Here is a 72,089-nt window from a genome sequence, read left to right on the forward strand (position 1 = left end):
AGTCATATAAGCATTTGACAATTCACAAGTTTGTTTGATTCCAAAGTTGGTGCGATTTTGGTTTTGATATAACGTAGGTTCAAAATGGGAAAGATATATCCAAGATTAGAAACCTAGTATAGATTTGATCAAGCTTCGTGATAGAGGATTTGATTATCCTGATGAGAAACTTGACAAAGATGTTGATTTTTGCACTTATGATGGTTAAATCGATAGCTTGTTAAATGTTGATGTTTACAAAACCTTTTGAGTATAACCTGTTGGATTAGCAGCCTAGTTATTTGAGCTAGTTTGAAAATACAGGATGGTTTAGAGACAAACCTACTTCAAGAAGTATTTTGACATTGATGTTTTGACACTTTGATTTTGATCTAGTGTTTCAAGTGTTGGAAAGCTTTTGTATTACCCTTTTGATCAAAATTTTTCATAAATTTGTTGGATTTTTGCTCACTCGTAGATGATAATTTTCGTCAATTTTTGACCATTCAGAACATGTTATAGACATAGAAGACACAATGTTTAGTAAACAAAATGTACAAGCAAGTACAATCCCTATGGCAGGTTGAGACAATAGTTGTTGAATCTCATGTGGAGTTTCCCCCGAGGCTACACTATTCAAAGCGGATATTTAGATGCTTGACCCCACTAGCTCCACCCTCGACACTCACTTCTTCGGGGCAGACAAGCACCAATTTCCATGAAATCTCCCCATGGAAAACTTAATATCTCTACTAGGAACCGTATGTATGTGAGTCACTTCAGAGGTCTGACCTCCTGCACCAACAACTGGAAGGATTTTGGCAACTAGTACAAGTGCTTTCGGTCATTTGGCCATACATGCCGCACTTTCGGCTCTATAAATACAGAAGGTTCCTAGCCTATAGAGGTTACGCTCCATAGGGTTTATGGGGAAACATAGTGTCGGTATGAACTTATCATCACATGTTGTTTGATACTTTTGTCACAAACATGATTTATTTATAGTGGATTGGAAGGACTTGGTATTAGCCCGTTCCCTTCTCACTGGCCCCCTCAAGGCACAACTCAGGAAGGCAAACCCTCTAAAAGGATTTGATTGCTTGAAATTAAAGAAAGCGTAAAAGAGTGGGTTTGGCTTTTTGGTCACCCAATTAAGGGGAGAGCATATACCTACCACTTTTGAGACATGAAATACAAGTGTTCTTATTAACCTTTTCAAAGCAATTATTGGCTAAGTCTTATTTGGAGATGTTGCTCCAACAAGCATGGTGTTCATTTTAGCCTTTTTAAAAGTCTATGTGCAACTATTTTAGAGAAAATACCAAAAATGCAAGTTGCATGCTATCAATTCATCCTCTTAGTTAAACTAGATGAACAAGATATGATATATTACTTCCCAAATGAAGACTTTTAATTAGCTAGATGATAAAATGCATAAAATTTGCCTTAAATGCCATCCTGCACATGCATGTTAGTAATCTAAAAAAACTGATTTCTTGGACATTCGAACCTGCAAGAAAATTTTGTCAGTTTTATAAACAGAAGCGCTAACCTAACATATGCACTATCTTTCTATTCAAAAGCACTAAACTGCAGATCAAAAGCGCTAACTTAGACTACAAAAGTGCTGCTCTGTAGATACAATCCATGATTTCTTTGATATATGCGCTAACTTATGATGCAAATGCACAAACTTGTGATGCAAATGCACAAAATTTAAGACAAAAGTGCTAACCTATATGACATATGTGCTAACCTATGATGTAAATGCATAGTTTTTCAGACAAAAGCACTAACAAAACAAAACAACAAACTGTGTGAGCTTGAATTTCATCCTTAGAATGTTACCTGCAATAAGTTAGTTCCACAAAATACAAATGGAAATGTATATAGGAAATCCAAATTCCACCAATGAAACTACATGAAATACATACTAAAATAAAACATTATTTTACCTTCATGGCTTATGTCTCATTGTGTCCTAACTCCACTGTTCTTGGTTGTAGATGGTGTGCTCTCAGACAATGCATTGTTGGCTTCCAAGATGGCATATGAAGAATGGACTAATAACTTGTAGTTAACTAACACTATGATATGTAAATGCTACATGATTATGCTAAAATGATTATACTAAATGATATTATATGATAATTGCTATTTGCTTCAAAAACTCATGAATGCATAAGATTAACTTGCAAAATGCACTTGAAGTCTCTTGAAGTCTAACTTGAAGATTAACTTTCTCAACTGAAGCTCTTGATTTTATAGACCTTGAGAGGATTAGATGATGTGGCTTAGATCAACGGTCATGATCATATCTATAGATTTGAATGGTTGTGAGCAAAGGTGATGATTGAGAGAAAGGGGGAAGGAGAGGACAAGTGTCACTCATCTCACCTTGATTGGATTGCTGACTAAGGGAATCTAGGGATGGTTGGAGGAAATTTAGGCATGAGAGGACAAGTGGACTCAAGTCCTTCCTAAGATGTAGGGGGTGTTGGAGAGAATATAGGAAATGGTTATGAAATATGTGTACGTACACAATTTTCATTAAGTTTGGAAGTTGGAGATAAATGATAAATTAATATTTAAGAAATATTAATTTCCTTAGCTACATGTTTGATGAGTTGGCAAAGGGAAGATGAAGTGGAGATGGAGGGTAAGTTGGAAAAGGGATTAAATAATTTAGAAATTATTTAATATTTGAGACTATATGATAGGATAATAACTATTAAATATTGGATATTTAATTGTTTGGAGGAGATAATTAAATATTAGATATTTAATTAATTAGAGGAATAGGATAGATGAATTAATTAATAAAATATTAATTAATAGAAAAGACAAGAAAATGAATTGAATAAATTAATCTTTTCAAATTAACTATTTAATAGAAGAATAATTATTAAATAAATATGAAATATTTATTTAATTGCTCATAGCCAATTTTTATGTGTATACAAAAACCAATTTGCAATCATCAGAGCAATACATAGGAATATGTTGATATCAATGACAACAACATATCTTAGAAGCACCAATGATCAACAATATCTAACATGGAAAACAAAAGAGAGTTAGTTTTCTCAAGGATGGTATGCAAAAGAAAGATGAAAAGTTGGAGCTTGTACATATAGATGTATGGGGACTGACTCAGGTATCTTCTCTCTGTGGCTCTCGGTATTATGTTACATTCATAGTTTATGCAACTAGAAAGGTTTGCATTTATTTCCTTAAAAATAAATATAATGTATTTAAAACATTTAAGAAATGTAGAAGCTTGGTTGAGAAGGAGACAAGTAAAAGACTAAAATGTCTCGGATTTGATAACAGTGGTGAATATTGCAGCAAATAATATGAGGATTATTGTTCCTTTAATGGAGTTTGTAGGCAGAAAATGGTTCTAGGGACTCCAAAAGAAAATGGAGTATCTGGGCACATGAATAGGATAATAATGGAGTGTGCAAGGAGCATAAGATTGCATGTTGGGTTACCTTAAAATATGTGGGAAGAGGCTGTCAATACTGTTGTATATTTAATTAATAGAGGTCCTTCAACTCCTTTGAGTTGTGGTACTCTAGAGGAAGCATGGACAAGTAAGAAGGTGAGTTATTCTTTTCTCAAAACCTTTGGATGTTAAGCATTTTCACATGTAGATTATGAAAATAGAACCAAGATGGATGCAAAATTAAAAAAATGTATTTTCATTGGATATGGCATTGATGAATTTGGTTATAGGCTTTGGGATGTTGAAAATGTGAAGATTGTGATAAGTAGGGATGTTGTATTCAATGAGAAGGTGTTGTACAAAGATTAGTTGCAGCAGCATGAGAAGAAAGAAGAGGATTTTGTTGTGCTGGATGATATTCTAGATAGTGATGTTCCAATGGTTCCTCATGCTCTACAACAACAACTAGAAATACCAAAAACTTTAGTGAATGTTAAATAGTCAACAAGGCTAAGTAGACCTCCTAAAAGGTTCTCTCCCTCTTTGTACTCTATTTTGTTAACAGATGTTGGTGAGCCGAAAGGATATGATGAATCTATGCAGGTGGATACAAAGGTTCAGTGGGAGCTTGCAATGAAAGAAGAAATGGACTCCCTACAAAAAAATTAGACTTGGAAATTATGTAAGTTGCCTATAGGTAAAAAGGATTTACAAAACAAATGGGTTTATAGGCTGAAAGAGGAAGATGGATGTAAGCATAGACTTAAAACCAGGTTAGTTGTGAAAGGATTTGCACAGAAAAAAGGGCATTTATTTTTCTGAATTTTTTTCTCTAGTTGTTAAGATGACTTCTATTCGTATTGTTTCAAGTATTGTGGTTGCTGAAAATTTGCATTTGGAACAATTAAATGTGAAAACTACCTTTCTCCATGGTGATTTGGAAGAGGAGATATATATGTCACTACTCAAAAGATAATGGCTCAGAAGGCTAAAACCCTCAGGGAAGTCTCATTGACTTACAACAAGATTCAAACTACAATTCGAAAGAAATAAACTGAAAGAATAGCATCTCCAAATGCCTGATTACGGTTCCGATTAAGAATACATGTCTGCCCTGCAACACTATGTTGGTATTTTGGTATGGTTTTGTCATTGATGTCAACACCTGCTAAGACACCTACTTTGGAGATCCAGCAACATTCACCGGCAATCAGTAAAATTCTCAAACAATCACCGGTATATAGTTAATCGACAAGATATAATGTTCACCGGTACATGCAATGACATGGAAGACACTTGGTAATGTCGAAGACATCATGTGGACACTTTTCCTTGAAGTAATATCATTGGTAATATCTAGGGTTACACTAGCAGGTTTATCTTTTCCAGATTACCATGGCATGCTATGGAGATGATTTATTATTGTTGTAAATGCATTAAGCCGACATGTTCAATCGGTTATTGCATCGGATATTGTATTATTTGTAAAATGTTTTATTGTAATATCTTGTAGAGCCGACCTACTAAATTTGGTCTTAGGGTATGGTATAAATGTAAGATCTTATTTGTAAGATTAAATGTGGAATGCGAAAAAGATTTAAGGAAGGCTATATGCGAGATCAAGAAAGATATACAAGAAGACATCATTTGAAAGTGAAGTTAGGTTTTTGGAAAAGCATATCAGCATTACACTAGTACTGAATCCAACATATGAAGAATTCATTCTTACCGGTACAACATTTCCTGTTAACATTGTTTACTAGCACAATTAACTATCTTACCGATATTAAGCAATAAGCTGGTTAATAATATTTTGGTTTGAATTTATTAGACAACTAATTCACCCCCCCCCCCTCTCAGTTGTCCCCGAGACCTACAATTGGTATTAGAGCTTAGTCCTCTTTTTGTAGAAGTTTAACAACTTGAGGAGATCGAATGCTACTAATTATTTCAGGAAGGATAGTCCTAAACTTGATGGAACCAACTATGGAATATGGAAAATCAGAATGGAGACACATCTAAATTGCATTGGTAAAAACATCTGGGAAGTTACTAAGAATGGTTATACTACTGCTATAGCTGGTCAGCCTGCTCCTATTACTTTAGCTAAAGATGAAGAAAATGATTGCAAAGCAAGAGAAGCACTTTTGAGCGCATTATCAAATCAACAAATCATGGGATTATTAGATAGATCTACTGCAAAAGCTATTTGGGATCATTTGGAAACACTGAATGAAGGGGATTCCACAGTCAAAATTGCAAAACTTGAAAGCTTCTGAGTCAGGTATGAACATCTGAAAATGGAAGAAGATGAAAGAATTTCTGCCTTTATGGAAAGAGTAAATGAAATTGTTTTAGGTATCAAATGTTGTGGAGGAACCTTGAGTGAAGATGAGATTGTTTCAAAAATATTAAGAGGTTTGCCACCGGCATATAAAATGAAGGTTACTGCTATTAATGAACTGAGAACAATGCCTAATCATCTGCTCCATCTTTTAACAAATCAGACTGGAGAGCCTTTTATGCAAGAGAACTTGAAGAAGCCGGGAAGGAGAATGAAGAGCTTGAAGAACTTGAAGCACTATTTGTAAGAAAAATGCCAAAAGGTCCAATTGGAAGTAAGTATGAAGGTAAAGCACCCTTTAAATGTTTCAATTGCAATAAGATTGGTCATATGGCTTCAAGATGCCTTGATAGACATGCTAGACTAAGAGAAGAAGCTAGAAGGACATACAAACCTAATCTTGAATATCAAAGATACAGATTTAAGAAAAATAAAGATAAATCCTGTTACATTGCTAATGAAGGTGTGACTGATGATTCTGATGAGGATCCAGCAGACAATGGATGGGTCTTTGTTGCTATAACAGAAGATCAACCGATACCTATTGCTCCACCGGTAGAACAAGCCCTAGCAGCTAAAGTTGAATCAAAGGATGAATGGATTATTGACTCAGGATGCTCACATCACATGACTGGAGACAAAGGCAAATTCTTGAACTTTCAAGAATACAATGGAGGTTTAGTAAGATTCAGAGATGACAAAGCCTGTTCAATCAAAGGTAAGGGTTCAATATCTCTTGATGGTAAACATAACACTGACAATGTTTACTATGTTTAAGGATTAAAACATAATCTTTTAAGTGTTGGTCAATTAGTTGAGAAAGGTTTTCAGTTACAATTTAAAAATGGAAAATGCAAAATCATGAATAGAACTAGTTTGGAAATTGCAACCGGTAATCAGACTAGAGGTAATATCTTTCATTTGAATAACAGTGAAAAGGCATGCTTAATTGCTCATATAGATGAAAGTTGGATATGGCATAAAAGACTCTGCCATGTAAATTTTGATTGCATGGTAAAAATCAGTAGTTCTAAGGAAGTTAGAGATCTACCTAAAATTGTGAAACCTCAGAATACAATTTGCAAGGAATGTGAATTTGGAAAACAGGTTAGAGCTAGTTTCAAAAGTATTCCAGAAAAATCCAATAATGCTCTTGATTTAATTCACACTGATTTATGTGGTCCGGCTAGAACTAAAAGCTTACAAGGTGATAGATATTTCATGCTAATTATTGATGATTATTCTAGAATGTGTTGGGTTACTTTTCTTAGAGAAAAGTCATAAGCACTTGGGAAGTTCAAACTATTCAAAGCAATGGTTGAAAATGAAACTTGTAAGAAAATTAAATGTTTAAGATCAGATCAAGGAGGAGAATTCACATCTAGAGATTTTAATACATTTTGTGAAGTGAATGGAATCAAAAGACAGTTATTAGCACCTCAGACACCACAACAGAATGGAGGTGTTGAAAGGATAAACAGAACTATTTTGGATGCAGCAAGAAGTATGTTATCAGAAGCAAATCTACCACATGTGTACTAGAGAGAGGCAGTAAGCACTGTTGTCTATACATTCAACAAAGATCACATCAAAGGTGAAACCGGTAAGACCCCTCATGAACTATGGTTTGGTAATACTCCTACTCTTAAGTATTTCAGAATTTTTGGAAGTAAATGCTATATTAGAAGAGATGAGTATATTGGCAAGTTTGATCCTAGAAGTGATGAAGGAATATTTCTTGGTTATTCATCTAAGAGTAAAGCTTATAGATGTTTTAATAAAAGATTACAGAAAATTGTTGAGAGTACAAATGTAAAGATTGATGAACAATTTAGAGGAACTTCAAGGTATATAGACTCTGAACCGGTAACAGAAATTATGACAAATGAACCAACAGTAAATCCACCGGTACAGAATGATGATCCAGTTGACTAAGACACCCCGGTATGTAAGACTGAATCATTCTAAAGATCAGATAATTGGAAGCAAATTTAAAGGAGTCATGACAAAAGGAAGATTGGCAAATGAAGATGTATGTCTTATTTCTCAAATTGAACCATTATCTATCAATGAGGCATGTGAAGATAAATTTTGGATTAAAGCTATGGAAGAAGAATTAGGACAAATTGAGAAAAATAATACTTGGACATTAGTTCCCCGGCTTGAAAATAAAAATGTAATTGGAACCAAATGGGTATTTAGAAACAAACTCAATGAAGATGGTAAGGTTGTCAGGGATAAAGCAAGACTAGTGTGTAAGGGATATTCTCAGAAAGAAGGAGTTGATTACAATGAAACCTTTGCACCGGTAGCCAGAATTGAAGCAGTTAGATTATTCTTAGCCTTTGCAGCTCACAAGGATTACAAAGTTTATCAAATGGATATTAAATGTGCATTTTTGAATGGAGAGCTTGAAGAAGAAGTTTATATTGAACAACCTGATGGATTTTCTTTGACAGATAACAATGATATGGTTTGCAGATTAAGAAAAGCTCTGTATGGACTAAAACAAGCTCTAAGAGCTTGGTATGCAAGATTGGATAAGTATCTCTTAAAAATTGGTTTTACTAAAGGAAATACAGATAGCAATTTATGTTACAAAGTAACTAATGATGACATTTTGATTATGAAAGTATTTGTTGATGATATAATGTTTGGAGGAGAAGATGGATTATGCAAAGAATTTTCTCTTAAAATGCAGCATGAATTTGAAATGTTCATGATTGGAGAAATAAAATTCTTTTTAGGATTACAGATTTTATAGACTGATAAAGGCATATTTTTGAGTCAATCTAAGTACTTGAAAGAACTACTCAAGAAATTTGGGATGGAGAATTCTAAACCGGTAAGCACACCTATGACTACAAATGACAAATTATCTCAAAGGGATGAATCTACACCTGTTAATCTAGCTAGATACAAATCTATGATAGGAGGTTTACTGTATTTGACACAAACCAGACCTGATATTATGAATGCAGTATGTATAGTTTCTAGATTTCAGAGTAATCCCAAGGAATATCATGAATCAACAGTAAAAAGGATTTTCCAGCACTTACAAGGCACAACAAATCTTGGATTATGGTATCCTAAAGATGAAAATTTTGATCTATATGCATACACAGATGCAAATTGGGCAGGAGATGTGGATGATAGAAAGAGCACCACTGGAGGAGCATTCTTTCTTGGAAAGAGATTAGTTTCTTGGTTAAGTAAGAAATAGAGTTGTACATCTTTATCAACAGTAGAATCAGAATATGTTGCAGCAACAACAAGCTGTACACAGGTACTTTGGCTTAAGCAAATGTTGAAAGACATAAAGGTAAAATGCAAGGAACCTATTACTATATATTGTGATAACACTGTAGCAATTGATATATCTAAGAATCCAATATTACATTCTAAAACAAAACATGTTTCTATCAAACTGAATTTTCTAAGGGAAAAAGTTGAAGAAAAGAAATAAAACTAGTTTATGTGAATACTAAAGAACAACTTGTAGATATTTTTACAAAACCTTTGCCTAAGGAAACTTTTGAGTATCTCAGAGATCAGCTCGGAGTCTTACCTCCACTGGTAGAGACTTAGACAGTTGATGATTGTCATCAACCGGTAGAATTAAATGGACAAATCTTTTATTCCAGTATTTGATGAGGAAGCTACTTCTCAGGGGGAGTAGTTGGTATATTGAATTGGTTGGTATTTTGTATGAACTTGACCTTTTTGTGACTTTGGCATTTGATGTCAAAGGGGGAGAGATATATGGAAAAAAATTAAAGAAAAATATATGGAAAAATGCATTATCTTTTTGAGGAGAGATTGGTATTGTAAATAAATCTTTGTATAAACACATATTACTCCCAGGGGGAGAATTGGTTTTTGTACTTGGCATTTCTATTTTGGCACTTTGATGGTTTTTCCATCTTGTGTTGCCATCAATACCAAAGGGGGATATTGTTGGTATTTTGGTATGGTTTTGTCATTGATTTCAACACCTGCTAACACACCTACTTTGGAGATCCAGCAACATTCACCGGCATTCAGTAAAATGCTCAAACAATCACCGATATATAGTTAACCGGGAGGATATAATGTTCACTGGTACATGCAATGACATGGAAGACACTTGGTAATGTCAAAGGCATCATGTGGACACTTTTCCTTGAAGTAATATCATTGGTATATTCTTATTTGCATATTTGCTTCTACCGGCAAATAGGTCCAGGTTATCTAGGGTTACACCGGCAGGTTTATCTTTTCCAAATTAGCATGGCATGCTATGGAGATGATTTATTATTGTTGTAAATGCATTAAGCCGACATGTTCAATCGGTTATTGCATCGGATATTGTATTATTTGTAAAATGTTTTATTGTAATATCTTGTAGAGCCAACCTACTAAAATTGGTCTTAAGGCATGGTATAAATGTAAGATCTTATTTGTAAGATCAAATGTGGAATGCGAAAAAGATTTAAGGAAGGGTATATGCGAGATCAAGCAGAGATATACATGAAGACATCATTTGAAAGTGAAGTTAGGTTTATGGAAAAGCATATCAGCATTACACCAGTACTGAATCCAACATATGAAGATGCTATTTTGTGCAGTACATTCTCATTGGATTTAACCATCCAACTATAGTCAGTGTGACTCCCATTTGTGTTTGAGTAGTGAGCTCTAGGCTATTGGCCTTTCTGCATGTGCAGACCCCTCTTTGTACACTTACTATCTGCAGTAGTATCATCTGATTGTGGGTAAGGTTTCCCACCGTGGTTTTTCCCCTTATAGGGTTTCCACGTACAAATATTTGTGTCATGTGTTGTGGTTGACTTTGTGCTTATGTTTCATGCATTAATTCTTACCGGTACAACATTTCCTATTAACATTGTTTACCAGCACAATTAACTATCTTACTAGTATTAAGCAATAAGTTGGTTAATAAGATTTTGGTTTGAATTTATTAGACAACTGATTCACCCCCCCCTCTCAGTTGTCCCCGGGACCTACACACTAAACTTTCCTCAATCGTAACACTGAAGGATGAATCACTCATTCACACATAAACCTCTCTTCTATAATGCATACATAACATTGACACCTAAATTACATGACAATATCACCTATATATACAAATCATCAACCTTGATAACAAGGTTGGCTAAACCCTCAAGCCTCAATTACAAAATTATATCACACAATCCAAAGATTGGCCATTGGACCAATATAATAATTTACATAGCATAACATGGTCTTAAAATGAATTCCCAAACACTCAATTCCACAAAAAATCATGCCAAGATCAACTGCATAACATGAAAAATCATCAGTGGTTCATAGAAACCACCAAAAACTTGCACACCGATCAATACGGATCACCAAAAAAAATAAGACATGATTAGAAAACACTAGAAAGAACATTAGAATCATCAAGAAGAGCTGCACCAACACCACTTATCAAATCTTCATCAATCAATGTCTGAAAGCTCAAGAACACAACCAATGAACAACTGTCATGAAGAAAGATAACTTGTAGAGCACCAAATCATGATCCATCTGAAATGAAGACACAAGACCATCCCAAAAACACAACACAAGATCTGATCGCACTAGAATATACCACAGGGTATATTGAGCTCTGCAAGACAGTGATCAACAAAACAAAACAAAATAACAAACCGGATCATAAGATCTTCCCAATTTGCAATCACCAGAGCAATACACACAAGAATATGTTTATATCAATGACAACAACACATCCTAGCACTAGCAATATCCAAAAATCTTCCCCTTTGGCATTGATGGCAACATATGAATGTGAAAAATAATCAATGCAAAGAAAGAAGATATCTCCAACAAACTCCCCCTAAGATCGAGACATATAAAATAGTTTTTCACATGATCTCTCTCCCCCTTTGACAACAATGCCAAAGATCTCAAAATAGAAAACCAAAATTACTCTCCCCCTTAGAATATGAAACATGAACCTCTCTCCCCAAAACACAGACTACTCTAGCAGAGGAGCAACACCAACTCATCAATCCGGATAAAAGGACAAGATTGTGAAGTCTACTAGATTGGTGCAACTCAATGCATCTAGTTCTAATCAGGAGGGGTGGATACCCTTAACTTGTCTCTCAAATAGACAAATATATCTGCAGGCAAAGGCTTAGTGAAAATATTAGCTATTTGTTCCTTTGTAGATACATACTCTAGCCTCACCTTCTCTTAACTGACTTGCTCTCTCAAGTAATGATATTCGATTGACACATGCTTAGCCTTTGATTGTTGCATTAGATTCTTTGACATGTTAATAACACTCAAATTATCACAATATATAATAGTAGGCTCATCATAAATAACTCTAATATCTTTCAATATCTGCTTCATCCAAACTACTTGAGTGCAATTACTAGCAGAAGCAATATACTCAACTTTAGCAGTAGATAAGGGCACTGAATCTTGTTTCTTACTATCCCATGAAACCAACTTCTTACCCAAAAGGAATGCTCCATTAGTAGTGCTCTTCCAGTCATCAACATCACTAACCCAATCTGCATTAGTGTACGCACATAACATGAAATCGTCATTCCTCAAATACCATAAGCCATAATCCATAGTTCCCTTCAGGTATCTGGAAATCCTCTTAACAGAGTGACATGACTCTCTTTTGTATCAACTTGATATCTATCAGCCATACACACAACATGCATAATGTGTAGCCTAGTCTAAGTAAGATATAGAAGTCCACCAACCATAGATCTATACAAACTCTGATTAGATTTTAGAGATTCATCATTCTTAGACAATTTACAACCAGTCACCATAGGAGTTCCAACCGGTTTGGAGTCATCTAACCCAAACTTCTTCAGTAATTCCTTCACATACTTAGTTTAAGATATGAATATACCTTTTCTAGTCTATGAAATCTACAAACCTAAGAAAAATTTCATCTTAGCTATCATAGACATCTCAAATTCTTTTTGCATATCACTGACAAACTTCTTTCTCAAGTCATCATTACCTCCAAAGATAATATCATCAACAAAGATGTCAACAATCAAGATGTTATCATTCTCAATCTTAAAATACATATTACTATCAACAACACCTTTAGTAAATCCCAATTTTAACAAATATTTATGTAAGTTAACATACTAGGCTCTAGGGGCTTGTTTCAATCCATAAGGAGCTTTCTTCAATTTTTCAGACCATGTCTCCATCATTTGACAATTAAAATCCATCAAATTATTCAATGTAGACTTCTTCCTCTAGATCACCATTCAAAAAGGTAGATTTGACATCCATCTGATATACCTTGAAATATTTATAAGTAGCATAAGCAAGCAACAGTCTAACAGCTTCAAGTCTAGAAACTAGAGCAAAAGTCTCCTCATAATAAATTCCTTCTTTTTGAGAATATCCTTTGCAAACTAGTCTAGCTTTATTTCTAACAACTTCACTGGCTTCATTCAATTTGTTCCTAAATACCCATTTAGTACCATTAACGTTCTTATCTTTAGGTCTAGGAACAAGTTCCCAAGTATTATTCTTTTCAATTTATTCTAGTTCTTCTTCCATATCTCTCATCCAATTTTCATCTTTGCAAGCTTCAACAACATCTTTAGGTTCAACTTTAGAAATAAAGTATACTTCTTCAGTGGCTAGCCTTCTTGTAATCATTACACCTTTATTCTTGTCACCAATAATCTGATTTTCAGAATGATTCAGTCTTACATACCTCAGAGTCTTTTGATTGTTCTTATTATCAAGTTCTTGCCCTCGTTCACCACCAGCAACAACATCTGGGTTAACTGTCTCTACCAAATCATTCTTCTTAGGCTCTTCAGTCTGAATAGATGTTAAAACAATATGCTATACATCATCATAGCCACATGCTCTGATATCTTTTCCAAGGTCCTCACCCACCTTCACATTTTCACTGTCCACTATCTTCCTCAATCTCTTATTGTAGCACCGGTAGGATTTTCTCTTTGTATAATATCCAACGAAAATTCCTTCTTCATTTCTAGCATCAAAATTTCCTATGTCCTCATCTCTCTTTATATAACATTTTCTACCAAATACTCTAAAATATCTTACAGTATGAATATGACCAAACCAAAGCTCATAAGGGGTGTTATCAATATCTCCTTTGATGTGAACTCTATTGAATATGTAAAAGAAGTGCTAAAGGCTTCTTTCTAGTAGATCTTCACATTGGCAATATGCTAGAATTGGTTAAGTGTTGTCATTGATGTCAACATTGTATCCTGGTTGGAGACTATCCCAGTTTGACCTATCCCGGCTAGTCTTGGTGATAAACTTGGTTTTGGATATGATTCTGATCCGATATGATCAAATATCTAGAATTGGTTTTGGATGCTTACGCTAGATGGTTATTTTTTTTCCATATTCTATTGGTTCATGTTTTGGTTCTCTGGTAACTATCTCTTATGTTCCTAGTTGGTATTTCCCAATACCAATTAGCTTTACCGGTATGTGATATTTGGTGTTTTGTTTAGATGATTTTGGTCTGGCTTATGGAATCGGTTTCTATCATGTTGAAGGTACTTCTTGATCATATTCTGAGTGTTTGGTGACTTTTCTTTGGCTAACATATTGTTATGATGATCCTATTTGAATCCGGCTAGATTTTTTGTGTTACTTCACTAAGGGTTTCACCTAGTTGGTGAAGCGTGTTGGATTTGGTCTTAGCAGAATTTTCAGCGGATGGAATTATTTGGTTACTTGATTTAGGTCTATGCTATGTAATGTAAATCATAATATTGGTCTGGTGATACTGTGTAATGTGATTTTTGTTATTATGGGTTTATGGGTTTAGGGTTTATCTGACCTTGTCAATAAGGTTGATGATCTACATTTATAGGTGACTTATTCATGTAATTTATATATCGGTACATGGATGGGTTTGATGGTTATGTTTACATTATCAAAGAAATATTTATGTGCGAATAAGTGATATATCATTTGGTGAAGGTTTTTGTATTGTAGGGCAGACATTTGTGCTTATCTGGAATGGTATCAAGCATTAGGAGATGCTACTTTCACAGTTCACTCTTTCCAGATTGTAGTTCGATGTTTTTATAAGTTAGTGAAACTTCATTTTGTCATGAGAAGTGAGCTCTAGATGTTTGGCCTGACTTCAAGTACAATCCCCATTGTAATTTCACATACTACTGTAGAAGTATTATCTGATTGTGGGTAGGGTTTCCCACCATGGTTTTTCCCTTTACTGAGTTTTCCATGTCAAAATATTGGTGTTGTGTGCACTATGCTTTCATGTTCTATTCTTCATTATGTTGGTTTCTTTGGGCTTTGGTTTAATAGTTTTGATATGCATTAGTTCTGATTTTTTATGGTAAACTAATTCACCTCCCCCTTCTTAGTTTACCCCCGATATCAAATCTGTCTAACAATTGGTATTAGAGAAAGGTCCTCTCTGTAGAAGCTTAACCGCTTGAGGAGTTTCGATGGCAATTGCATCTAGTTCTACATTCAATCCTTATTAGAAGGAGAGTCCCATATTTGATGGTACAAATTACAAAATATGGAAGGAGCGAATGAAGATTTATCTCAGATGTCTTGGATCTAAAGTTTGGGAGATAGTGGAGAAGGGGTATAAACCTCATGATCCTAATTCTATAACATCGACACCTACTGATGAACAAAATAAGGCTAAAAATGATGTCAGAGAAAAAGAAGCATTGTTAAGAACCCTATCTAATGAAAAGCTATTGAATGTCATAGAGTTGGAGAATGCAAAGCTAGTCTAGACAAAGCTTGAAACTCTTTATGAAGGTGAACAGGCTGTGAAAATTGCAAAACTTGAAGGTTTTTGGGTAAGGTATGAAACTTTGAAGATGGAAGAATATGAGAAGGTAAGTTCTTTTATGGATAGAGTAAATGAGAGTCTTATGGGAATCAAATGTTGCGGCGAATTAGTTAGTGAGGATGAGATAGTGTCAAAGTTTTTGAGAGTTCTACCTCCAGCTTATAAGATGAAGGTTACTACAATTAATGAACTTTGGACAATGTCAAGTACCCCTATTACCAGAGATACACTTCTTGGGAAATTGACTCCTTTTGAGCTTGAGGAACTTGGAGATCAGAGTGCTACTAAAACTAAGAATGCATGTAAAGCATCTGCCTTCGGTAATCAAAAGATAGATTGGAAGGAGATGTATGCTAAAGATATGGAGGACATTGAAAGAGAAGAAAGAGAACTTGAAGAGATGGAAACCCTTATTTCTAGAAGAATTCCTAAAGGACCAGCTAGAAGTAAGTATGAAGGAAAAATCCCTTTTAAATATTTTTCATTCAATAAGATTGGTCATTTTTCTTCTAGATGCCCTGAAAGAGCTACTAGGAATCATGAAAGATTTGTAAAGAGTTATAAGCCTAATCCAGAACATCAAAACAAACCTAGATTCAGAAGGAATAAGGATATATCATGTTGTTATATTGGTGATGATGATTTTGGTATTACTGATGATGAACCTATGAGTGGAACCGGTAATGGAGCTTCCTCTGGTAAGGACTAGGTTTTTATTGCTATCAAAGATGATTCTCTAGAACCTATCATTGAAGCAGCTCATACTAAGGAAAAAGCTTTAGCTGCTAAAATTAAAGAAAAGGATGAATGGATTATAGAAAGTGGATATCACATCATATGACTGGTGACAAGAGAAAATTTCTATCACTACAAGAATTTGATGGCAGATTAGTCTGATTTGGAGACAACAAGGCATGTAGAATCAAAGGCAAAGGAACAATATCATTGGATGGTAAGACTAACACTAATAATATTTATTGTGTTGAAGGTTTAAAGAATAATATTTTAAGTGTAGGTCGGATGGTGGATAGAAAATTTTGTTTACAATTCAAGGATGGAAAATGTAAGATCATTAATAGATCTGGATTGGAAATTGCTTTCGGAACTCAAACCAATGGGAACATCTTTCATTTGAACTCTGGTGAGAAAGCTTGCTTGATTTCTTAGATTGATGAAAGTTAGTTACGGCATAAGAGGACGTGTCATGTAAATTTTGATTGCATAGTGAAGATCAGTTCAACACAGGCTATCAAAGATTTGCCCAAAATTATCAAACCTCATAATTCGGTATGTAGAGAATGTCAAATGGGTAAGCAAATTTAGAACTTCTTTTAGAAGAATACATGAGAAATCTAATGATATTATTGATCTTATTCATAGTGATTTATGTGGACCAGAAAGGACTAAAAGTTTTCAAGGAGATAGATACTTTATGTTACTTATTGATGATTATTCTAGAATGATGTGGGTAGCATTTTTGAAAGAAAAACCAGAAGCTTTTGAGAAATTAAAAATCGTTAAAGCTATGGTTTAGACTGAGATAGGATTGAAGATAAAGTGTTTGAGATCAGATCAAGGCTGTGAGTTTACATCCGGTGAATTCAACAACTTTTGTGAGAAGAATGGAATCAAAAGACACCTTTTTGCACCTAGGACTCCACAACAGAATGGATTGGTGGAAAGGAAGAACAAAACCATATTGGATGTGGGAAGGACTATGATGACATAAGCTAAACTATCTGATATTTATTGGAGGGAAGTTGTCAATATAGTTGTATACACTTTCAATAGAGTACACATAAAAGGTGATACCAGTAAGACTCCTTATGAATTATGGTTTGGTCATACTCCTATTGTCAGATATTTCATAATTTTTGGAAGTAAATATTACATTAGAAGAGATGATGCATTAGGAAAATTTGATCCTAGAAGTGATGAAGGAATATTTTTGGGCTATTCTACATAGAGAAAATCATATAGATGTTATAACAAAAGATTGAATAGGATAACAGAGAGAATAATGTCAAGGTGGGTGAGCATGGAAGTAATCAGATCAGATCATATGACTGTGGACCGAATGATGAATTTATCAGACCTGAACTAGTAATGCATGAAGCTGCACAAAACATTGAACCTATTGTTAACTTGATGATGATTGTAATGATTAATTTCATCATATGTTGTCATTGATGAAACACATACACACATATGTTCATATTGTCTATCGGTGTGACTTCAAAGTTGTTTATTCTACAATCGGTATACTATAGGTTTATATCTAACCGGTACATGGTGACAACTGGTATATGCATGGAGACAACTAGTGATTATACTTAACTTAGCATCAACATGAAGATCCAGTGGAGATTATCAAAGGAGAATCAAAGGATAAATGATTTATATGTTTAACTCCAACTGGTATTGATTGTTCCATAGTATTCATTGATTATGTGATGAGTTATCACTAGTCATGATGAGTTATCCTTACCGACAAGTTTTAGCAATATTTTTGTGATGCATTATGATTGTTTGACCACATACACTGCACCTAGGTAATTATGATATGATATCTTGAGGGCAACATGAAATCTAAATGTCTATATATTGACATCACAATGAATTATTTTGTATGAGTGAAGGAGATATGTTATGTCCAAAGGCAAAAGTATTAAGTTGCAAAGTATGATTGTAAAGAAGTGTTGAGTGCATAGAAGAGGATCTATCCAAAAAAGTTGTGCTATTAGTAGATCACACTACGTTTTGTTTTCTAATCTTTGCAATAGTCAAATCACCTAACCTAGTAAGCTCTAACAAGCTTCATTGTACAAATCCTCTAAGTAGGTGATCCATTAATTTGGATTCATAAATCCTCCACTGAGGTTACTCCTTACAGGGTACTACCTTTTATAGGGTATATATTTTAACTAAGCTTTGGGATCTTTAACAGGATTCGCTCCTAGCAAAGCACTTTGTAGACCTTAACCGATTAGTTATCTATTACTGCAAATAGTTAACTTGTGAGTCCCATCTCATTGTGGTTTTTACCTATTTGGGTTTTCCACTTATAAATACTTGTGTTATGGTGTATGTTATACTTATTGTGGATTACATTATATCATTTTGGATTGCATGCATATTGTTTAACAAACTTATTAAGTATTTCTACCAGTTAGTGTTTCAAGTAGTTTTGTTTTTGGTGTCATTGATTCACCCTCCCTCCCTCTAAGTGTTTTACAAGTCCATCAATTGGTATCAAAGCCTAACTTATTTAGAGAATAATTTCTTGGAAGGAAACCATAAAGCTACCATGGGGGATATGAGCTACTTTGAGATGGCTAGAGATCTTGAGGCTAGTAGGAATGAGCTTGAAACCTTAAGGGTCAAATTGAAAGCTTCTCAAGTCAAAAGAAGAGAGCCAACTAAACAACTATTAGAAATATCTGATAATAGTTCTTCAGATGAGTCCAATATTGATGCTTTAGCTGAGGAAGTTGAAAAACTAAACAGTGAAAAGATACATTTGAGGAGAGAGCTAGAAGGTCTTACTATCTGCATGAGTCGGGAACTAGAAGCCATGAGAATTGTTGAAGATCTCATCAAGGAAAGAGATCATGAGATTGCCAAGATCAAGCGAGAGAATGCTACTTTGCATGAGCATTTGAATGCAGAGAGAGAAGAAAAATAGAACTTACAACTAGATCTTGAATTAACATCATCTCTAAGAGAGAACCCATCAAAACACAATGAAGATCTCACCAAATAGCTCACTGAAGAAAATGGGAAATTGGAAAAGTTCAATAGAAGTTCTACCTTGCTTGAAGAAAAAATTCAATCACAAAGAATGAATGGTGATACCTTTGGACTTGGTTTTCACACATTTGAAAAAGCGGAATCCTCTGGTACCAAGAGCAACACTCATAAGAACAAATCTGCTCCTAAGGCCAAAAAGCCTACTGGTAAGAAGGTCTTTAAACCTGTTTGTTTTGATTGCCATGAACCTGGTCACACTGCAAATATTTGTAGAAAAAACCTAATGGAAATGCAAGCTACAATACAAATGCTAGGTATGTATCCAAGAAATTTGAAGGTCATTGCTTCACATGCAAAATGTATGGACATAAATCAATATAATGCAGATTTGGAGAAAACAATCTAGTACCACATATGCATCCAAGACCAAATGACAAATGGATGAGAAACTATGATAATCGGGTCAACTTGAACTGGCAAAGAACCTGCGACAACTAGTTTAGTCCATTTGAGATGGAAAAGGTAACAAATGTCATTTGCACCATCTATAACAACTTTGGTCATGTGGCTATGAATTGCAGAAGAAGAACTGGGAGAGGCAATGCCAGACCTTGGAGATCATCTGGTATGGCCTACTATCATTGTCATAAACTAGGACACATGGCAAAATTTTGTAGATCCAGAAAACAAAAACTGATTAATCCTTCTAAAGACCAAAAAGGCAAGCAAAAGGTCAATATTGAAGAAACCAGAGAAGAAATGAATCGAATATGGAAGAAGAAAAGTGACGATTTACCTGGAGAAGAACCTATTCCTTCACCCAATGTAGAGAATCCTACATTGGTGAACTAAGCCTTTTCAATATGGCTAAGGGGAACATAATGGTAAATCCACTTTCGGACCCCTTGAGATGAATGATTGGTAAGAAAATTTGAATGCATAAAATTTTGATAACTTTCTGACAATCGGTTATCAACCAGTATTACATCTGTCAAAATTGTATGTATTATTAAGCAGTGTAATTAGGGTTTGTAACCCTAACGAATGAGCATTTAATGCAGTAGGTGAAAAGGATAAAAGCGAGTTTTCACTTTGTTATTTTTACCCTAATGCATATGAGAAATAATTTTTGAGCGCTTGTAGAGCTAAGAAAAGATTGTTAGCTGATTTTAGTCGAAGTTGCATTATGATTTGAGTAATCAAGATGATTTGAAGGTTGGTGAAGACTGAACTGGTGTGCACTTGAGTATTCAACCGATAAACAAGGCAATGTGTGTGAAATAAGGTATTTCTATGAAAAATCCTGCTTCGAATGTAGTTTATCTAAAATGTCATTGTCTTCTAAACTAGTAGAGAAATTGATGATTATGTCTGAACCTATGGAAGCTATAAAAGTGGAACGAATTGTGTCTTATAATGCCTTATCACAAATTCCTAGTGGTGTCATAGTGAAAGGAGATTTGTCCAACTACATTGATTGCAAGATTGAGGATTTAGGATCATGGTCGATATATTCTCAGTTGAAATCCCTTTGCAATGAAAATGAAAAGATTCTACCAGAATATGCTAGGGTTTATGAGAAAGGTTTTCATAATGCAACATATTTTATTGAAGATTTTGAAGAAGAACATATCCAAATTATTCTGAGTCATGTTCATGGGGAAAACATATATTTAGAAAGGACTCATACTATAACCAAGGAAGCTATTCAAGTTGTAACTAGTTTTTACTCAATCGGTGAAGTACCTAGACTCCCGTGTATTTCAAAAGAGACAATAAATAATCTAACTAGATCAACATCTGATGGGTGTGCTTTTTCTGTCAATAACATCAGGGACCCAACAATAAAGTTGGCAGCTATGGTTATAGGCTACCGAGTATTTAATTCTAGCAGATTGAATAGTGTTCCATCAGCAGCAGTGCATACTGCTTACAAGATGATAGCTGAAAAATACTAAATATGACCTATGTGAGGCCATAAGGAGCCAATTACTGTTGAATCTTTAGTCTATCAAGAAGGATAGTAGTCTAAAGTTTAAATTTGGACAGTTGTTGATCGGTCTATTCTTTTATTTCTAGAATTTCCTACCGGTATCTGCCCAAATTAAGAACAACATCAAAGCTGTGGAGAACACCTTCTCTACAACCATGAATAAATATTTCAATGAATTTCAGAAGAAAATGAGTATGAGAGTAAGATTGCCTGAGGATGTGGTAAAACACTTCGTTAAGGACATTATTTTCACAATTACCATTGATTTATGTTTGATGGAGGCTATTGAGCCTAGAGAAGAAGAAATGGAAGACATGAGTTATGAGGTCAACTATGACTTATTGATTAGTTATGCCAATAACTTGTTGGAATCTCCAATGGACAAAAGCAAGGCAAGATTGGATACAATTGAAGTTCAATCTACAATAGGTGAAACTAGTAGTGTTCCCTCCATAAGTGGTAAAGGTAAGAAGAAGAAGGTTGAGAAAGAACCTCCAATAATAAAAAGTACAAGAGTGACACGAAGTGTCCAAACCAAAAAGGAAATGGTACCTAAAGTATATGCAAAGAGGGAGATTGCATTAAAGAAAAGAGGTTGGAAATTAATTCTCCAAGAAAAATCTAAAGGAACTGATACTGAGTAGGAACCCAAGAAAATGAAAGTAATTGGTAAAGCAGCCAAGCAAGTGAAGGAAGTGCCATAGGCAACTATTCCTTTTGATATCTCAACTTACAAGCCTAAGACTACCTTTGAGAGGACAATGAAGACATTAGGAAGAAACATATTTGATAATGTCAAAGATCATTTTGATTCATTCAATGAAGATGAAAAGGAACAAATTATTCAACAGGTAATCAATTGTTTATACCATTATAATAGATTACCTCATGATATTGAAAAGGATATCTCTAATTCCTTGTATACCATTCTTTTGAATAAATGGGAGGAAGCAATAAAGAAAGAAAAAGAAATCACAGATGATGTATTTGTACAATATTTTCCTAACTTGTCAAAGGATGAGCTGAATGAATTGGTTGATAAGTACAAAGTTCATTTTGCTTACAAAACAAGAAGATTGAAGCTGATTAGTGGAAAGGTGCAACCTATTGAGACTGAGACTCATCAGATTGCTCATAATATCCAACACATGGAAGATCTTATACATTCCTCTAAGGATGAGCAAGATACTTTTGATCGACCTGAAATGGATGAGGAAGAAATTGTACAAGCTGATGTTGTCTATCCTATCAAGAAGAAGGATGGCACTATTGTCCAACGAGTCATACTTATTGATGAGATTGAGGATGCTATAGATCTATCTGGAGACATTTTTGCACCAGATATGCAGCAACTTGAAATCACTAAATCACAAGTTACTTCAGTTGAGAAACTAACAATTCAACTAGGAGTGGATATTCCACCAGCAAAGGAACCACCAATGAAACCCCAACTACCATCAGTTTCATAGGACATTCAAAAGGAATCCGTTGAAAAAGTTGATACACAAATTGTTGAACCAGAAATGGAGAAAGAACAAGAGAAAGAAGAGATTGTTAAGGTAACATCTTCTAAATCAGTAACATCATTAGTTTAATAGTAGACTGATGAAGATGATGATGAATCATTAGGCATCTTAGGGCCTATAATTGTTGATAATATGAGTGCATTTGAAATGTTGAAGATTGCAACTGTCATGCAACCTAGGGCACATAAGAAGAGACTTAAATAACAAAGAATGGAAGTTGAAACCATTCAGAATGTTGTGGATATTCTGACAATTCTACTACCAAAAACTACTACAGGGTATTTGACAACACCTATTAGCAAACTTGGTCAATTAGTTGCTGATGCATATGACCAAATTAAGTCCCTAGAAGAAGCATGGAGAGCAACTTATGAAAGAGATTGATACAAGAAAAATTAATCTATCTCTTAATAAAGATTTATTAAGAAAAGCTATTGAAACAGGAGGGAAATATATTGCTTCTACTACTAATGTTTCATTCTTTTATTCTGATATCAATACTAGGTGAATTGAAAAAGAGCAAGAGCTAGAGAAGATATGCAATGTATATGTACCACTTCAAGATTATATTTTTTCTTTTAGAAAATATGTGGATTATTTGCAAAATAGGTTAGATACCTATGATCTTGAAAAAGAAAAAAGACTCTGGTCACTAAAGGAATTGACGAGTCTACTCACATCCCAATTGGACATACTGCAAAGAGCCTACAAGAATGCAGAAGCTATTTTGGCTACTCCAGAAACCTCTACACTTGATTCAATGGAAGAGTTTCATACTCAAATTATGTCTACACTTGAGTTCACTAATAACTTTCTAGAGACATGGGAACATTCTTTATCTCAGATGAAAAGAAACTTTAATGCTATTTTTATGAGACTAGCCATGCATGAATCTTGATTCAGTTTTTCAAGTTTTTGTATATGTAAAATATTTTGATACAAAATTTTCTATATATATATATTTCTTTTCAATTTGGCATTGTTGTCAAAGGGGGAGTAGAAATATATATGTGTGTTGTGAAGATTTTGTATGGTGTATGTAGTAAGGGGGAGTATATGTATATGTGTATAAAAAGGTTTTTGTAAGCACACTTAGCGGTATTACTATAAAATTTTCTAAGTGTTGCCATCAATGCCAAAGGTGGAGATTGTTGGCTTGATGATTATTGTAATGATTAACTTCATCATATGTTGTCATTGATGAAACACATACACATACATATTTTCATATTGTCTACCAGTGTGACTTCAAAGTTGTTTATTCTACAACTAGTATACTAGAGGTTTATATCTAATAGGTACATGGTGACAACCGGTATATGCATGGAGACAACCAGTGATTATACTTAACTTGACATCAACATGAAGATAAAATGAAGATTATGAAAGGAGCATAAAATGATAAACGGTTTATATGTTTAACTCCAACCAGTATTGATTTTTCCAACTGGTATTCATTGATTATGTGATGAGTTATCCTTACTGAAATGTTGTGGTGGTATTTTTGTGATGTGTGATGATTGTTTGACCAAATACACTACACCTAGGTAATTGTGATATAATTTCTTGAGGCCGACATGAAATCTAAATGTCTATATATTGACATCACAATGAATTATTTTGTATTAGCGAACGAGATATGTTATGTGCAAAGGAAAAAGTATTAAGTTGTAGAGTATGATGGTAAAGAAGTGTTGAGTGCATAGAAGAGAATCTATCCAAGCAAGTTGTGCTATTAGTAGATCACACTACCTATTGTTTTTTAGTCATTGCAATAGTCAAATCCCTAACTGGGTAAGCTCTAACAAGCTTCATTGTACAAATCCTTTAAGAAGGTCATCCATTAGTTTGGATTCAGAAACCCTCCAGTGAGGTTACTCCTTACAGGGTACTACCTTTTACAGGGTATATCATTTAACTAAGATTTGGGATCTTTAACAGGATTCACTCCTAGCAGAGCACTTTGTAGACCTTAACCGATCAATTATCTATTACTGTAGATAGTTAACTTGTGATTCCCATCTCACCGTGGTTTTTACCTATTTGGGTTTTCCATGTATAAACACTTGTGTTATAGTGGATGCTATACTTATTGTAGATGTTGTTATATCATTTTGGATTTCATGCATATTGTTTAACAAAATTATTAAGTATTTCTACTGGTCAGTGTTTGAAGTAGTTTTATTTTTTGTGTCACTGGTTCACCCCCCCCTCTCAGTGCTTTACAAGTCCATCACTTGTCACTCCGGCAACATTAGAAAACTCAACTATGATAGAGTAACAACAAAATGTGATGATAAGGTGAATCAATAAGGATACAAAGAACTACTAAGAGGGGGGGATGAATTAGTAGATAGAAAATTGACTTAACTTTCACCAAATTCAAAAAAATATCACAAGTCAATCACTTAACTAACTGGTTCAAATACTGATCTACAAACTGCAATAGCATTGATAGTTTATCAGTTGACTGACATAATAGTATAACAGATCTAAAACTCCCAAACCATTTAACCAAAACATTGAAATACTTTACTAACAATAGTAAAAGCACATTTTAGATAATTATCGGTCATTTTAATATATCTAAGTGGATTTAACAGTTAAGAAAATTAACCATATCAAACATAACCACAAAAAGAATTCACCACTTGACACAATGATTTTTGACATGCAAACCCAAATGGGAAAAAACACGATGGGGATGAATACCCACAAGTATTCTGAACTCTTCTAAAGTTCGCCCTGTTAGGAGCCAAGTCTGTTAAAGCTTTTACAAAATGTCCTGTTAGGAACAGATCTTGTTAGGGACCACCTGGTTAAGGGATTGATTATAATGCCCCGTTAGAAGCAATACCATATTAAGAGTAACCTTGACAAGGGATTTAAAATCCAAGCTAATGGATCACCTAGTTAGAGGATTTAGAAAGAACTAATCATGTTAAAGCTTACTTGGTTAAGGGATTTAATTGTTGTAATTATTAGAGAACAATAGGGGTTTGTTGATCTAGTAAATAGAACTACTCTACTTGATCATATCATTTTCATGCTCCTATTTGCCTTCACACATACTATAGATACTCCTTCTGGTTCGGCAATCAATCACACTGACACTTAACCAAAATTGCCAACACTACAATAAAATAACTCATCGACCTTAAAAGCAAAAAATAGGTCGGTAACACATCACAAACCTAAGATCTTATAGAGATTACAAAAAAATCGATTTAAGAATGATCATTGGATTACATAGAAATCATTGCACACTGTACAAGACAACCTCGACCGCTCCTTGATCACCACTTCATCGATTTTGTAACTCATCACGCAGTTTCCTCTTCATGTAATGTACTCTCTCATTCCCAAGATAAAACCATTCTCTATGCACTAAAAAACACTTGAAACTCATCACATACAACATGCATATATGGCATAATCATTTGTTAGCATATGTGCAGAGCATGATGACATGATGATATTGTATGTTGTCATTGATGTCAATATGTTGAAGTATGAACCAATATGTTGTAGTAAGAAAACTTGCAAGAGAACCAGTATAATGATGTAAACTGGTATGTTGGAATGAGAACCGGTAAATGGAAGTTTTCTATTGGGGTTTCATTTGGCATGACTACCAGTTGGTAGTCTCAGCTTCAGGGTTTTCGGTTGATGCATTCCAAGATTGTGTGATTTAACCAATGACATCTTGTGATGAGTTAGAATTGTAATGAAGACCAGATAAGTGTTGCCATGTCAGCCTTGTGTGCGTGAAGGATTTCCTTGAGGATCTTGCATGGAGATTGATCCTATCAACCTCGGGAATGTGCAAAGTCTCTGTAAACAGTGGGGAGTGCATGATGAGTTATCTGCTTCCTGAAGCGGCAAAGAATGAACGTTGGAGAACATCTTGAGATCTGTTCAAAACTGTTGTATTCAATGCAGTGTGATTAATGGTCAGGATTGAACCGACTAGATTGTAAAACCTAAATGTTTAGGGTTTAGGGTTTATGCTACAGACCTATCTATTTCCTATAAGGTCGATGATGTTTTTCATTTTGATTCTTGCCAGACCAGAGAAGTGTGTTGATACCTGCAGAGTGTAATTGCAGAAGAAAAGAAGCTATTGACTTCTAACCATTACAGCAGTTGGAAAATCCCTTAACCAGGTAGCCTTAACAAGATTTTGTGTAAATCCTTTAACAGGGTGACTCAATTCAATGAGTTCTTCAATTCCTCTTGTGAGGTAACCTTTAATAGGGTTCTAACCTTTAACCGAGTATTTAGCCATCCCTTAACTGGGTGATCCCTAGCAGGATCAGTTCCTAGAAGAACCTATTGTAAAAGTCTCTAACTGGACTAGACTCCTAACAGAGTGGACTTCAAAAGAGTTCAAGAACAACTTGTGGGTATTCATCCCCGCCATGGTTTTTCCTAGTTGGGTTTCCATGTGAAAAATCAGTGTGTCATGTGTAATGCCTTTCATGTGATGGTTTAGTGTTTTATGTCAAACTGGTAAAATATGTTGAACTAGCAATCATTATATTTTTGATGATAGATTACCTATTTATGCATAAGGGTGAAGTGGAAATGAGGTATAGATTGTATGGAAACCTAAGGGTTACTAGTTTATCTCTTTCACATTCTCATTGTGTTTTACCGCTAGAAATCTAATTTAGACCGGTATTATTGCTTGCCTATCAAAGTTCAGTGTGTGCAGTCAAACTGGTTCAGGGAAACTATTTTTTCCTGTACTAATTCACCCCCCCTCTCAGTATCTATTTGGTACTAACTGTTCATCATTTATTCATCAATTGGTATCAGAGCATCCTCCAGGTCCTCTGTGTTGTAAGCTTAACAGCTTGAGGAAAAGATCCTACTCTAATGATGAAGAGGGAAGGTCTAAAGTTCAATAGAGACAACTTTTAAATATGGAAGGACAAAATGAAGATATACATCAAAAACATGGGTGCTCAACACTGGAGCTATGTTGAGAACGCTTATGTTATCCCTACTAGTACTCTCACCAATGATCAAAAGAGAGAGATTTAGGAGAATGGGCAAGTCATGGAAGCCCTAATTAGCAGTCTATCTGACATTGAGTTTATTAATGTTTAGGATAAAGACAATCCAAAAGAAGTATGGGATGCAAATGAGAATATCTATGGCAGTGATGAGCATGTGAAACAAGCTAAGGAAGAGAGCCTTAGGGGAAAGTTTGAAGACATGCAGATGGTTGAAGGAGAGACCATTCAACAATATGGAATAAGAATCAAAATTGTTGTTGGAGACATCAAGAGTGCAGGTGGTATAATAGATGATTCCACTGTCATTAGCAAAGTCTTGAGATCCTTATTACCAGTCTATGCAATAAGGGTTGCTTCTATTCAGGAATTGAGGTCTAGAGACAAGACAAAGGTATCCCTAGACTCCATCATTGCTAAGTTGATAGCTTATGACCTAAATAATTATGATGGTAGTATTTAGAAGACCGAATTAGCCTTTAGAGCATCTATTACACTGTCTAGAAAGGGTAAAGTAGCTAGTACCAATGGTGAACCAAGACAAAGCAGAGAAATGGATGATGAGGAGATCCTAATGGAATTTGAAGTTCTTCTTGCCAAGAGACTTCGTAAGGGAGCTGGTAAATATAGAGGTAAGCTCCCTTTGAAATGCTTTTCTTGCAATAGGATAGGACACATTGTTGTAAACTATCCAAATGGTGATAACAAGGAAAAAATGGAGAAGTTCAAGAAGTTCAAAGGAGGAAATAGGAGAAATTGTTTTGTAGCATTTGATGAAGGTGTCACTAATGAGGAATTAGAAGATGAAGAAAGTGAAGACATTGTGTTTGTAGCAGTTAAGGAAGATGTGTTAGACAAGAAGGCTCTTGTCTCCCACTTTGATAATTCCAATGAGTGGATCATTGATAGTGGTTTTTCTCACCATATGACTGGTGACCAGAGTAAGTTTCTATATCTGGAAGAGTATGATGGTGGTGTGGTTCATTTTGGTAATGATTCACCATGTATGGTAAAAGGTAGAGGGTCCATCTCTCTGAATGGAAAAAGCAATGTTGACAATGTGTATTGGGTAGAAGGTCTCAGACACAACATTTTGAGTGTTGTCTAGCTAAATGATAATGGACTCCCTCTAGAATTCAGAGATGGAGTGTACAAAATAAAAGGTAAGAGTGGTGAACTGATGGCCACCGGTATGCAGACCAAAGGTAACCTATTTCAGCTGAATGCAAACATCAGTACATGTCTAATGGCTAAGTTTGATGATAGTTGGATATGGCATAGGAGACTCTACCTTGTAACCTTTGATAATATTGTGAAGGCCAGTAAGATCAACGCAGTTAGAGGATTGCCTATGTTGAGCAAACTGAAGAATCCTTTGTGCAGAGAGTGTCAACTGGGGAAAATATCTTCCTCAACCTTCAAAGGTAAATCTTTCACTACAGATAATTTACTTAATCTTGTGCATACTGATTTGTGTGGTCGTATGAAAACTAGGAGTGTGTAGGGAGATAGGTATTTTATGATTATTACTAATGATTGCTCAAGAATGATGTGGGTCACATTTTTGAAGGACAAGTCTGAATCCTTTGGAAAGTTCAAAGCCTTCAGAGCACTGGTTGAAAAAGAAAGCGGTAAGAGGATTAAGTGCCTAAGAACTGATCAAGGAGGAGAATTCACTTCTGGTGCATTCAAGTACTATGAAGAGAATGACATCAAGAGGCAACTATCTACCCCCTGGAATCCACAATAGAATGGCCTAGCAGAGAGAAATAACTGGACTATAGTTGAAGTAGCCAAAACAATGTTGATCCAAAGAAAAGTTCCTCACACCATTTGGAGAGAAGTAGTGAGCACTGTAGTCTACACAATGAACCGGGTACTCATAAAAAAGGGTAAGGATAAAACACCTTATGAGTATTAGACTAGTAAGACACCAGTGGTAAGCTACTTTAGAGTGATTGGTAGCAAATGTTATATCAAGAGGAGTGAACATCAGAGCAAGTTTGATGCAAAATGTGATGAGGGAATATTCCTAGGGTATTCCACAAAGAGAAAAGATCTGAAATGTTTCAACAATAGGACTCAGAGAATTGTTGAAAGCATCAATGTTAGAGTTGATGAAACCTATGAGAAATCTGAGGAAACTGACAGTGAGCAAGTAGGAGAGGAACCGATAGTAACCTTCTAGGAACCGGTTGCAAAATAGCCTAGCACTAGTAATAGTGCTCCTACATCGGTAGATGCTAATGCTGATGAAGATGAGGATGAAGAAGAAAAGAAAGAGGAAACAACTAAGATCATTCCTAGGTATGTAAAGCTGAATCATGATCCAAAGCAGATCATAAGAGATAAGGATGCAAGAATTCTTACAAGAAGAAAGGTCAGAGAAAAATCTTGCATGATATCTGAATTTGAGCCTAAAACATTCAAAGAGGCACATAAAGATGAAGACTAGATCAAGGCAATAGAAGAGGAACTTGACTAGATAGAAAATAATGGTACATGGTCTTTGGTACCCAGACCTGAGCATAAAAATGTCATAGGCACCAAATTGGTTTTCAGAAATAAGTTGAATGAAGATGGCACAGTGGTAAGAATCAAAGCCAAACTGGTGTGCAAAGGATATGCTCAAGAAGAAGGAGAAGACTATGGAGAAACCTTTGCTCTAGTAGCCAAATTGGAAGGAGTTCGTATGCTTCTTGCATATGTAGCCTTCAAGGGATTCAAAGTATATCAAATGGATGTAAAATCTGCATTCCTAAATGGAATACTAGAAGATGAGGTGTATATAGAGCAACCAGATGGGTTTTCCCTATCAGAAGATAGTGACATGGTTTGTAGGCTACATAAAGCCTTGTATGGACTAAAGCAGGCACCTAGAGCATGGTATGAATGCTTGCACTCCCATCTTGTGAAGATTGGATTTGAAAGAACAAGTGAAGATAGCAATATCTACTTGAAATCAGAAGGAGATCAAATTCTGATTTGTGAAGTATTTGTTGATGACATAATTTTTGGTGGAGATGACAAGATGAGTCATGACTTTGCAAATGAGATGAAGAAGGAATTTGAGATGTCACTTATAGGGGAGATTAAGTTCTTCATTGGACTACAAATTCAACAAATGAAAGATGGAATCTTTATCACTTAGTCCAAGTATGTCAAAGAGGTGTTGAAGACCTTTGTCATGGAAGACAAAGAACTGGTTGGTACACCGATGGTGACCAGTTGTAAATTATCAAAAGAGGATGACTCAGTGTTGGTAAATGAGAAGGAATACCGATCAATGATTGGTAAATTGCACTATGTGCTACATAGAAGATCGGACATTGCACATGTAGTAGGCATTACTGCATGGTTCCAGAATAGTCCAAGAGAATCCCACTTGGTAGCAGTCAAGTGAATTCTTAGATATCTGAAGGGAACTGTTGACTATGGATTATGGTATCCATATAGTAATGATTTCAACCTGAAAGTGTTTACAGATGCTAATTGGGCTAGTAATGTGGACGACCAGAAGAGCACAACTGGTGGTGCATTCTTTCTTGGTGGTAGATTAGTCTCATGGATGAGTAAGAAGCAGAGTTGTATCTCTTAGTCTACAACAGAAGCGAAGTATGTTGCAGCATTTATGAACTGCACCCAGAAAATTTGGATGAAGCATGTATTAAATCCCTTCAAAGTTCCTGTATCTGAACCGGTAACTATATTTTGTGACAACACAAGTGAAATTAACATCTCCAAGAATCTAATTTTACATGCTAGAACCAAGCACTTGGAGCTCAAGTATCATTTCTCGAGGGAGAAGGTTTAGAACAAAGAGGTTGTACTGGAACATGTTTCTAGTAAGGAGTAGTTAGTAGACATATTCACCAAGCCTTTACTGAAGGATACCTTTACCTATTTGAGAGGTGAATTAGGGGTGCTGCCCCTTCAAGAGGTCAACTAAAGGTATGTGCTCCACGTCAGTCAGGTCTTACATAGATATATCTTTTTCAGGATTGGTGTGTTGAAGGATGCTATTCCTTAGGGGGAGCAACATAGTTGAACATAGATGTGTATGCCTCCACTTTGGCATTGTTGTCAAAGGGGGAGAAGATGTAAAGTGGAAAATATATCTATCATATTGGGGAAAAGATGTGAAGCAGAAGCAGAAAGATATCTTTGTATATTGCCATCAATGCCAAAGGGGGAGATTGTTAGCATATGTATAGAGCATGATGACATGATGATATTGTATGTTGTCATTGATGTCAATATGCTGAAGTATGAATCGGTATGTTATAGTAAGCAAATTGGCAAGAGAACTGGTATGATGATGTAAACCGGTATTTGTGAAAAAGTAAAGTGGTATGTTTGTTCAAGGTAAACCAGTATGTTGGAATGAGAACCGGTAAATGGAAGTTTTGTATCGGGGTTTCATTTGGCATGACTACTGGTTGGTAGTCTCAGCTTCAAGGTTTCCAGTTGATGCATTCCAAGATTGTGCGATTCAACTGATGACATCTTGTGATGAGTTAGCATTGTAATGAAGACCAGATAAGTGTTGTCATGTCAGCCTTGTGTGCGTGAAGGATTTCCTTGAGGATCTTGCATGGATATTGATCCTATCTATGTCAGGAATGTGCAAAGTCTCTATAAATGGTGGAGAGTGCGTGATGAGTTATCAGCTTCCTGAAGTGGCAAAGAATGAATGTTGGAGAATGTCTTGAGATCTATTCAAGACTATTGATTTGATGTAGTGTGATTATCAGAATTTTAGATACTTCTAACTAGTTCAGCAGTTGGAAAATCCCTTAACCAGGTAGCTTTAACAGGCTTTTGTGTAAATCCTTTAATAGGGTGACTCAATTCAATGAGTTCTTCAAATCCTCTTGAGAAGTAACCTTTAACAAGGTTCTAACCTTCAACCAGGCAGTTAGCCATCCCTTATCCGGGTGATCCCTAGCAGGATCAGTTCCTAGCAGAACCTATTGTAAAAGTCTCTAACCAGACTAGGCTCCTAACAGACTAGACTTCAAAAGAGTTCAAGAATAGCTTGTTGGTATTCATCCCCACCGTGGTTTTTCCCAGTTGGGTTTCCACGTGAAAAATCAGTGTGTCATGTGTGATGCCTTTCATGTGATGGTTTAGTGTTTTATGTCAAACTGGTAAAATATGTTGAACTAGTAGTCATTATATTTTTGATGATAGATTACCCGTTTATGCGTAAGGGTGAAGTGGAAATGAGGTATTAGATTGTATGGAAAGCTAAGGGTTACCAGTTTATGTCTTTCACATTATCACTATATTTTACCAGTAGTAATCTGATTTAAACCAGTGTTATTGCTTGTTAGTCAAAGTTCAGTGTGTGCAGTCAAACTGGTTCAAGGAAAGTGTTTTTGCCTATATTGATTCACCCCCCCCCCTCCTCTCAGTACCAGTTTGGTACTAATTTTTCATCATTTATTCATCATCATTATCGATCACTATTTGATAATTAATCAATACAACTGATTCACCAAGTTCCATCGGTTAGGGTTTCGCATATCAATAGGTAGGGTTACTGGTTGATCTCACTGCTTCTAAAGTAATACTGATTTCCTTCACTTGCTAAACTACTAGTTGCAAAACAACATCATTACAACATTATTACCAATTATAATTGACATCAATGACAACACAATAGGTCATCAATACAATCTTCAATCAAATGCCAACAAAAAGAGTCAGTAAATCAAGAAAATTTCAAGACTCCTAGGTATGTGAAACTAAATCATTCTAAAGATTAGATCATTGGGGATTGTTGCAAGGTGTGTGCCTTTGGTTTCCTTGTGTTGTGCATCGTAGTGCTTGGGTTTTTAGCATGGCTTAACCACCTCCTATGGATTATATTGGTTTCATGGCTTAGCAAGAAACAATCATGTACTTCATTATCTACTACAAAAGTGGAATATGTAGTTGTTGCTACCAATTGTACTAAGATTTTATGGATGAAACAAATTTTAAAAGATATAAGGGTAAGTTATGATGAGCCTATTGTTATTCACAGTGATACTACCACGCTTATTAATATGTCAAAGAATCTAGTATTTCATTCCAAATCAACACATTTCTATAAGTTTTTTGAAGGAAAGGGTTGAAGCAAAGGAAGTCAGATTGGTTTATGTGCCTACTAACAAGAAGATTGAAGATATTCTAACTAAACCATTTCCTAAAGATACTTTTGAATATCTCAGAGATCAGTAGGGGGTTACCAACCCTTCGAAAGAGACTTAGAGATGTAGGAATGCATCAATCCAGTAAGTTTATCAGATATTTTCTTTGATTTGAATTGATGAGATGATGCTACTACTCAGGGGGAGTACTCAATAATTTGTGATGTAGGAGCATCCCCGATCGATGAGCAATCTTGCATAAACCAAAAATATTTCCTATCAGTTTTTGTTCTTGTTTAGTTTTCAGTATTCTTACCGGTATGTACCGGTAGTTGCTTATTCTTCATGGAAGATCTTATTTTTGGTTCCCAAACAGTTCTTGATTCCAAATTTTTAGTTTTGTTGGGTTCTTTTCTGGTCAGTTATCACTTCTGGTTGACTGTTTCTAGGTTTTGGGACAATTTATGTGCTTACTGGTTGGTTTTCCTTCATTTTTGGCATGATTCTTGGCGTGTGGATCCATTTTAGGTCTTGTATGATGTTCCTTGGTGTGTGGCTGACCTTCCTACTGAACCAGATCACTTGGTTGTTATTTTCCAGAAATATTTCTTAAATCTTAGGGCCGACCTAATTACACATTTCATTTTCCTACATTGGTGAATGTAATCTTATGAGGCTAACCCGGATATGTTCCAGTGAGTATAAATATGATGTTATGTAATCACTTGTGAGGGTAGAGGAAGTAGAACTCGAAATAAAGATTAAGATTATCATGTTGTGATTTAGTTTATTCTTAGGGTTTCAGTTGGATTGTATCTAGCTTGAAGCCTGCATGTAACTGGTTAATTACCAGATGTTCTTTGATGATAATATAATGATTGTTGGATGATTGCCATAAGTTATATGACTTTAATATGATCTATTTATGTGAATTTCTTATATTTTCTTGTTGCTTCCAATATATTTCTCTCGTTGCATAAGTCGGTTGACTCTTTTGAGGGTTTTTATCGGTTATGGCTACGTCAAGTGGTATTAGAGCTGGTTATGGACTGACTAGTGGAAGAACCATTTGTGGACATTGAGGCACTCCTTGGGGTGGATAGACAGCTGATTGGAGGTAGGTTGTGCATATGTTCAATAGATCATCGAGGGTAGGCAATTGAAATAGGTAGTCATATCAACGAATTAAAGCAGTTCACCGGAGTGGAAGGAGAGATGCTGCTGAGGAGGACAAACCCCCAGAGGGTAGAACAGATGATGGAAGACTTCAAGAATGAAGTGGGGAATGAAATCTATAATTTTTTGGCTGGTTTGCAAAGTGTAAAGCAGAAAATCGCGGTCGAACCCTAGTTGGTCTCCCCTCTTCTAACTCCAAGGAGAGAGAAGGGAGGCTCGCTAGGATTCAATGGGTTTTCACTTAGGGGGAAGACTTTACATTCAAAAGAGGGGTTGAAACTCATAAGATTCAATCCCACACGATGTAAGATTGGATGCTAAATGAATTTCAAGGGTTAGATAAGCAAGGCTACCCTCTTTTGTAAAGAATGTTGATTAAGGAAATTAAGCTAAGGATGCATAGAAAGTCATAAAGATTCACTTATAAACTGAGTTCGGGTTATAGGATGAAGCTGCGGACCTGGAACTAGCAGTAAAATGTCGATATGGCGCTGTCCTGCAAATTTGAGCAAAAGTTGTTGGGACGATGGCGCCCGGCGCCACGGTCCTCCGAAAAATCCGCGAAACGAAGGGGGATCTGTTCGTCTCTGCACAAGGATTCCAGATCTTCAATTTCAGCCGCGTACCTGCAACCTACACACAGAAAAGAAAAGACGATTGGGGGGTTAGGGATTAGGGGTTTGCCTTTAGGTCAAACCCCAGTTTTGGAATTAACCAAGAAATGAGCAAGAGCTGTAAATGTAAATGACTGTAAAACAAGTACTAATACCTTGTTCTAAGGATGTTTGTATCCTTATGTGCGAAGGTTTAGATGTTGTATGTTGTATGTTGTAGCATGTAGTATGTGATCTCCTCTTCAATGGTTGAATCCTTGTCTTGAATGCAACACTTAGCCTTGAATGGAGACTTGGAATGATCAATTGCTTGAATGCTTGAATGCTTGAATGCTTGAGTATAATTTCCATGCCTTTTTTTCATCATGTCGAATGAAAGAGGAAAATGTAGTTTATATAATTGTCATTTAGGGCTGATAGACTGATTTTCCCGACCTTAGGCCGACCAGGGAAGGTAATTTTCCAAATTGCAAATGAAAAGACTCGATACCACTTAGGAAACCGGGCCCAAAATAGGACCCCGGGACATCAGGGTGCAAGGAGGTTCAGGCCAGGGTGCTTGAAAAATGCAGTTTTCAGTGTCGTGAGCAAGTTTTGGGGTCTCCATTCAGGTTGCGTGTTGCGTCGCCATCGTGAAGACCGAAATGCAGTCGAAATTGCAAGTGTCACAATTTTAGGACGCTACATTTAGCCCCCACTTTAGCGGGAGTATGTATGCTCATACTTCCGGTAAAGTACAAGGAAACAACGTTGAAAGACTTTCATCACGTCAAGGAGGCAAGATACACCAAGCCCCCAGTGGACTAAGGATCTTACAACTTCGATTGACAAAGTAAAAGGGAAGATCATGAGGAAGAACCATGACTGTCAGTAGTAAGGTTCCCTCGCTATGAGTCATGCAAAAGAAATACCAAAAATCTTCAAGACAAAGCTGAGTTTGCCAAGAAATTTTCAAGTATCTTTGAAAGGATAGACAGGGTGTATGCCCCCCTACGTTAAAGCGATCGCACACGCCTCAACAGGGGTGATTGTTTTAACGTAGTGATACACATAAGAAATGAGAAAGGAAAAAGGAGCACGTTATCGCAAGGATTTAGCCCCCAAGTGTGAGATAAACCCAAGGATAATAGACACAAAACACAAAGCACGAGGTGACTTCGCTTTCCTTGGGGTCAGTATGCTGTATGATAAGTCATGTATATATATCATATGTATGTATGCATAATTGTTCTTCATTCCCCAATCAAGGAAGGTCACCTAGAAGAAGGGAACACATGTGTCTTTTGAGTCAACATGAGAGAGATCGAGAGATCTCAATGCTTTGCATCGTCCTCAAGTAGACAACACTAAGGACAACAAATGGAAGAATGAGAATAACATATAGAAGAAGTAACAAAAGAGAGGGGGAGAGAGTCTGCTATGCTAATGTAACTAGTCTAGCATGTCATCTACCCCCCGATCTTGCTGATCAATGTTTCGGGAAGGCAGGGAACACGCTAGAGGAGGAACATCCAACACAGCAGATGGAGCTATCACAAGATCCAAACAAGGGCTATGTTCATGTTCCAAGCCACATTGTTCTTGTCTAGGAGCTAGGATAAGTGCTTTAGAAAATTCATTAGATAAATGGTTATCAACATCAACAAGTTCATATTCACTATCAGAAGCAAGAGGAGTAATATTTTCATCTATATCATCATCAAGATTTATAAAAATAGGATCTTTAACTCGCACAGGATCAAGACCATCATGCATCTTATGTTTAGGAGATTTAGGCTCAATATCCGGTTGAGGGGAAAATGGAATAATGCTTGTTGAAGGTGTTTGTGGAGATTGCAAAGTTTGAGAAGCAGCTGCTTGAGCCCTAAGACGACACTTTCGTCGACGTTCCCGTGCAGAATGATTACGTCTAGTCTTAGTAGGAAGTGTAGAAGATAGAGGAGGAGGAATGTTCTCATCCCTATCACTTGGGTGTTTAGGTTGTGGTCTCTTAGGCTGGATAATAGGAGAATAAGAAGGTCTCTTCTCTCTATAGAAGGCAGGAGGAGGAACTGCTCCATATAAAGGAGGAGTTTTTGGTTTAGGAAGAAGACCAAGTCCATCATGACGAGGAGGTATAGGTCTATTTTTAGAAGATTTATTAGGCATAGACATAGTCGCATCCATAGGGATGGGTTGGGAATCTTCTTGGGGAAAGACATTAGTTTTGTCTTTCAAAGGAAGAATTTCCTTCTCAAGAATGATAGGAATGTCAAGTTTAGGTGTTCTAGGTTCACTTAGAGATAGGATCATATCTGTTTTCCACTTTTGATAAGATTTGAAAAGATGATCACTTCGCGGAGGAAGAGATTGGAATTGTTTAGGCCAAAAGTAATCAATAGGAACACTAGAGGTTCTTTCAGCTGGTTTAAAGAGACTATGATTGACAGTAACAACTTCACCATTATGGGGAAATTTCAAACACTTATGAATAGGAGAAGCAATAGCTTTCATGGAAGATAGCCAAGGATAGCCAAGCTTCACACGAAATTGTTCGGAAGATGGAATAATAGCAAAGTTCACATCAAGAGATTTGTTATGGACCTCAATAGGCAATGTAATAGAACCAATTGCAGGAGAAGAAAATGCATCAAATAATTTCACAATCACATCTGTTTTGTCATAGATCACTTGATTCAATTGCAAAGTAAAAAGAAATTCTTCAGTAATAACATTAACCATGCACGAAGGATCAATAAGCACTCCACGGCCAGGCATATTCTTGACTTTTGCAACTATGTATAAAGGACCATCAGGTGCCCTAATGGTTTCGCTAGAATCAAACGTGATGGAAGGTTCTTTAGGGTTTTCTTGCTGCTCTACAAAGTTAATCACATTCGGAGTCATAGACACAAGACCATCAGATGAGAAAGAGGAATCATTAGCCTCAATCGCATTAGAGGTATGAGAGGTATGAGAAGGTAATGGATCAGTAAAAATCTGAAGATTTTGGTTAGGAGGAGCTACAGATGTGTTGCCTTTATCATTCACTCCAGAAACAAAAATAGTATTATTATCAATCAAATCTTGAATTTTACCCTTTAGAGAAAAACATTTTTCAGTATCATGCCCAGGCTGACGATGAAAGTGACAAAAAGCTTTGTGATCAAAATAAGGTGAAGTAATCTTTGCAGGATCAATTTGTCTTATAGGAGGAAGGGTAAGCACATTTTGTTCCAATAACTTATTCATAATACCATGCAATGATTCATTCAAAGGAGTATACTTTCTTTCTTTCTTGAAAAATTTAGAAATAGGAGGCACACCTGATGCTGCATTCACATTGTTGTTGATGATGTTTTCATTGAATTTGATGGAATCTCTGTTCGGTTTAAACTTCCCAAATGGTTGTTGACTGCTATCACCCTTATCACTTGGAGCCATAGGATGTGATTGTTCCATTTGACTCACAGTCAGTTGATAATTGTGAAGAGTGGCGCACAACTGGTGGAAAGAAGTAAACTCAGAAAACAGAAGTTTGTCTCGAATATCTTTTTGCAAATTAGAAATAAAGATTCTTTGAATATCATTATCAGGCACTGGAAAAGAAATTTGAGCATACAAATGCTTATAACTACCAATGAAATCAGTCACTTTTTCTTTAACACCTTGTTTACAATGCATTAAATCAATCAAAGTAACTTTAGGACTTATATTATTTTGAAATTGTTGAATGAAAGCATTTGCAAGTTGTTCGAAAGAAGTAATAGAATAAGAAGGCAACGAGCAATACCATTGTAGGGCTTTGTCTCTTAATGTTCTAGTAAATAGTTTTGCAAGCAACCTTTGGTCATAAGCAAAATCAGTACATATTGTTTGAAAAGTCTTAACATGTGTTAGAGGATCTCCTTTACCATTATAAAGTTCCAAATGCGGGATTTCAACATGCTTAGGAGGAATAGCTCGAACGATGTCAAGAGAAAGTGGGCTCGCAATATCAAATGTGGGCACACTAAACTTAGATTGATTCATAGAGGCAATTTGTTGCTGTAAAGAAGAGACAGTTTGTGCAAGATTATTAATGGTAGCTTCAGTCGAAGAGTTCATATTAGGTGTGTTAGATTGAGATGGAGGTGTGATGTTATTGAAAGATGGTAAAGAGTAAGGTGGTGGGACCCTATGATAGTCAACCATAGGGGATGATTGGATAGGAGGAACACTACAAGGAGGAATGGAATGGTTAAATGAATTGCCCCCTTGTGTCATGTTCATTTGTGAAGATGTAATAGGAACACTTATTGAAGGAATGAATGAAGAAGTCGGATTAAATGAAGGAATAGGGTTAATTGAAGAAGGAGGATTGCCCCCATGACTGGTAATCACAGGAGGAATGTCTTGTATAGAGGTAGCCATGATGTTTGATGTAAAGGTAGGTAAACTAGCAATAGAAGTGGTCAAAGGAATAGAATGATTGACTTGTGTAGGAGGTTGTGTATAACCTAAAGATTCAGCACAACTCTTCATAGGCATCACATTCGAATCCACAATGTGTGCGATACCACGTAAAACATCAATTCCATTCTTATCACTTTGAAGCATACGTTTTAGACCCTCAATTAAAGGAAGAGCTTGACTATCGGGATACTCATGAGACATCCATTGGTGAAAATCGTCAAATTGGTTATCCAATTTGGAAAGTTGTTCAACAGAAACTTCATGGGGAGCTTCTTCATCATTAGGAGGATTAGAGGAATTACCCATGTCCTCGTTAAAAAGACTACTCAAATTAGGTTCCATCTCCTCAGTAGTTAAACCTCGGAAAGACTTAATTCTACGGCTTCGTCTAACGGGAATAGTGTAAGTAGGGCTTATTGTTGTAAAACTCATGCACTAGAGAGAGAGAGAAGATTTTGATTTTAGAGGTAGCAATTTTTAGTAAAACCAGCCAATCTTCCAGATTTAAGCTGTTAAATGCAATCACAACAGTCTCCCAAAATTTCAGAAAAAATGTTCGGGACCGTGGCGCTCGGAGTGCAACACGGTCCTTGCAACTTTTTTCGAAATTTGCAGGGATGAAAGGTATGATGATTTTAGAGCTAATCTGAAAAAATTGAGGGATTTTACGGTCTGTAGATAGGCCAAATTAAAGTTGCAAATTCAAAATTGAACCCTATCAAGATTGTCGAAAAATGCAAAATTTGAATTTTGAAAAAGAGAGGGAGACTAAAATTTTGAATTTTATGATTTTAGAGGGAATGTCAAGAGCAATGCAAATTTTGAAATTTGAAAATTGACTCAATTTCACGCAAAATTCAATTTTGAAAGCGGAAATCAAAGTTGTTGTAATTAGGCACTTAATTTCAAAAGTCACAAAATGCAAATATTTGAATAAAGCACTGAAATTTCGAATGAATGCAAATACAATTTTCAGATCTAAGACAGTAAGAACACAATTTTGACACAAAATTTCAGTTTTGATAATTTTTGAATGATTAGGAGCCTTAGACCAAGCAATCACAAGACCAACTTTGACTGTAATTTTGAAAGTGTTATAATTGACAAAATCAGCCAAAATTCTGGATTTTAGCAGGAAAATACAGCAAGATCTCGCTCCCGAAATTTCGGAAAAAATGTCGGGGACGATGGCGCTCGGAGTGCAACACGGTCCTCGCAAATTTTTTCCAAATTTTCAGGGATGAAAGATATTGTGATTTTATTGCGGAATCCAAAGTTACAGCTGATTTGGAGATGTTTTGATCGGTCAAATTGTCGGACAAAGGTTGAATCAAGAGGGTTTCAAAAATTAGGGTTTTGACTTTTAACCACTTAATCTTCAGAATTAAAGCACAAATATGAATTGATAATTTCTAATAGAAGGATAGATCTGAAACAAGCATTAACATTTAGACATTTCGCAAGTTTAATTACTAAAAAGAAATTTTAGGGTTTTAATGCAATCACCTCTAAAACTTTGCAAAAGATCAAACATGGAAATGTAATCAATGAATCAATTTTCAGATCTAATCATGAATAATCAGAAAGGATGTTCACGTTGGGTTCACCAAAATGTAAAGCGGAAAATCGCAGTCGAACCCTAGTTGGTCTCCCCTCTTCTAACTCCAAGGAGAGAGAAGGGAGGTTCGCTAGGATTCAATGGGTTTTCACTTAGGGGGAAGACTTTACATTCAAAAGAGGGGTTGAAACTCATAAGATTCAATCCCACACGATGTAAGATTGGATGCTAAATGAATTTCAAGGGTTAGGAAAGCAAGGCTACCCTCTTTTGTAAAGAATGTTGATTAAGGAAATTAAGCTAAGGATGCATAGAAAGTCATAAAGATTCGCTTATAAACTGAGTTTGGGTTATAGGATGAAGCTGCGGACCTGGAATTAGCAGTAAAATGTCGATCCGGCACTGTCCTGCAAATTTGAGCAAAAGTTGTCGGGATGATGGCGCCCGGCGCCACGGTCCTCCGAAAAATCCGCGAAACGAAGGGGGATCTGTTCGTCTCTACACAAGGATTCCAGATCTTCAATTTCAGCCGCGTACCTGCAACCTACACACAGAAAAGCGAAGACAATTAGGGGGTTAGGGATTAGGGGTTTGCCTTTAGGTCAAACCCCGGTTTTGGAATTAACCAAGAAATGAGCAAGAGCTGTAAATGTAAATGACTGTAAAACAAGTACTAATACCTTGTTCTAAGGATGTTTGTATCCTTATGTGTGAAGGTTTAGATGTTGTATGTTGTATGTTGTAGCATGTAGTATGTGATCTCCTCTTCAATGGTTGAATCCTTGTCTTGAATGCAACACTTAGCCTTGAATGGAGACTTGGAATGATCAATTGCTTGAATTCTTGAATGCTTGAATGCTTGAGTATAATTTCCACACCTTTTTTTCATCATGTCGAATGAAAGAGGAAAATGTAGTTTATATACTTGTCATTTAGGGCTGATAGACTGATTTTCCCGACCTTAGGCTGACCAGGGAAGGTAATTTTCCAAATTGCAAACGAAAAGACCCGATACCACTTAGGAAACCGGGCCCAAAATAGGACCCAGGGACCAGGGTGCTGGGCGCCCTGGTCCTGAGGGACCAGGGCGCTGGGCGCTCTGGTCCCACCTCCCAGGACATCAGGGTGCAAGGAGGTTCAGGCCAGGGTGCTTGAAAAATGCAGTTTTCAGTGTCATGAGCAAGTTTTGGGGTCTCCATTCAGGTTGCGTGTTGCGTCGCCATCGTGAAGACCGAAATGCAGTCAAAATTGCAAGTGTCGCAATTTTAGGACGCTACACAAAGAAACCCTAATTCTAAGGATGAATATGAGGAATTCGGTGAAGAGCTTGAAGAAGCTAAAGGACTAGAAGATGAAAGAGAGGAAATATCCTTGAGAGTAGTGGCGCAAGTGAGTAAAGTGCATAAAGTTGAGGTTTCTAACTTTTTCAGAACGCTAAACCTGGAGGATTTGATAGATTGGATCAGAGAGTTAGAATACTAATTGGAGTTTGAGGATGTCAAGGACCCATAGAGAGTCTAGCTAGCAAGGACCAAGTTTAAAGGGCTTGTTCTCTTATGGTGGAAACAATTGCAAAAAGATAGAGTCGAGAATGGTGAATTGAAGATAACCCAGTGGAGACAAATGGTTGCAAGATTGAAGGCCAACTTCATACCGAGAGACTGAATTGGAGTTGTTCAAGAAGTTGCAAAACCTAAAACAAAGAAACATGACTGTGAATGAATATAATGAGGAATTATACAAGTTGGTGATTAGATCTGGACATTGAGAGATGGACAGAGAAAAGGTGGCAAGGTACATCGATGAACTTGCTTTTAATATTCAAGATGAAATGAGTATGTTGAAGGTTTCCACAGTTGAAGAAGCTTACTAGTATGCTTTGAAGGCTAAGGAGAAGGTGAAAAGAAGACAATCGAATAAGGGAAAGGATAAATTCAAGATGAGTGATAATATGAAGAAATCGGTTGAAGAAGAAGAGTCAAAACCTAAGTGGAGTAAAGAACTGGAATATAAGACACTGAGGAAAGGTAGCAACAATACCGGTAGAGAATTTCTTGGCAAATGTTTCAAGTGTGGAGAAACTGGACATAGATCCTATGAATGTAAGCAAGGAATGGAAAGAAGTTATGTTGCAAGTGAATAACCAAATGGTACTGGTTCTGACTATGCACCAGAGCAATGAGAATCCCTTATGTTTAGAAGAAAGAATACCGGATCTACTTAGAGGAGGAGACTTTTCTGGACTATATGCAAATCAGGTGGTAAGTGTTGTAAGGTCATTGTAGATAGTGGAAGTACTGATAATTTAGTACCTGAGGAGATGGTTGTGAAGATTGGGTTGAAGAGGCTTAAGCATTCTTGTCCTTATGAGGTGAGTTGGTTGCAAGATGATCTGAAGATAGAGATAAAGGAGTAGTGTTTGGTGAGTTTCAATATTGGGCCTTTCAGAGATGAATTTTTGTGTGATATCGTGTATATGAGTGTTTGTCATGTCTTGTTGGGAAAAGCTTGACAGTATGATAGGGGAGCTATTTATGATTGTAGAAGAAACCTAGTTACTATTGAAAAGGATGGGCAAAAGTTCACATTGATTTCGTTGAAGGAGAAAGAGAAGGGAGTGAAGAATCTGAGTCCTGAGAAACCAGTGATAGGGGCTATATCAGAAGGTTTGAAAGAACCTATTGCAAAGGTCATACCAAAGGTTTTGAAGAAAGATTTGATAGAACCAATTGTAGAGGTTATACCAGAGGGTGACATGAGCTTGCAAAAGGATCTGATAGATGAGTTTGATAGACAGATGGAACCGATCAACAAAGTGGTGACAAAATGGATGAAGTCTTATGGTAGAAGAAATCTTGAGTTGTAGAAGAAAGAAGGCAGTACATAGGTAGAATGTGCAGATCAGAAGAAAAGAAGGAAAAACAAAGGGACTCAAAAGTTAGAGAATTCGGTTGAGGCACCGGAGGAGCTAAAGCAGAGGTTGGAAAATAAGGAAGATGTTTGGATTAGAAATGAGAATGGGATCTTCATGTTCTAGATCCTTTTATATTTTCATGAGTTGCCTCTCATGGAACATATTTTTCTACCTGGGTTGTCTGATGCAAGAGCATCCCTGGTCAATGAGCAATCTTGCATCAACCAATAATATTTCCTTTCAGTTTTTGTTCTTGTTCAGTTCTTTGTGCAGTTTTTTGTATTCTTACCGGTATGTACCAGTAGTTTCTTGTTCTTTGTGGAAGATCTTATTTTGAGTTCCTAGATGGTTTCATGTTCTTGATTCCATATTTTTCAGTTCATTTGGGTTCTTTTCCAGCCAGTTATCACTTCTGGTTGACTGTTTCTAGGTTCCAAGATAGTTCTTATGCTTACCGGTTGGTTTTCCTTCATTTTTGACGTGATTCTTGGCATGTGGATCCATTTTGGGTCTTGTCCAATGTTCCTTGGCATGTGGCTGACCTTCCTACTAAACCGCATTACTTGGTTGTTATTTTTTGGAAAGATTTCTTAAATCTTAGGGCCAACCTAACTACATGTTTCATTTTCTTGCATTGGTGAATGTAATCTTATGAGGTCGACCCAAATATGTTTTTGTGGGTATAAATATGATGTTATGTAATCATTTGTGAGGGAAGAGGTAGTAGAATTGATAATAAAGATTAAGATTCACATGTTGTGATTCAGTTGATTCTTAGGGTTATGGTTGGATTGTATCTGTCTTGAAGCTTGCATGTAACCGGTTAATTACCAGATGTTCTTTCATGATAATATAATGATTGTTGGAAGTTCTATGGCTTTAATATGATCTGTTCATGTGAATTTCTTATGTTTTCATGCTACTTCCATTGTGTTTATCTTGTTTCATAAGCCAGTTGACTCTTTTGAGGGTTTTTACTGGTTATGGCTGCATCAGTTTGGTTCAGTATTTCTGACTTGGTATCCGTCCTTTGTCATTGATTTCAAATGGGGAGAGGTAGTATTCATGTGAAAATCAGTCATATCTTTGAGGGAGATTGTTGGCATTCCTTAGCACTTGGATGTTTTTTACATTTAGTGTTGCCATCAATGCTAAAGGGGCACATTGTTGGAAATATACTGGATTTGGTTAAGTGTTGTCATTGATGTCAACAATGTATCCCAGTTGGACCTATCCCGGTTAGTCTTGGTGATCATCTTGGTTTTGGATATGACTCTTATCCGGTATGATTAGATATCTAGAATCGGTTTCAGATGCTTACTCTAGATGGTTATTTGTTTTCCATATTCTGTTGGTTCATATTTTGGTGCTCCGGTAACTATCACTTATGTTCCTGGTTGGTATTTCCCAATATCGGTTAGCTTTATCGGTATGTGATATTTGGTGTTTTGGTCAGTTGATTTTGGTTCGGCTTATGGAATCAGTTTCTATCATACTAAAGGTGCTTCTTGATCATATTCTAAGTGTTTGGTGACTTTTCTTTAGCTGGCATGCTGTTATGGTGATCCTATTTGGATCCCATTAGTCTTTCTATGTTACTTCACTAAGGGTTTCTATGTTATGGTGAAGCATGTTGGATTTTGGTCTTAGCAAAATTTTGGGCAGATGGAATTGTTTGGTTACTTGATTTAGGTCCATGCTATATAATATAAATCATAATATTGGTCTGGTGATACCGTGTAATATAATTTTTGTTATTATGGGTTTATGGGTTTAGGATTTAGCTGACCTTGTCAATAAGGTTGATGATTTGTATCTATGGGTGACTTATTCATGTAATTTATATATTGATACATGGATAGGATCGATGGTTATGTCTGCATTATCAAAGGAATATTTATGTGCAAATAAGTGATATATCATTCGGTGAAGATTTTTGTATTATAGGTTAGACATCTATGCTTAACAGAAACTATATCAAGCATTAGCAGATGCTACTTTCACAATTCATTCTTTCTAGATTTTAGTCTGATGTTTTTGTAAGTCAGTGAGACTTATTTTTGTGATGAGCAGTGAGCTCTAGGTGGTTGGCCTGATTGCAAGTGTAATCCCCGTTGTAATTTTACATAGTGCTACAAAAGTGTTATTTGATTGTGGGTAGGGTTTCCCACTGTGGTTTTTCCCTTTACTAGATTTTCCATATCAAAATATTGTTGTGTGTACTGTGCTTTCATGTTCTATTCTTCATTGTTTTGGTTTCTTTGTTGTCTAGTTTAATGGTTTTGATATGCATTAGTTCTAATTTATGATGGTAAACTAATTCACCCCTCCCCCTATCAGTTTACTCCTGGTATCAGATTTGTCTAAAACTTCTGAACATTCCCTTCAATCAGCCCAGTACTTGCAAAATCCAAGATAGTTATGTTCTTCCTCTCAACAACTCCATTCTGCTGAGGGATTCTAGGAGCATATAATTGTCTTCTAATCCCATGCTTCTCATAGAATGAATTGAACTCACCAAAGAAAAATTCTCCACCTCTATAAGATTTAAGACAATTCACCTTCAATCTGGACTCAATCTCAACTTTTGCTTTGATTATCTTGAACTTGTCCAACACTTCTTATTTCTCCTTCAAAAAGACAACCCACATCATCCTAGAATAATCATCAATTAGTAGCATAAATTATCTACCACCCTACACACCTATAATATCCATAGGTCTACATAGGTCAGTATGCACAAGATCTAGTAGCCCATTAGATGTATATTATTTGCTTTTGAAAGAAATTCTTGTTTGGTTACCCAACTGACATTCCTTACATACTGAATTAGCAGGCTTAACAATATTAGGCAAATCTCTAGTATCTTGAGTAGAACTGACCTTAATAATTGAATCAAAATTCACATTACACATTCTCCTATGTCATAACCAACTCTCATCAATCTGAGCAATCAAATAATTTTTCTCATCAACATTAAAATAAAAAATGTTACCTTCAGTCTTAGTTCTAGATGCAATCCCTATACCAGAGGATTTTAAGATCTTGCATTTTCCATCCTTGAATTATAGATCATAACCTTTATCAACCATCTTCCCAACACTCAAAAGATTATGCTTCAAACCTTCAACATACGAGACATCACCAGTGTTATACTTGTTGGCCATTTGGTGGAATTGATTATGTGTTGCATTGATGTTTTGTCATTGATGTCAACACTAGTTGTTTTGATGCTTTACCGACACCCTTCTAGTCCCGATAGGATGAGTGGTTTCTGGTTAACTTGGATCAGGTATGATCTAGAAAGCTTCGATATAATTTGGTGATTGAATTGGCTTGTTCATGATACTTATACTCATATTTGGTCTGTTGGTTTTGGGCTAGTGATTGGATGCTATCCTGCTTTCTTAGAAGATTGGTTTCTGGTTTTGGTGAGAGTTTCATTGGAAGAGATTTTAGTGGAGATATTTAATGAATTGCATAAGTGGTGTTGGTGCAGCTTCTGCTGGAGTTTTAGGATGTTGTTGGTGATCATGTTAGAGGCTTGGCGTTTGGAGATCATTGCTGAAGCGTGTGGACCTATACTTGGTCCCAGTTGATCTAGGTTATGGACCAGATTTAATGTAACATGTGGATAGGACACAATGATGTATTTTTGGGATATCTTATGTGTTAATATTATTTGTTTTTTTGGTCTAAGGCTGACATGGTTTGTAATTATGTAATCTGTTTATTGTGTGGTGGCTGACCTAACTGTTTATGGTCAAGGGTTTGTATAAATAAGATGTAAGATCTCATTGTAGATCATCATGGTTAATGTAAGAGGTCATGGTCAAGGAATGTAATGTGTGAATAATGTAATATCATTTAGAAATAGGAGTTGTTCGATCATTGGAGAACAAATTGGGTTTATGTAAGAGGATTTAGACCTCCGATATTGAGCTTAACTAGAACTGTACTCTGGCATAGGAGATGTTAGCTCTTGTAGTTCAACATTTCTCTTGATTGTTGTTTGGATTTCTATGTAGTCAGTGAGGCTCCTTTTTTGATGAGTAGTGTGCTCTAGGCTATTGGCCTTCCTGCAAGTGCAGGCCCTGTAATTGTAATTCACATACTTACTACAGAAGTATTATCTGACTATGGGTAGGCTTCCCACCATGGTTTTTCCCTTTACCACGTTTTCCACATACAAATCTTGGTGTTGTGTGGATGCATTTTATTTTGTGATTATTGTTTATGCTTAATTGAATTAACTGCTATTTTGGTATTATTGTTTTGGGTTCCAGTATTAAATTTTTAATTTTTGAATGTTCATGTAATCTGTGACAACTTATTCACCCCCCCTCTCTCAGTTGTCTTCTAGTTATCTGAACTATCTAACAATTGGTATCAGAGCTTTGGTCCTCTCTACAAAAATCTTAACCGCTTGAGGAAGATCCAATGGTGACTAATAGTTAAAGTTCATCCAGTTCTTCTGGAGCTATCTTTTGAAGGGATATTATGAGACTTGATGGAAAAATTACACAGTATGGAAGATTTGGATGGAGACTCATCTGAGATGTATTGGCAAGGAGATTTGGGAGATCACACAGAACGGTGTCAACCCTATAATCCGAGATCTAGCAATCCTCCTCAGGAAAACCTAGACAAGGAGCTTGAGAATGATTGTAGAGAAAGAGAGCCTCTCTTTGTTGGGATCCAAGAACACTGAGAGGGGGTGAATCAGTGTTATGTCGGTAAGATTTGATTTTACCCTTTTATAATATACATATATAAACCGGTAAATGAAGAAACATATAACTTGAAGCAAATGAACACAATAACACACAAAATTTATACATGGAAAACCTCAAAGAGGAAAAACCATGATGGGATTTGTGACCCATAGTATCTGTTCACTGGCCATATGAAAGGATATTACATAAAATGGGGCCCTGCACATGTAGGAAGGTACACTACCTAGAGCACACTGCTCACCACAAAAAGAGTCTCACTAACTACAAGCTTCTACTGAAATAAAATAGTAATGATGAACTCACAAAATGCATCTTCTATGCCAAAAAGAGTTCCGGTTATAGTTCTTCTCTATACCGGTTCATAAACCCTAAAGACTTCTACCGATATCTCTTCTCCTCCAAGAATACTTTCCAAACTATCTACAGATCATTGCATGATATAACATTCGCATACAAATGATCTACATACATATACTTCACATTATACAACTTTGATATTATTCTCTTATGTCCCCATGTTCAAAATGACCTAGAAGACTAACCTATATACCCTTACAAATAATAAGCCTTATGTCGGTTTGCAATGTATTACAAAAGATATACAATGTCGGCTTTATACAATAAAATGATTTTACAAATTAAACTTCCTTTGGGTCCAAGCCTGATGTCGGCTTCACTAAAGTGCTAGATGTCGGTGCTAGTCTTGGTGTAACCCTAGATTCTCCAATGCTGGTGTCTATCGGTGAATGACTCCTAGTGCCGGTGTATGCCGGTATAAGATTCCTTATGAATCTTGTTGCCAAGTAACCATGTTTCCATGTTGCCATCTGTTGGGTCTCAAATCAACAGATTGGATAGGTTCTAAGGAAATGCCAACTCCTATGATCAAACCCTCCAATTGACTTGGCCAACTTATAGAGTGAACCTATTTGGTTACTAATTCTCTCACTTTAGGCTCTGCAGGACCTAGGTGGGTATACCTACTCACTAGTTGTTCCTTCAACTAATGCTTTTTATAGAAGATTTAGTGTCTTAATCTAATATCTCCTAGTCTCAAAATGGCATAAGTTTCTTAAACAGACTGATTTTAGATGTGTGTATTGATCTATGTATCTTACAAAAGTATATATGTTACACTTTGGCTAAATTAACTACTAGAATTTCTACTCAGCTACTCCTATTACTTTTAATGTGAAAGTGTGAACTGATGAGTTGTATATTATAGATGACTAGTGCCTTTCTTTGTTGTTTGGGCTACAAAGTATTTATATTTCTTTAGGACTTATTGTGTGAACTTATGAGATAGTTTTTAAACCCACCCCCTCTTGATGAGTCTGTCAATTATTGTTTCTTATGAGCTTTACTTCAATGTCTATATTGTAAACCACTTGAATGAATTTAACTCTAACCTTAAGAGACCATCCAAGGAAGAAATACAAGGAACAATTACAATTCGCAAGTAAATCTTTTTGATCCAAATCTACAATATGAAACACAGAATTTTACTGGAAGAACACAAATAACCTTATCTCCTTTAGATAATATCATAAGCAACTGCCTACAGAAAAATGCAGTAATCCGCAACACATATGCAAAGGAAAAACAACTGATTATATTATATATTTGCCAAAATAGTATCGTGGTAAGCCTGAGGCTATAATCTACTTCTTTCTCTAATTATCTTCCCTATTACAAAATTTTCCCCCTTTATATGAGAGTATACATTATCACCAAGCATTGTGGCTTTTCAACATATAACTGCTAACTAACACTTTTGTTAACAAACTAGAAGATAAACAAATTCAGCACCCCTATGTGTTTGATGTACTTGTCATCTTTATACATCACAATATCACTATTTAGCATCCTCATGTCATTCTCCGTCAGGAAATAATTGGATAGAATGTGATTCACATCATGTGATAAGTCTTTGTCCCGATCCAACTTTGCCACTACTCGATTCTTCACCTCAACTAACTCTTGTTTCCATTGTTCTAACGATGCCAACTCACCATCATTATAAAAATAGGGCACCCTACGGGTATTCCCATCATCCAAACTCTAAAACTCTTTCCTTAATTGATTTACAAATTCATCATGGGATTTCAAGTAAGCCTCAACTTCAATTCTCTCACCTGGATTCATCTCTGATTTTCCCAGCAATCAATAATCATTTCGATGAAAATATGTCTTTTGATCATTTATTCCATCAACCCCTTTTGCTTCTATCGATGACACTTTTGTTTTGAACATTACTTCGACTAGGTATTTTCTCCCTTCATCAAAATGCTGCATTTGGTCATTATTGCCACCTCCTCATCGATATACATCTGACATCCATCGGGTTTCATGTCGAAGAAACCTTGGGCTTTAGTGACTTCCTTTATCTTTCCATCGAAACACCTTTTCTATCGATATCACTACACTCCTTTGATGAATGGGTATATTGTTTCATCGAAGCCTTTCTTTATCCTCTCTTGTCATCTTCCACCAATAAAGTTGTATCAGTGAAACAACGCATATCAGAGACATGCCTTTTAGCCTCCTCAAAACTCATATCCTTATCGATATCTTTTATCAATGTAGCTTCCTTCTGTTTGATTGATATCATTATTTTGATAAGAACACTTCTTTTGGTGGGTTTGCTTCATGCTAAACTGATGGTATTATTTCCTCGAAAGCTTTCTCCCGTCGATGAAAACGTCTCTGCTTTCTTCGATATCTTCTGTCGGTAAAATCATTGCTTTCGATGAGTCCTTTTAAGAGTTCATCGGTGTTCCCTTTCCTTCGATGCCCTTTCCATATCGATGAGACATCGTTGGGTCTCATCGATATTATTTGGATTTTGGATATTTCGATAGAATGCTATCAGATTTGTTTGATAACTTATGGGTTTTTATGGTATCAATGAAAATGATGATTTCCTCCAAAGATAGATGGCTTCTAAGATTTAATTTCTCAAATCAAGATATTTTACTTAATTCAAATTTGATTCTCAACACCATCAAAGACAACATATGAATCTAATGAGTGTCAGTTGCCAATAATCTCCCCGTTTGGCATTGATCACAACACTCATGAAAAATGGATTCCCTACCGGTTCAACCTGAAGTATCCTCCCCTTGAGCAATACACTCCTTCCTGATATCCTTGCCATATTTTTTTCTAATATTTTTCACATTATATACACTCCCCCCTTTGGCATCAATGCCAAAGATCGGTGAAAGAATTTGAAAGAATTAATAAATACAGATTACTTTATCGGAGCTTGACCAATTTCAAATTTTTTGGGTAAGCCTTGTTTAGCAGCTGTAAATATGTATCCCAGCTGATTATGAAGGTATCACATATGGATACAAGTCCACTTATTAAGTGTGCAAATGTTTCCTTCTCCTTGACTTATGCTAGTGTGGGCTTAGAAATCATATCCATACATTCCCTCCTATGTACAGCGAGTGAATCCAATCTAGGACTCACTAATCCTCTAAGACTCCTTGCTCTCTGAATGATCTTGTCCCTTTCCTTTTCAAAAGAAAAAATTTGGCTCTCCAAGGACAAAATTTGTCCATCAATAGATGTTGTTAGTGAGGTTAATTCATCAAAGAATCTGCAATGGCAACCTTATCATGTAACTCCTTTACTCTGCTATCTATATTTGTTGTAAGAGTTTCTATGTTACAACAGACCCTGTAGATTTTTTTACACTGTTTTAAACAATTCTCAATAAGAATCAATTTTCCTTCAATTTTCTTCTTCTTTGTTTCAACAATTTGATCAAAAGCAACTCTCTTAGCTTTAGTAAATCTCTCAAGTGTCTGCCGATCTGAAATTTGCTACAAAGATTGAAAGTTGTTAGATATATGCTCAATTAATGCCTTAATCTTGCCGAAAGGGCTTACTTCATTTTCAATCTTACAATCAAGAATTAGTTTGTGCAAAACTCTAATTGAGTGATCTATTATTCCTTTATCTACTGATACCTCCTTTATTAGTTTTTGAGTAGCCATCATCATCATTAACTTAATGGGACTCATCTCAGTGATTGATTTATTCTCAACTTGAGAAGTGTCAATTTCCAAAACCTTTGCCGGGGAATCAATATTAACTGTCGATATAGTCTCAATTCCCTTTGCCTTATCCTCCTTAGAATCAGTTGCTTTGCCACTTGGTGCAATATCTATTACTGTCGGTGGAGTATTATCCATAATATTGTCAGTACCCTATACATTGCCTTGTTCAAAAGTTGTTTCTATCGGTATTGACTAAACACTCTCCTTTAGTGTTGGTGGTGTCTGTATACTTATAGTTACTATCAGTTTATTCAAAATTGGAGCTGAAATATCCAAAATACCTTTCCCTTTAGATTTGTCTAGGATGGTGGAAGTTGTTTCTTTTTCAATTTCTTCTTGGGAGTTGAGAAAATTAGGATTCTTTTGGAAGAATTTGGTCCAACCATCGTTGGTCTCATTTACTACCTCATTTACCCTGCCCATCATTAGGCTTATTTGTTGGGGTTTTCTACTAAAAAATGTTTTGTTAGCAACATCTATGCATCTTTTCATTTCCTTATTGTTTATTGATCCACACATAACCAAAAGTTCTACTTCCTTAATTTCTCTATCCCTCTTGACTGCGTCAAGTCTTCTAGCATCTAATTTATTGTACAGTGATAAAGGAATTTCCTTCAAAATTTCTACTAAGGTTTTCTTAGATATATCTATATGTAACAAAATTGCCTCTTCAATCTCAGTTTGCTCATTATCCTCTAAATCTTCATAATAAATGGATACATTTTTCAAAATTCCATCCTTTGTTATTTCATCAATCAATTCAGCATGGGTCATTATAGCCTTACCAGATTTAGTATCATCATCATTCTTCTTCTTCGTCTTGTGGTTTACCAGAGTGGATGTGACTAGTTTCCTCTTCTGAATAGGTTTCCTTGTCAGAGGTGGGGATGCAGTAGGTTTTGCTACTTTTCTCACAAGCTTCCTTCTTGGCTCCACCTTCTTCTCTACCAGAGGTTGGTCAACTTTCTTTCTTTGTACTCTTATGAATGCTAGAGGTTCATTATCCTCTAGATCAGAGTCAAAAGTGATACAAGAAATGAAAGTTTCAGGCCTCTTTGCCTCAGAAGCACTAACCGTTGTCGGTTCCTTTGCTGGTTTGGATCCAGAACCCATTTGAGTGTCTATCTTATGAATTACATCTTGTATATATGCATACATCTTATCAATTTTCTTCTCTCTTCTTTTCTTGTCAAAGCCAATCTTGACTTCGAGAGCCTTTTCTTCACTAATACCAAAGTGTTCTGTTTTATCATCCAATGGAGCTTCAAGAAGCACTTTTGCATAGAGTTCAAAAAATCTATCATCCACTTAATATCTAAGCTCAATGATCTATATGATCCTAGGTTCTACTACCTCCATAAGAGTTTCATCATTTTTCACCATGAAACATATATCACTGGAGTACTTCTCCACAATGTGCTTTGATATTCTTTCCCTCTGTCTCATGTTTTCCTAGAATGTTTTGAAATAGCCCCAAAGCTTTTCATCCCTGCCGGTACCAAGACTGGTGATTGATTCCTTGATTTATAGACATACCGGTATGTCATGAGCCCAATGCTTCTTCCCTATATTAGGTAGCTCATTCATGAAGTAAAGCATTAAACAAACGATGATATTTTAAAACCTAAAATTTTCTTTCTTAACACTCTTAATCTTTACAAGGTTTATCATTAACTCACTTCTCAACCATTCACATAAATCATACTTCTCATTATTCTTTAGCATCTAATAAGAAGCATGATGCATGAACTACCAACCAAGTTCAATCGAATAGATTGAGTTACCTTATAGCCGATTATCATGCTAACAAATTTCACATCTAAGTCCTTGATGGTGCTGACTCTCATAGATCTTCCATCATGGGTTGCGTCGGTGAGCTTTTCAATAGTAGTGGTGGAAATATTTTTGCCAAGTTCTTGTCCGACTTTGGGTAAGCTGGTGACTGCTTGAATTTATTCCTTTGTGATCATGTGGGGCCTATCTAGCCAGATGAACTCATTGTGAACCCTACTCAAAATATATCTGATCACCTCATCTTTGAATTCTGGTATGTACAGAATACCAGTTAACCCTAGATCCTCAATGATCTTATATTCCAACTTGATTGTTTCAGAGTCTCCTAGTATCACAGATTGATACATTCCCTTAATCTCTTCTATACCTAGATCCTCCAAGGTGCAGTGAATATATGCCTTTACATCTTCAACATACATCATGCCATCGGGAACCCTAGAGAATGCACCTGCAGAGTCTTCTTTCTTAGCTATCTAGGGAACTTCCTTGAAAATGGGTCTTAGTCTATCCTTAACTCAACAATGATGGGATTTGCAATCAAATTAGGAGGAGATGATCCAGATGCCATTTTGAAGAAATACCTGAAAAATGATCATTAGTGTTAAGATTTTGATTGCTTCTCCGATGATTGCTGGAAATCCTTTCAGAATGTGTTTGCTCATTCTTAATCACCTAAAATTTTCCTTTGCTTTGCTCTAGATTGCTTGAATTTTGGGTGAGTGAAAATGAATTCACTTTCTCCTTTTATGAGAAAGTAAACCCTAATCCTTCACTGTCATAAATGCATTGCAATGTACCCTACTGCATGTCAATTTCATAGTCCTATGCTGGGTAAACCTTCATCAATGATTAAGACAAATCTCCAGATCTCTTCCAAATCTCTTTCAAATCTCCTCTGGGGAATATGCAATATTTTCAATAGATTTTCCAACCCCTAAGGAATGCTCTATTCTACTGGTGGAGTTACCAGTGTAGATCCATCTCCACTTGGTTCTTCGGACTTTCTAACCCATCGCTTGGTGTGATCTTTTTGTATTTTATCTACCTTCTTCTTTCCTTTCTCATTTTCTTTATCATTGCTAATTGGTTGAGTCTTACTTCTGCAGTACTTAGAAATATGACCTATTTTGTTGCATGCATAACATGTAACATTGTTCTTTTGAATTGCTTTAACATATCCGGTGTCATTCCTTGACCTACATTGATTAGCCAAATGACCAAATTTTCCACATGCATGACATTTGACATTCATTCTGCAACCTTCTGATCTATGGTCATATTTCTTGCAATTTATGCATTGACTGAGAACATAATTGTAGTTTTGATTTTCTCTATTTCTACATTGTTTAGCCATATGCCTAAATCTATTACAAACAAAGCATCTACCATTGAATTTATAAGCATTATATTGCCTTACCAGTTTCCTCTGGTCTGATGAGTTCTGCATACCGGTTGTTTGATCTTCATTTGCAGTACTAGAGCTTTAACCTTGTACAAATCCAAGTCCTCTAGAATCATCATTCTGCCTTTGTCTTTTCAATAAGTTATCCAACTATGCAACACTAATTCTAAATTTTTCTTTATACTCACTTGTAGTAGTCAAATCATCTCTCAGAGTAATTATTTGTCTTTCAAGCTCTTGTTCATTGTCCCAGGAGTGTACCAAATCAATTCTCAATAGATTATTCTCATGAGTCAATCTACCACATTCATCAAATTTGTTCTTTAGAGATATAACAATATTATCTTCCTTCTTCTTTCTATCCTCAATATCTTTTGATAACCTCATAGTCAGGTCTTGCATTTCATTCTTCATGAGCATGTTTGCTTGACTTAGTTTCTGACATTATTCCTTAAGTGCATTTTTCTCCTCATTATCTGGGTTTTGCAAAAGTTCCTTTCTCTTGGCTTGAGCTAATGATAACCTTTCTTGTAGGACAAAAATGAATTCATTAGCAGAATTCAATTCATCTTGCAATTTTAAATTCTTCATCCTTTCAGCATCATAATCCCCAAGAGCCATCTCAAGTTGTTTCTCCATAGCCATGTTCAATGATTCCGGTTTTAGGATCTTCCTCAAGCTGTTAAACTTCTTCCGAGGAACTAGGATCTAATACCAATTGTTTGGATCCAAGAACATTGAGAGGGGGGGTGAATCAGTGTTTTGCCAGTAAGATATGATTTTTTACCCTATTATAGCATACACATATAAACTGGTAATAAAGAAACATATAACTTGAAGCAAATAAACCATCCACATAAATGAACACCATAACACATAAAAGTTATATGTGGAAAACCTCAAAGAGGAAAAAATACGGTGGGATTTGTAACCCACAATATCAGTTCACTGGCCATGTGAAAGGATATTACATAAAATAGGGGCATGCACATGCAGGAAGGCACACTACCTAGAGCACGCTGCTCACTACAAAAAGAGTCTCATTGACTACAAGCTTTTGCTGAAATATCAGTAATGATGAACTCACAAAATGAATCTGCTATGCCAAAAAGAGTTCCATTTATAGTTCTACTATGTACCGGTTCATAAACCCTAAACTCTGCTACCAATATCTCTTCTCCTCCAAGAATGCTTTCCAAACTATCTACAAATCATTGCATGATATAACATTCACATACAAATGATCTACATACATATACTTCACATTATACAGTTCTTCTATTATTCTCTTATGTCACCATGTTCAAAATGACCTAGCAGACTGACCTATATACCCTTACAAACAATAAGCCTTATGTCGGCTTGCAATGTATCATAAAAGATATACAATGTCAGCTTTATACAATAAAATGATTTTACAAATAAAACTTCCTTCGGGTCCAAGCCTAATGTTGGCTTCACTGAAGTGTTGGATGTCGATGTTGGTGCTAGTGTAACCCTGGATTCTCCAATGTTGGTGTCTACCAGTGAATCCCTCCTAGTGTTGGTGTAAACCGGTGTAAGTTTCCGTATGAATGTTGTTTCCAAGTAACCATGTTGCCATGTTTCCATCAATGACAACATATGAATCCAGTGAGTGTCAGTTGCCAACACTCTTGTGTGCACTTTTTGATCAACAAATAATGGGATTAATAGACAAATCATCTGGAAAGGCTATATGGGATAAGTTGGAGACTCTTAATGAAGGTGGTCCTATAGTGAAGATTACTAAACTTGATGGTTATCGGGTGAGATATGAAAACCTGAAGATGGAATAAGATGAAATGATTACTGCAATCATGGAAAGGGTAAATGAGATTGTTATAGGAATTCAATGTTGTGGTGGAACTTTGAGCGAAGATGAAATTGATTCTAAAGCCCAAAGAGCCCTACCACCAACTTACAAAATGAAGGCTACTACTATTAATGAGTTGAGAAAAATGGCTAATATAGCTGTCAATAGAGATACCTTGGTTGGGAAACTATCTTCTTTTGAGAGGAATTTGGATCTTCTGGAGCTGTGAAGACTGAACCTTCTTTTCTTGCATCTACATTTGCAACCGGTAAGCAAGACTGTAAATCTTTATATGAAAATGAATTATAAGATAAGAAGAGAGAAGACAATTAGTTTGAGAAACTTGAAGCACTATTTGCTAGAAGAGTGCCGAAAGGACTGGTAGGAAGTAACTATAAAGGAAAAGCACCTTTTAAATGTTTTGCATGTAATAAGATTGGTCATTTTGCATCTAGATGTCCTAAAAGGAATTCAAGATTTGAAGAAGAGTTAAAAGATCATTTAAGCCTAACCCTGGATATCAGAACAAGTATAAATAAAAGAAAAACAAAGACAAATAATGCTACATAGTGGATGAGGAAGGCATTACTGATTCAGATTATGAACTAGCAGAAGACTCTTCTAGTGGATCTGACAATGGGAAGGAATGGGTGTTCTTGGCTATCAAGGAAGATGATCTGACATTGGAAGAGAATGTACCTAAAGAGAAGGCACTTGCTGCTAAAATTGATGACAAGGATGAATGGGTAATTGATAGTGGTTGTTCACATCATATGACAGGAGATAAGGGAATTTTATGTCTTTGCAAGAATTTCATGGTGGACTAGTTATATTTGGAGATGATAAGGCATGTATGATCAAAGGAAAAGTAACTATATCATTGGATAGTAAGAACAATACTGACAATGTTTATTATGTTGATGGTTTGAAGCATAATCTTTTGAGTGTAGGACAATTGGTAGATAAGGGATGTCAACTACAGTTCAAGGATAGAAAATTCAAAATCATTAACAGATCTGGCTTGGAGATTGCAACTGGTACATAGACAAAAGGTAACATATTCTATTTGAACTCCGCTGAGAAGACATGTTTGATTACACAGATTGATGAAAGTTAGCTATGGCATAAAAGGCTGTGTCATGTGAATATCGATTGCATTGTGAAGATCATCTCAACTAAGGAAGTTAGGGATATACCTAAGATTATGAAGCCCTATAATTCGGTATGTAAAGAATGTCAAATGGGTAAATAGGTTAGAACCTCTTTTAGGAGTATACAAGATAAATCAAATGATGTTATTGATCTTATTCATACTGATTTATGTGGCCCTACTAGAGTTAAACATTTTCAGGGTGATAGATATTTCATGCTAATCATTGATGATTATTCTAGAAAGATGTGGGTTACTTTTTTGAGAGGAAAATCTAAAGCATTTGAAAAGTTTAAAATATTGAAGGTTAAAGTGGAAACTGAGATAGGATTGAAGATTAAATGTTTGAGATTAGATCATGGTGGAGAATTCACATCCTATGAGTTTAATAACTTTTGTGACAAGCATGGTATAAGAAGACAATTTTCTGCTCCCCGGACACCTCAGCAGAATGGAGTTGTGTAAAGGAAAAATAAAACTATCTTAGATGTTGCTAGAATAATTATGATGGAAGCTAATCTACGTCATATCTACTAGAGAGAAGTAGTTAGTACAATGGTTTATACATTTAATAGAGTACATATCAAAAGAGAAACTGGTAAGACACCTTATGAATTATGGCTTGGCAATACACCCACAGTTAAGTATTTCGGAGTTTTTGGCAGTAAATGTTAGAGATGATACTATTGGGAAATTTTATCCTAGATGCCATGAAGGCATATTTCTTGGTTATTTTAATGAAAGTAAAGAATATAGATGTTATAACAAGAGATAGTAGAGAATTGTGGAGAGTAATAATGTCAAAGTAAATGAGATAAACAAAAGTCAAATCTGAGTTTATGAAAAGGAACTGATAGTGGAAATGATTATATCTAAACTAGTAGCACCTTTACCGGAATAGAGAGTTGAACTAGTTACTCTGACAACATCAGAGAATTCTATAGTAACTAAAGAACAAGGAAGAGGAACAGAGAGTCAGAAGACTCCTAGGTATGTGAGACTTAATCATTCTGAAGATCAAATCATTGGGGATAAGAGAAATGGAGTGATGAAAAGAAGAAGACTAGCAACTAATGAGGTATGTTTAATGTCACAAGTTGAACCGGTATCAGTAATTGAAGCATGTAAAGATGAACATTGGTTAAAAGCTATGGAAGAAGAATTAGATCAAATTGAGAAAAATAACACATGGACTTTGGTTCCCCGGCCTAAAATTAAAATTTTTATTGGAACTAAATGGGTTCTTAGGAATAAATTTAATGAGGATGGTCAGGTTATAAGGCATAAGGTTAGATTGGTTTGTAAAGGATATTCTCAGAAGGAAGGAATTGATTATGGAGAGACTTTTGCACTTATAGCTAGGATTGAAGATGTAAGATTATTTCTTGCCTATACTGCTTATAAAAACTACAAGGTTTATTGAATGGATGTTAAATGTGCATTCTTGAATGGGAATCTTGATGAGGAAGTTTATATTAATAAACTAGTTGGTTTTTCACTATCAGATGATAGAGATATGGTTTGCAGGTTAAGAAAAGCTTTATATGGATTCAAACAAATACCAATTTGAAGCTTGGTTTTACTAAGGGCAGTGCTAACCATAATTTATATTATAAAATCACTGATGATGATATATTGATTGTTGAAGTATTTGTTGATGACATTATTTTTGGAGGTGAAGATAAATTATGCATAGAATTTTCTAAGAATATGGAGAAAGAATTTGAGATGTCTATGATTGGTGAGATGAAATTTTTCTTAGGTTTGCAGATTACTCAAACTGACAAAGGTATTTTTATCTGTCAAATTAAATATGCTAAGGAATTATCGATGAAATTTGGTATGGGAGATTCTAAATCGGTAAGTACACCTATGGTTACAAGCGAGAAATTGACAAGAAAAGATGTTTCTACATCGGTAAATCCTACAAGATACAAATCTATGATTGGAGGTCTTCTCTATTTAACTCAGACTAGGGCTATAATATGAATGTTGTTTGTATTGTTTCAATATTTTAGAGTGATCCTAGAGAAAATCATGAGATGGCGGTGAAAAGGATTTTTAGATACCTGCAAGGTACATAAGAATATGTCTTGTGGTACCCTAAGGATGATAACTTTACTTTATGTGCATATACAAATGTTGATTGGGCTAGAGATGTTGAAGAGTGGAAAAGTACTTTTGGTGGAGCTTTCTTTCTTGGAAAGAAGTTGGTTTCATGGATCAACAAGAAACATTCATGTACTTCTTTATCTACTCATGAAGTTGAGTATGTTGTTGTTGCTACTAATTGTACACAACTTTTATGGATGAAGAAAATGTTGAAGGATATAAAGGTGGATTGTGATGCACCAGTAGTTATTCATTATGATAACTCTATTGCTATTGATATATATTGCTATAACACTAAAGAATATATTGCAGATATTTTCATTAAACCTTTATCCAAGGAATCATTTGACTACCTGAGAGATAGATTGGGAGTTTCTACCCCTCCGGTAGAAACTTGATGGATGCGGTTTGGAATCAGTCCGACATGCACAATCTGAGATACTATTCATTCCAGCATTGATGTGGGATGCTACTGCTCAGGGGGAGTAGTCGGCTTTGAGATTCAAAGGCTTATGCTTTTTTTTTGATATTTCTGTCAGATTTCTAGCATTGATGTCAAAGGGGGAGTGATATTGATGTGAAAAAGTAAATGTCAAAGGGGGAGAGATATTGATATTTAGAGCTATATGAAGGCAATTTTTGGATGTCTTCCACAGGGGGGAACTTGTTTGGCATTTCTTGGTACTTAGAAGTTTTTCACATCTAGTGTTACCATCAATGCCAAAGAGGGAGATTTTTGGCCATTTGGTGGAATTGATTATGTGTTAGATTGATGTTTTGTCATTGATGTCAACACTAGCTATCTGGATGCTTTACAAGCACCCTTCTGGTCCCGATAGGATGAGTGGTTTCTGGTTAACTTGAATGCGATATGATCCAGCAGGCTTTGGTATAATCTGATGGTATGATGAAAGAATAAGTATCTAATAAAATATTGAGAGGGTGGGTGAATCAGTATACTGAAAAACTGATACAAAGATCCCAAACTCAAATTCAACCACACAAAGTAAACTTATCACAGTCAAGATCACTATTCATAAGAATACTTGACATTAACCAGTTTGATTGTTATGACAACTTAATAGTAAACAACTTCAATCGTTGTAAAAATCAACAATGCTTAATCATATCTCAACATATTCATCTCTCAACACTTCTAGTTATCATGCCTTATCAGAAGTTAATCAAATCAACAAATAAGATCATAACCACAAAAACATTCACCACTTGACACAAATATTTATAAATGGAAAACCCAAATAGGTAAAAACCACGGTGAGATGACACTCACAAGGATAGCTATCTGAACTCTTCTGAAGCTCACCCTATTAGGAGCCAAACCTATTAAAGCTTTACAATAAGTCTTGTTAAGAACTAATTCCAGTTAGGAATCACCCAGTTAAGGGATTTACAAATATGCCTTGATGAAAAGCACAATACCCTGTTAGGAGTAACCTCGTTGGAGGATTTAATAATCCAAGCTATTGCACCACCTTGTTAGAGAATTTAATAAGTAACCGAGCTTGTTAGAGCTTACCTGGTTAAGGGATTTCACTTCTACTGTAATTGTTAGAAAACAATAGGTTTTCTTGATCTGTCTGAATAGAACTACATTTGCTTGATCAGATCCTTTTAAGCTTCAATCTTCCTTTACTCAAAGTGCAGATCCATTCACCGGTTAGGCAACTACATACTCAACAGGTTTCTGCCAATCTTGCCAACTACTTTTACAAACAACCTCATCGACCTTAAATACAAATCAATTAGGTCGGTAACACAACAAAAACCTAATTCTCATCATCAAGATTACAAATAAGTTGGTACAATCTTGACCGTTATAAATCAAAACATTCTCTTCACATTCTTCAAGAAAATACCAACCGCTCCATGATGACTGCTTCATCTAACATTGTAACTCATCACATGATATGCATTAGATGCAATCCACTTTGCTCCTTCCTAAGACATAAAACAAACACACCAAAACAATCTGAACTTATCCTCATACAATGATCACATGTGTCTCCATCATTACCGCTCATCAGATAATAAACCAACAAACTTGATTGGTTAGGGTTTAACAAAAACAACAGGTAGGGTTTATCGGTTATATTCAATAGAAAGGTTTAACCCTTTTCACCGGTTTATCGGTTAAACTCACAAACTTAACATATCGGTTTACAACATCTTCCACAAAGCCCTTCCTACTGGTTACTAGCCAATATAAAAAACAACAATATCAACAATACCATAAATACCATTACTGGTTCAATTGACATCAATGACAACATATCATTAATGCAATCTATATGCAAAATGCCAACAATCTCCCCCTTTGGCATTGATGGCAATACAAATATTAGTTCCTCTAATTCCTGCTGAGATTGGTGAATAGGAATCCTGGTTTACATTACCAAGTATTCGCCTTGCTCTATTTGTCTTCAGCATGTCGCTAGTTTCCCTAACCAGACACATAATTCTTCTCCCCCTTTGACAATAGTGCCAAGTGAAAGTAAAAACATGTAATTATTCTCTCACTGTGCATCAACAACATACTGCCACTGGTGGGGCTTCTTGCCTATAGTGCCTACAACCTAGGTTCAAACCCTGCGGGTTTGTCTCTACCGTGTTGACAATGGAGCATGTTTGTCCATGGGGAGAGCCTTGGAGAAATGGTGGGGCTTCTTGCCTGTAGAGCCTACATCCTTGGTTCAAACCATAGAATTTAATGTTTCAACTGACTCAAGAACTCCTAAATGGGGTAATGAAGAAGAAATTTCCAAAATCCTCATCAACTCGGAAATGGCTCGTATGATAGAAACGGAACGGAAGCAACCAAAATATAGGAACAAGAAAGAAGCAACTCCCTCGACATCTCTAATAAGGAAATCCAGCAGAATAGCTCAAGTTGATGTGGGATACATTTCCTCTTCCCCAGGATGGCCCTCTAACCACAAATTTAGAGACAAGGAGGCCAGCAAGAACATAGCAGATGGAACTCAAAAAACTCTCAAGGAGTTGGGAATCGGTAAGTAGCTATGAAGATAATTTCTTGGAACATAAGGGGACTAAACAATCCCCATAAACAAGACATTATTAGGAATATGATAAGAGATAGCAATCCTGACATTTTTCTTATTCAAGAAACCAAAATGAGTATAGAAAAAGTTGAATCTTTGAAGTTCTTCAAAAATGGTAATGTTAGTGGGGGTAGTTCTAAGGGTGCTTCTGGAGGCATTGCTACCATATGGAATCTTAACACTGTTAAAGGTCAGGTCATTATTTAGGAAAGTAATTTTTCTTGTATCAAATTTAAGCACCTTAAAGATGGTTCTTCATGGGTTCTCACAAACATTTATGCTCCTAATACCTTAAAGGCTAGAAACTCTTTTTGGAAAAAGATCAGACAGGCTAGGGACAACTTCAAAAATCTTAGTTGGATGGTTATGGGAGACTTTAACATGCCTTTGAAAGAGGAGGAAAAATTTGGAGGCAGTCCTCCTCAGTTGGAAAGTAGGATGGCCCTCATGGATTTTATTAACTCCCAACCTCTTAATAACTTGGAGATACAGGTTTGCAATTACACTTGGACTAATAGGCAAAATGGTAACGACCTTATCCAAGTGCGTCTTGACAGAACTCTCATTTTCGATGACTGATATAGTCAGTACTTCTATTCTTTGTCTGCCCATTTTCGGGCTAGATCCGATCATTTTCCAATCACCTTCAATGCTGACTTGATCAATAGAAGGAGAAACTATCCCTTTAGATTTGAAAAAATGTGGATCCTTCACCCCGACATTAAAAGAAATATTCAGAAATGGTGGAGTATCCAAGTTGAGGGAACGACTATGTTCAAAGTTGTAAAGAAGCTCAAAAGCATAAAGGACAACATTCGACTTTGGAATAAGACTAGTTTTGGGAATATATTTGAGGCTAAGAGTAAAATTCAAAAAAACCTTAAAGAAATACAGGACCAGATCCAGAAGGATGGTTTCAATACTGTGTCTATTGCTGATGAAAATGAGATCCTTAAGAAATACCATGACATTATTGCCAAAGAGGAAATGTTCTAGAAGTAGAGATAAAGATGCACTTGGCTCAAGGAAGGGGACAGGAATACAAGATTCTTCCATATGTCGACTATCAAGCATAAAGCAGTCAACAGACTGAAAAAGCTAGTTGTGGAAAGTGGGGAGCTGGTCAAGGAAGATGAAATAAGGAATGAAGCAAAGAGGTATTTCTCAGACCTCCTAAAGAGGGATCACAGTCTAGATGCTGAAGCCCAATCCTCTTTTCTTCAGAACATCCCTTGTCTCATTGATGCCCAAAGTAATGCCTTCCTCTCTTCCATTCCCTCCATCTCTAAAATTAAAAATGTTGTTTTCTCTTTTGATGGCAACAAAGCACCTAGACTTGACAGTTTCCCAATGTTCTTTTTTCAAGAATTTTGGGATATTATTGGGACTGATGTAGCCAATGGGGTTAAGGAATTCTTTGGGGCTAGAAAACTCCTAAAAGAAATCAATGGTACTTTTATTTCTCTTATCCCCAAGATTCAAGGTGTTGACTCTTTGGACAAATTTAGACCTATTAGCCTCTGCAACTCCTTTTACAAGATAATCTCTAAGGTCCTGACTACTAGACTTTTGTCTATCCTTCCTGCCTTAATTAAACACCAGCAAAATGGGTTTGTTCCTAGAAGACAAGTTCTTGATTCCATTATTATAGTTCATGAGAACATTCACTCTCTTGTTAGAGCCAAGAAGCAGGGTCTCATCCTTAAGCTTGACCTCTCCAAAGCCTATGACATGGTCAACTGGTCTCTTCTCCAGAAAGCTCTCACTTCTTTTGGGTTTGCCCCTAGAGTTGTGGATCTTTTCTCTCAGCTTACTACTTCTGCGTCTTTTGCTGTTCTTGTCAATGGTTCTCCTTCAACTTTTTTCCATTCCTCAAGAGGCCTTAGGCAAGGAGATCCTATCTCCCCCATCCTTTTCATTATTTTGGCAGAATGCTTTGGTCAGACCATGGAAAATTTGGTGTAGCAAGGGTCCTATAAGGACCTCCAACCTTCTTCTGCTGACCTTATTTGTTCACACTAGGAGTTTGTTGATGATACAATAATTATGGGGGAATCAAGTATCTCAGAATCTAAAGTTATGAAGAGTACCCTGTGTAAATTTGCCTCTGCTACGGGGTAGCTTATTAACTAGGCCAAAAGTGATGTCTTTTTCATTAATACTCCCGAAAGAAGACAACAAAGGATTAGCAGAATTTTGGAGTGTAAGATTGCTGACCTTCCTACTACCTACCTTGGACTCCCCATGGGGATCGCCCCTCCTGATTCCTTATGGAGTTCTCTAGTTGACAAATTTCACAAAAAACTTGCAGGTTGGAAAGGGGCCCTCTTAAGTAAGCTGGTAAGCTCCTTCTCCTTAAGGCTACTCTTCAAAGTATTCCTATTTATGCTCTTAGTCTCTTCAGAATTCCAGTCAAGTATGCTGAAGCTATTGAGAAAATTCAAAGAAGATTCCTATGGTCTGGGGTTGAGGAAAAGCAAAGAATGTCTTTGGTGGCATGGGATTAGGTCTGTAGGCCAAAAAGAAAAGGTGGTTTGGGTCTCAGGAGGATTCATACTTTAAATGAAGCTCTCTTGTCCAAACAAGCTTGGAGATGGTTTCATTCTAATTCTGAATGATGCAAAATTTGGAGAAGTAAATATTATCTCCTGTCTTCTTCTCTCTCTTCTTTTCTTAATTCGGATTTCAGCATAAATGGATCCCATATTTGGAACCATGTTTCTAAATGTAAAGATGTGATTGCTAAAGGAGTGATATGGAAACTTGAAAATGGCAGAAAAGTTAGATTCTGGGAGGATCCCTAGCTTTTTGATAAACCCCTAATGGATTCCCATGAATGGGCCTCCCATGCCCCTTCCTGTATTGGCTCTTTTGGTTCCATAGTGGCAAATTACTGGGATGGGAACAATTGGCAAAACATTGATAGTATCCACCCTAGTCGTTCTAAGCTCACGACCCATCTGTCTGCTAGTTGGCTGAACAATGAAGATCACTGATGGTCCTAATCTCAGCTACAATAAAAGGCTTGAAGTTAAATGGCAAACCCCTCCCCAAGGCTGGCTCAAAATCAATTTTGATGGTGCAGCCAAAGGAGACCCAGGTCCTTTAGGCTATGGAGCTATTCTTAGGGATCATAGAGGCATTTGCAAAGAGATGATTGCTGTCCCTATCGGTACACAAACCAATCATAAAGCGGAAGCTATGGCAGCTCTTCAAGGCATTATCCTAGCCAAAAAATGGAATTGCCCCTATCTTTGGATAGAGGGGGACTCAAAGAATATAATAAAATGCCTCAATGGTACTTCAAAACCCTCATGGTTGATTCACAACATAATCACTTCTGCTATTGACATCATTAGAACCTTTAAAAAATGCCATATATCCCATATCTATCGGGAGGCCAACTGTTCTGCTGATTGGGCTACAAATGTGGCGGTTAAGAATGAGACAATTACCACATGGATGGGTGAGAGCGGAATCCCCGAAGATGTCAAACAAATTATAAGTGATGAACGATATCAAAGTACCCCAAAGACTCTTGATTGACAGGGTAATTATGAAAAGTACTGATGTAAGCGCTATGAGTTATTTCTATAATGAGAAAATCACTCATTATAACATCAATGCCATCAAAACTTGTTTTATAATCAATCAGATCATTAAGGCCAACAACTTACATGCTTTCTGGGTATTTGTTTTAGCTCTGAAAAGCTCTTTGTTTTACCAACTCTGTAATTTTCAAAATTTGACTGTGAGAAGCGACACCATGGGCGAAAATAGGAGACGATATGAGCCAAGTAGTTGCAAGGAGTGGAAAGAGAAGGATGAGGTGTGGGGTCTTTTGTAGAAGGGTGGTCTGTCAAACTTCATAGAGAGACTACACAAATGTGATGGAATGGTAACTAGCCTCTTCTACAAAAATTGGAAGAAGGGCATGCTAAAAATGGGTGATCAAATGGTGGAAATTGATGAAGATTTAATTGCTAAAGCTACGAGTCTCAACAGGGAAGGCTGCAACTTCTACAGAGATAGGAAGGTCAGCAGGGAAGCCATTGAAAGGTACCCAGTTATTGATAAAGAGAAAAAAAGACTGGTAAAGTTGAGCAAAACCTATTACCCACCTAGGGCTTTTGCCAAACCCTAGCGGGAAATTCTCTTTGTTTTAATGCAGTATATAACTCTAGATGGTAGGTTTACGAAAGTTTATGGGTATCATTTTGTTCTGTTAAACCATTTTAGGCATAATGATAAGGTGAATTTTCCTTATTTCTTGCTTTGCTCAATGAATGCCTCCCTAAAAGCCTACAAAGAGAATCCTCTAGGTGATACTGCAATGCACCAAGGTCTTATGGTCCTCATTTATGACCATTTAAAGGCTAGTCAAATTAACTAAATGCAGCTCTCTGTGGACTCTGAGGAAGATATGTCTGATTCTACTTTTTCAGAGGAGGAGGAATCTGACAATGACTCCTCATCTGATAATGAGGATAGCTCTGATGACTCAGAGTATGAGAGTAGTAAGAAGAGGAAATCAAGACCCTCGTCTTCTAAAGGCAAAAAACTTCATAGCAAACCCTTGATCTGCATCTCTTCAGAAGAAGAAGAAGAAGATTATTCTGAGGAGAAGAAGAACCCTAAGGGGTTGCTGAAGAAGAAAAGTAAAAACCAAGCCCAGACCCAGAAGAAGTATAAGAAAAAAGAGGAGACTGGCAAGGAACTAGAAGCTGACAAGCAAGCTAGGACCCTGGAAGCTGAGCACAGACTAGATAAGGAGACAATGGAAGAGACTCTCAGGGCTGCCAACACTATCTCCACCCTCCATATCCCTAAAGATGAATAGGTAACCCCTGGAAAAGTGACTTCCTCTCCTGGCCCTCCTCCTGAGGCCTTGAATGGTTTTATGTAAACTATTGAATGGCTCATTGATGGTTCCAAGAAAGCTGTGGATGAGTATAAAAAACTATGCAACAGAGTCCTGATTCTAGAGACCATTAATATTGGAGAGGGGAATACAATGGCTGACTATATCGAGGACCTGAAAAACACTATTGCTAAAGCGAAAGACATCAGAGATGCCTTTAACCCCAAGTTTGAGAAGATTGAAAAGGAGATGTTGGACAGAAAAATCCTTGTGGAAACTAGTGAAAAAACACTCTCGGATACAATCACCAAAGTGGAAAAAATTGAGGAGTGCCTTAAGAATACTGTGAAGTAGAGCCTTAGTATTCAAAAAACTCAGCCAATAATACTCATACCCTCATCGGTAAGCTTGATAATGACAAGGAAATCCAGGAAATTGATCTGGACACTGAAGGAACAGGGGAAGCTCAAGGCCCCAGAACCCGCACCAAAGGCAAGAGGAAGGAAAAGAAAATGAATAAGGACCTGGAAGAGCTAAAAGTTGTCAGGGTGACCTATGTTGAGTTGGTGATAAAGGCAGAGGATTTGCTAAAGAAAATTGCTATGTAGTGTCTCCTCGGTTTCTTTGTTGTGTTTTGTTGTTTTGTTGTTCTTTCTATTCGCTGGTCTTTTGGCCAGTTGCTATGTATGCGGACTTTATTTCCTTTTGTTGCTCTTTTTCTTTCTATGATGTAATGGTTTGGGGTCCTTAAAACCTATTTTTTAATCAATCAGAACATACTGCAACTTGATGCTCCTTTTGTGAAATATATCCACTTCTTCATCAATGCATGTAAGATTATACAAGTAATTCAGGGATTGATGCAATCAACATCATGCTCAACTAGCTTCATGAAGAGGGACAACCCCCAATTGAATTCTAAGTTACTCAAAAGTGGTCTTAAGAAGAGGTTTGGTAAAGATATCTGCAAGCTGCTCCTTGGTAGAAACATGCTCCAAGATAACATCTTTACATTGAACTTTTTCCCTCAAGAAGTGATACTTCAATTCAATGTGCTTAGTCCTTGCATGCAAAACATGATTTTTAGAGATGTTTATTGAACTTGTATTATCACACATAATCTTTATAGGTTTTGATATTTTCATCTTAAAACCTTCCAAAATGTGCCTCATCCAAATAGCTTGTGTGCAATTCATGTAAGCTGCTACATACTCAGCTTCAGTAGTAGATTGCGAAGTACAACTCTGCTTTTTACTACATGAAACTAGCCTTCCTCCTAGAAAGAATGATCCACTAGTAGTACTCTTCTGGTCATCAATATTTCATGCCCAATCAACATCTGTGTATTCCTTCAAATCAAAATTTCCACCATAAGGATACCATAACCCATAGTCAACAGTACCTTTCAGATATCTAAAAATTCTCTTGGTTGCCATCAGATGTGCTTCCTTTGGATTCTTCTGAAATCTAGCAACTATACCAACTGCATGGGCAATATCCGGTCAACTATGAACAACATAGTGTAATTTGCCAATCATTGACCTGTATTCCTTTTCATCTACAAACTTAGATGCATCTTCCTTGGACAACTTACAACTTGTAACCATTGGGGTTCCAACTGGTTTATAGTCACTAATACCAAAAGTCTTCAAAACCTCTTTCACATACTTAGATTGAGTAATGAAAATACCATTCTTCATTTGTTGTATCTGGAAGCCTATGAAATTTTATATTTCCCCTACCAGTGCCATCTCAAACTCATTCTTCATTTCATCTGCAAAACTATTGCTCATGTCATCATTACCTCCAAATATAATATCATCAACAAATACTTCACTGACTAGTATTTCATCTCCTTCAGACTTGAGATAAATGTTGTTGTCATCACTGGTTCTAGCAAAGCCTATCTTCATCAGATGTGTATGAAGTCATTCATACCATGTTCTTGGTGCCTACTTTAATCCATACAATTCTTTATGCAATCTACATACCATGTCTTCCTTATCTATCAATGCATAACCATCAGGATTCTCTATATAAACCTCTTCTTCCAATATCCCATTCAAAAATGCAGAATTAACATCTAGCTGGTATACCTTGAACTTCTTATGAGCTGTAAATGCAAGTAAAGTTCTAACACCTTCCAGTCTTGCTACTGGTGCAAAAATTTCTCCATAATCTTCTCCTTCTTCTTGTGCATAACCTTTGTAGACTAATCTTTCCTTGTTGCAAACCACAACACCATCTTCATTTAACTTGTTTCTGAAACCCAATTAGTACCTATAACATTCTTGTTTACTGGT

The sequence above is a fragment of the Cryptomeria japonica genome, chromosome 6 (genome assembly GCF_030272615.1).
Source record: "Cryptomeria japonica chromosome 6, Sugi_1.0, whole genome shotgun sequence".
NCBI lineage: Eukaryota > Viridiplantae > Streptophyta > Pinopsida > Cupressales > Cupressaceae > Cryptomeria > Cryptomeria japonica.